The sequence below is a fragment of the Sorex fumeus genome, unplaced genomic scaffold (genome assembly GCF_029834395.1).
Source record: "Sorex fumeus unplaced genomic scaffold, SorFum_2.1 ptg000043l, whole genome shotgun sequence".
Taxonomy (NCBI): domain Eukaryota; kingdom Metazoa; phylum Chordata; class Mammalia; order Eulipotyphla; family Soricidae; genus Sorex; species Sorex fumeus.
The window spans coordinates 26964950-27029030 of NW_026606100.1; the positions used below are offsets into that span (position 1 = coordinate 26964950).

The 64081-nt window shown below is 55.0% G+C and overlaps 2 protein-coding genes across 2 annotated transcripts; both read right to left on the bottom strand.

Annotated features, from left to right (window-relative positions):
- Nucleotides 1-2143: 2143 nt before the first annotated feature.
- On the bottom strand, nucleotides 2144-4378 carry FRAT2 (FRAT regulator of WNT signaling pathway 2). Its single transcript, XM_056120574.1, has one exon. It carries the CDS (start codon nucleotides 4287-4289, stop codon nucleotides 3570-3572), a length of 720 nt encoding a protein of 239 aa, XP_055976549.1. The 5' UTR covers nucleotides 4290-4378; the 3' UTR covers nucleotides 2144-3569.
- Nucleotides 4379-28759: 24381 nt separating this feature from the next.
- Nucleotides 28760-57556, bottom strand: RRP12 (ribosomal RNA processing 12 homolog). Its single transcript, XM_056120399.1, has 34 exons — nucleotides 57393-57556; nucleotides 56722-56954; nucleotides 54120-54203; nucleotides 51938-52014; nucleotides 51384-51489; nucleotides 51129-51245; nucleotides 50311-50449; nucleotides 50107-50234; nucleotides 48704-48802; nucleotides 47701-47792; nucleotides 45079-45190; nucleotides 44570-44667; nucleotides 44016-44130; nucleotides 41997-42139; nucleotides 41774-41895; nucleotides 40959-41023; nucleotides 40719-40881; nucleotides 40078-40232; nucleotides 39862-39929; nucleotides 39647-39740; nucleotides 38223-38381; nucleotides 38060-38140; nucleotides 37840-37945; nucleotides 37654-37761; nucleotides 37248-37405; nucleotides 35442-35533; nucleotides 35139-35300; nucleotides 34858-35027; nucleotides 34570-34701; nucleotides 33443-33492; nucleotides 32089-32161; nucleotides 30836-30903; nucleotides 30481-30563; nucleotides 28760-29289 (listed from the first exon to the last, which is right to left on the bottom strand). The coding sequence occupies exons 1-34, from the start codon at nucleotides 57529-57531 to the stop codon at nucleotides 29175-29177; spliced, it is 3906 nt and encodes a 1301-aa protein (XP_055976374.1). The 5' UTR covers nucleotides 57532-57556; the 3' UTR covers nucleotides 28760-29174.
- Nucleotides 57557-64081: the final 6525 nt, after the last annotated feature.

A 64081-nucleotide genomic window follows, 5' to 3' on the forward strand; every position in this document is an offset into this window, starting at 1 on the left:
GGCCCCCCCAACTCTAATTCCCACATCTCACCCATTATAGAGTGAAAATGCTTTCTCTGGCAGGAGTCGCCTACCTGGGACGGTTCCGCTGCGTCTCTCTCTCTCCAGCTTGCTTCTTGCGTAGGTCTCTGGTGTGCCACTTTTCGTGTCTCTGGCCCAGCAGCGGAGCGGAGACCCCTGCTGCCGCTCTCTCCCTGTTTGCATCACCACACTAGAGCGTCACTCCTTGGAGCTGTTCTGGCTGTGTTGCAGACCACAGGACACTGCCACAGGGTGAGACCTCAGCTTCTCGGCCCACTGTCCTATTTCTCCAGGGGCCTCGAGGTTCTGAGTGCACAGTCATGGACAGCATCATCTACGCCTCTCTCAGGCCAACCCTGCTCCCCTGGGAAGGTCTTGGCCTGGCTGCTTCAGGGTCTCTTCTGGGATGTCTGAAACACAGTCCCACCCTGGATCCCCAGCACCTCAGGGACCACATAGGGCTGGCAAACGGGAAAAGTCTGAGGAAGGTGATGCTACTGTATTCAAGTATCTAGTGGGTTGGGGCAGGAGCAAAAGCACCAAGGGCACTGGCCTTGCACGCGGCTGACTTGGGTTCAATTCCCTGCATCACATTTGGTCCCCAGAGCCCCTCCAGGAGTGATTCCTGAGTGCAGAGCCAAGAGTGACCCCCTACGCACCACCAGGTATGGCCCCAAAACAAACAAAAATATCTCATGGGTAAAGGTATGTGGGATGCTGTGAAGAACATTCACCTAAGGCAAGAGAAGATGGCATCAATGCAGGCGCTGGGAGAGATGGGCTTTGTCTGTGGGTGCCCCGGGTTCAATCCCTGGCACCATATGGTCCTCTGACCACCTCCAGGGGAGATTCCCCCCACCATGGACCCCAAATAAAACAAGTCTCACATAGGTGATAGGTTATGACCGGAAGATCCAGCTGAGGGATGCAGAGATCCTTGTTAGATTATCTGGGTTCAAGTCCAGCACTTCAGGCAAGTAACGGTCTGGCCTTTTGTGTATAACATGGGCAAAAGAGCACCACCTCACAACACGGAACCAAGATGAGAGGCTGGACGCAGTGGGCATGTGCTTTGTCAGGGTTGCCTGGCAGTGAGGGAGGCAGAGGTTGGGTGGGCCGGCCACTGGAAGCTCAGCGAGACCCTCAGAGTACACAGCCTCCAGTGCGAATGCAAGACAAAGGCTGGCTCAAGTGTCAGGGCAGGTGGGGCCCGCTCGCTTGGGAAAGAGACCCCTGGAAGGAAGGACAGGGGTGGTGCCTTGAATGATTTGGGGGAGCTTATTTTTGGGGTGCACCTGTGTCCCAGACACCGCAGGTCCTCAGTTTACCCTCCCCACTTCCCCTGGCAGGGATCACTGCTTTAGAAAGAGAAAGGCAGCGCAGCGCCACGACTTGCCGATGTGACGCAGCTGGTGGGCAGCAGGGCTGAGTCAAACTGAGTCACAGGGAGGGGGGAGGGCCTTCCCCTGCCACCCCAGCCTGCGAGGGTGGAGGGCTGCAGGAGAGGAAGGGGTGATGTGCTGAGCAAGACTGCCTCAATCCGGGGAAGGAAAGCAAATCAGCGGGGGTCAAGGGGTTTAAAGGGACACCGGGTGGTGGGGGGGAGGCTGGACCCTTCCCCGCCTCGCCTCTACCTGCTCACAGACCACATTTTTACGGGCCCCTCAATGCACGGCTCTGTCCCTTCCCTTTCCCCCAACCACAGCTCAAGACTGCAGCGGTCTCGAAAGCACAAAGGGGCTGCCTTTACCTGCGCCCATCCGCCCTTTCATAGACACTCCCGACCCAGCCAACCCCCACCCTGAGCCCCCAGGCCCACAGAGAGCTGGTTGTCTGGCCTCTCTGCCCCACAGCCTAAAATGGCATTTCTGGAACATGTTATCCCACAAAAGGGGCGGAAGCCCATCGAACCGCTTTAAAAACCTGGCCTTAATTTTTGATCTTGTGGAACGTTAGTCCAGGAGCCATCAAACAGGGCTGCTCCACGGGCGTTCTGTGCAAAATGTGGCCAGCCCCACGCCGTGCGTGGGGGTGGGGGGGCGCCCAAGTGTGTTCTTCTTGGCTCCAGCTGCTCCTTTGAGTTTCCCCTTCCCCCACCTTCCACCAAAAAGCCAAACCATGCTTCAAAACAAAAACCAAATTTATTCAGCAACTTAATTAAGAAATCCTATAAATCAGGACCACCACAATTTAACACACTCCGCTGCGAAGTGTACGTCAATAGCTACATCTGGAGGATGAACAAGCCATTGAATGTTTTTTTTTGTTTGTTTTTGTTTTTTTTTGTAAAAAAAAAATTGGTTTAGCTACCTTCAAGTTCGGGGGACGGGCAGGGAGGGGAGTGGCACCTTTCTAAACAGCGCAGTCAAGTTTCAAGAGGTTTGTAAAAGCCTGCTGCCGTTTCTCCTCCGGGAGAGTCACTTGGAAAAAAAAAAGGATTTCAGTCACTCGCAATCGCAATCGGTGGTAAGAGGTCAGAGGGGATGAGGCCTCTTGCGGGCTGGCCCCAGGCTCCCGTAAGGCCAGCACAGAGTAAGAACCTATCTCCTCCATCCATCCCGATGGATACCAGGAGAGGGTGGAAAGCGTAGGCCAGTCCCAGGCCAGGAGAGAGTCGGGTGTTTATGCCGATGTTCTGAGTTCTGAGAAAGCTCACGGCTGGGCCAAGAGTGGCCTCCCAGGAGGAGACTTTCCGGAAAAACAAACAACTCTCCCCACAGGCCAGTCTGTGTGTGTCCTCTGGAGACTCCCAAGAGATAGCAAAGCACACACAGCTCTTTCTTGGAGCCAGGAGAGCCACCAATTCGCGCTTTCAGGGACCACTCCCCCAAAACAGACTTCCAAGCACAGTTAAGTCATGACCTTGAACCCCAGGTGGCAAGGTCAAGTCATTTCAAAGTGCACATTCAAGTTCACCTCTGCCCACTTGCAAAACTCTTCCACCTCCCTCCGGGTTCCCTAGCTGGGGTTTACGCATCTCCCAGCTCCACCAGCCACCTATGAGGTGGAGGGGTCAGGGAGACGGGCAGCCCACCCACCACCAAGCTTTGACATTCTTCTCGCCTTCGGAATTTCTCTCTGCACAGCAATTGTAGCACCATTTCCACTAGGCTTCCCCCACCGGAAAAGAAAGAACATGTATGCATGTGATTCGTTTTCAAGTATTGTTACGTAGCCCTCGCCACCCCCGCCCCTAGGAGCCCTATCTTCGAACAATCCAAGCGCACGACGCCCCCAAGGGTTAAATCAGGTACAAGTCACTGCAAGTAGCTGCCAGAGTTCTCCCGGTTCATCCCGGGTCCGGGGGGGCCCCCGAGGTGGCCGGGAGGGGGAATTCTCACGCACGCGGCACCGACGCACCCGGGTCCGTGCATTTCTCCGAGCTCAAGTTTCCTCCGTCCGCCGGGCGGGGGCCAGGGGCGCCTCGGCCGGAGGTGGGCGCCAGGGTCGCAGGTCATGACGCTCCGGGCCGGCGATGGGCAGGACGCCGTGGACTCCGCGCTGCGGCCGCCTCTGCCTCCTCCTCGTCCTCCTCCAGGAGCCCGGGGTCAGTGCAAGGCGCCGGAGGGCTGCAGGGCCACGGGATCCGGGCCGGCGCGGCCGCTCCCGGGCGCGGGGGCTCCCGCGGGGCCCGTGGCGGCCACGGCGGCCACGGCTCGTTGGAGTCTCCGCACGGCCTCCTTGATGAGGTTCCCCGAGAGCACGAGCTGCTGCAGGAGCCGGTGCGGGTCGTCCTCGCGGGTGCGCGCCCCCGCCGGGGGCCAGCGACGCGGCTGCAGGCGGCGAGCCGAGACGGCGCTCCGCAGCCACCCGCGCCGGCACGGGCCGGGCAGCGCGCCGGGGCCCGCGGGCAGCTCGGCCACAAAGTAGGGCGCAGCCCGGCCACGCACGCGGCCGCGATCCCCGAGGGCGCAGCGCAAGGCCCCCGCGGCCGCCGGGCCCCCCGCCTCGGCCGGCGCGGGCGGCGGCAGCAGCAACGGCAGCGCCGCCGGCCGGGCCTTGTCCACCCGCACCGCCGCCGCCGCCGCCGCCGCCGCCGGGGGCCGCGGGGGCTGCAGCGGAGGCCCCGGGGGCGCGCGGGGGGACGCCGGGCCGTCGTGCGCCGCGTCCAGCTGCAGCGTCTCGCCGATCCGGGCCACCAGCCGGTCCACGTCGCCCGAGCCGCCCAGCGTCACCGACTGCTCCAGCAGGAGGAAGCTGTCGTCGTCCTCCTCCTCCCCCTCCGCCTCGTCGCCGGCGTCCTCGTCTTCCTCCCTCCGGCACGGCATGGTCCCCCGCCCGGGCACCCGCAGCTCGGCGGGCGGCGCAGGCGGCCGGGCTGCCCGCGGGGCTCGGCGGCGGGCGGCGGCGGCGGCGCCGGGCGTGGCGCGGAGGCCGGGGCCGGGGCGGGGGCCGGGGCCGGGGCCGGGGCCGGGGCGGACGCGGAAGCCGGAGCCCGCCAGACACTCGCGCCGCGCGCCTGCAGCCGCGGGAGCCCGAATCCGACCGGCTCGGGTTGATTTGTAAACAATGGGTGACGTCGCCGCGGGCTCCACCACCGCGCCGCGGCCGGCGGGGGAGACGCGCTCGCAGACGCCGGCACGAGGCGCGTCCAGGCGTGGCCCCGGGCCGCGGCTGGACACCGCGGGCGCTGCTGCAGCTCGCGGTGAGTTCCCGAGGGGCTCTCGGGAGCCTGCGCAGCGCCGGGCTTCCAGGGACCCAGGGGCCACCGCGGGCGCGACAACCCCGTGAGCGGCCGTGCTTGGTGCCGTCCACTCGCGCGCACACCCACCCGCGCGGCCCCGCCCCTCGGACGCGGCCCCCTCCCACGTGTCCGCAACGCCCGGCCCGGCCCGCCCCGAGCCCCGCAGGCCTGGACAGCGGCGCGGTGGGGGAGGGGCCGGCCGGCCGCCGAGCGGTGGGGCGGGGCCCGGAGGTGGGAATTGGGGGCACCGAGGGCTTCTGGTCCAGGGGGCCCAGTGGGGGGCCGGGACGACTGACCGGCGGGTGGGCACGCAGGTGACCTGGGTTCGATCCCCGGCGCCACGTAAGGTTCCCTGAGCCCTGCCAGGAGTGACCCCTTAGTGCTGAGCCAGTAGCCAACACACACACACACACACACACACACACACACACACACACACAGAGGCAGGGGGTCTCAGCCAGTCCCCAGAGCCAACACACACACACACACACACACACACACACACAGAGGCAGGGGGTCTCAGCCAGTCCCCCAGCGCCCCGACACCCCCACCCCACCCCCATCAGCACATTTCTAGAGGACGACGCGCCGCCACACGGCTAAACGGTCGACTGTGTTCATTTAAAAATCAGCAGCGATTCAACTCGAAATAAAGAGCGATGGGGAACATCGCTTCTAACTCCCAGGATTGCGTCCACGTTAACAACGTGTTTTGTTCTCCTCCCCGGCCCCAACAGGCACATTTAGCATGTCAGACACATTTCCAGTTTGCATGACACCAGGAACAGTGTTTGTGTGACTGCCGCCGCTCTGAAGACCGATAATGATGACATTGGTTTCCACTCACAGGGACCGTACCGTCAATGATTAAAGGATTCCTTTACTTTGCTGTTTACCTAATTTCACAGTTGTGCATAAGTAAGTGACTAACGTTTTTGTGGGTGAGACTTTTTACATGTTGATGATTGTTTCCTAAGAACAGACTCCGAGGAGTGGAATTTTTAGGTCAAAGAAAATGAGTTTTTTAAGGTTTCTGATAAATGTACCAAGTCGCTTTCCAAGAGTTGAGCAGATTTAGTGCCCGAGCATGAATTTGTGAACCTCTATTTACTGTATCTTCACTAGAATGAGTATTACAGTTAAATTTTTGTTGTTGTTGATTTCATAGGTGAAATTGATATCTACTTAGTTTTCATCTGATTTTAGTTAGGGGGCTTCATTTTCTAAATGCTTATTAACCACTGTACTTCTTTCTTGCCAATGGTCTGTTCCCTAATAAGCTTTTCCTTTTGAGTTTTTCTTATGTATTTGCATGACTTCTCTACATACTAGAAGTTAACCCTTTTCTTTCATATTTTGCTACAACTATTTTTTAGTTAGTTTTATTTTTTAATTAACCCTGACCATTCTTTTTCTCTACTCAACAAATTTTAATCAAGTCTAATCAAAATTCCTTCCTTGGAGAATTCAACACTATGATAAATCTAGAGGCTTCTTACCTCCACAAAGTTATTATTCAGTTATACTTGCCATATATTTTTCTAATGCCTTGCTTCATCCCCTCCCCCAAATCCATCTGGGACTAATTCTGGTCTTTAGTCCAGAAAGATGCTATGAAATAATTTTTCCTTTTTTTATTTTTTTTTTTCCAAAGAGCAGCTTGCGGTCAGGGACTGTATTTCTTCATTAGAACAGAGGTGTGTGGGCAGTATAAACACCAGGTCTGTTCTGGGCAGTTCCAGGTTGCTGGTGGTGAGATCGGGGTGGGGCAGGAATATTTTGATCCATCTGTTGTATAGAGTCAAAAGAACCCTTACCCGGTATACACAGACCCAGATTCACGGCTCCTTCCTGCCAGTCCTGGATGTGTGGCTTCTGGCAAATCAGTTTACAAGTGTTTTCACTTGTAAAATGGAAAAAATAATCCCTGCCCAGCCTCCCTCTGAGGATTGTTTTCAGGATCAAATGAGATAATGGGAACAGGCTTTGTCAGTCATTACACAAATGTAATGTGGGATTAGGTCCAGTGGTTTACTAACAGAGTCTGGCTGGGTTCCAGCGATTCTCCCAGGGTAACAGCTAATATATTAATGATAAAGGTCCCCTTGCAGCCCACTGAGTAAAGCACACCCTGGGGCACTACTTCCTGGACTGAGCTGGGTCCCTAGAATCCCGTCTGGAATCTACCCTGATCTGGAACTGTTTAAACCTTCCTGAAGTCAGCCCAGAGACTCACCAAGTCCCCAGGTGTGTCCTCACAACTAGTTCTGCAGGTTTGCATGACAAGGATCCTTTGGACTGGTAGGCTTCCTCCAGCTCCTCCTCCATCCCGGGAAAGCTGTTTGCACCCTTTCCTGATGAGATGGACAGCCCGGCCCTTCCCCGGCCCCAGGGAGAGCCAGAGAGCCAGAAAGCAAGTCTCATTTTCATTCTGATGATCCTTACTGGAGAATTTCAAGGGGAATGAAAATCAGGGGAGGGTTTATGGATTTCAGTAGAATTAAACGGCAACCCCCACCACCACTCGTAAGATGATGCCTGCCTGTAAGGAGAGAAAAGCAGTTTTATGCTCCATTGACTTTAAACATTAATGGGGCTGGTGTAGCTATGGTGTCTGACCCAGCATCCCTGAAGATCATTTTTGTCTTCTTGTCAGAGTAATTCCCGAAGTATTGGTAGGAATATAGGAATTGGGGCTGTGCCTTCTTTTAAGAATCTTTCTTTTGTGATGCTACACCGGGATGAAGATTGCTCTGTGAATATGCCGGGACTTGGATATTAGACTACTCATTATAGACTTGCACGATTCCCTTTTCTGGGGACACTTCTCGGGTTGGCCGTGAAGGACCAGCGGAAGGCAGAGAAGTGCCCCAGATTAGAAATCCAAAGACACGATGCTAGAGCAACTCAGATGCAATTAAAAGTAATGAGAGGGTATCAGGCAGGGAAGCGACAGGAGCTGTGTGCCTGGCACGCTGGCAGCCTGCCTGGAAAGAGCCGCTCACGAGGGGGAATTCGGTCTCCAGGGGGGAAGCACTCGCCATTCAATCACTCGGTGCATCCCTCTAGACAGCGCCAAAATCTTGCCCAAGGAGTTGGCGTTCCATGTGGACTTTGTCTTAGTAATTTGCACTCGGAAATGCCTGCTGGGGTGAAATGGATATGTGGCCTGGAACCCTACTTGGATGAGATTACTTCATCCACCGTGCCTCAGACTCTTTAAAATGGGAGTGTGCTTTCTTCTCTCTCTCTCTCTCTCTCTCTCTCTCTCTCTCTCTCTCTCTCTCTCTCTCTCTCTCTCTCTCCCCCTCCCTCCTCCCCCTTCCCCACCCCCCACAATGCCAGGGGATCAAACCCATGGCCTCTCACTTTCTTGACCATTAATTCACATCCCCTGCCCCAATTCTTTTCTTTTTTTTTCTTTTTTGCTTTTTGTGTCACACCCGGGGATGCACATGGGTTACTCCTGGCTCTGCATTCAGGAATTACCCATGGCAGTGCTCAGGGGGCCATATGGGATGCTGGGAATCGAACCCTGGTTGGCCGTGTGCAAGGCAAACACCCTACCCGCTGTGCTATTGCTCCAGTCCCCCAATTCTTTTTTTGAGGAAGATTGAAAATCATATACCCCAATTCTCTTTTTGAGGGAGGAGGGTTGAAAATCATATATATTATATGTATATTATATGAGGAGCTGGAGCTATAGCACAGCTATAGTGCAGTGGTTAAGGCTCTTGCCTTTCTGGCAGTCAACCAAATTTGGTCCCCAGCACCCAATGTGGTCCCCAGAGCCCACCAGGAATAATCCCTGACCACGCATCCAAGAATAAATCCTGAGTACAGTCAGGTGTGGCCCCCCAAACCAAAATTTAAAAATGAATAAAAATGGAAATAAATGAAGTACTAATATATGGGTTTTTTGTTTTGTTTTGTTTTTTGTTTGGGGTGATACCCGGCCATGCTCAAGGCTTACTCCTAGCTCTGCATTCAGGGATCATTCTTGGCAGGCTCAGAAGACCAAAGTGGGTGCTGGAGATGGAACCCAGGTCAGGTGTGTACAAGAAAATTACCTAACCTTTCATTAGATTTTTTCAGCCCCTGTACTTCTTGAAACATGTTACAAAATCATTCTTACACAGGTGATAACGAGGGTCTGGAGAGGTAGTACAGCAGGTAAGGCATTTACCTTGCATGCAGCCAAGCCAGATTCGATCCCCAGGGTCCCCAGGTAGTCCTCTGAGCATTGCCAGGAATAATTCTTGTTTTGTTTTTTTGCTTTTTTGGGTCACACCCGGTGATGCACAAGGGTTACTCCTGGCTCTGCGCTCAGGAATTACTCCTGGTGGTGCTCGGGGGACCATATGGAATGCTGGGAATCAAACCCGGGTTGACCGCGTGCAAGGCAAATGCCATAACCTCTGTGCTATCGCTCCAACCCTCAGGAATAATTCTTGAGTACAGAGTCAGAAGTAACCCCTGAGCATTGTTGGGTGTGCCTACCCTCCTCAAAAAAAAAAATACTGACCAGGGATATAATTCAGTGGTAGAGCATTTGCTGTGCATGTTTGAAACCCTGTACTGCAGAGAGAGAGACAGAGAGCGAGAGCGAGAGCAAGAGCGAGAGCGAGAGAGAGAGAGAGAGAGAGAGAGAGAGAGAATAATTCACATAAAAACATTAATGGTCACGGTCCTTCCATTGTTCATTGATTTGCTCGAACGGGCCCAGTAACGTCTCCATCGTGAGACTTGTTGTTACTGTGTTTGGTATATTGAATACGTCACGGGTAGCTTGCCAGGCTTTGCCGCACGGGCGAGATACTCTCAGTAGCTTGCCGGGCTCTCCGAGAGGGGCGGAGGAATCAAACCTGGCTCTGCCAAGCCGGCTGCACACAAGGCAAACGCCCTACCACTGTGCTATCGCTCCAGCCCAATAAAAACATTATGCTGAGTAAAAGAACTCAGTCACAAAAGGCCATGTATGATTCTAGGATATGAAATATCTTGAGCGGATAAGTCCACAGAGGCAGGAGGCAGAGTGGTGGCTGCTTAGGGCTCAGGGAAGAGAGTGGAGTAGGGTCCACTGCTAACTGTGTCTCTCCACATCTTCCCCACCACCACCCCTTTTCGGCTTTCCTACCTATGCCCCTCTCCTCCTCGGGCCAACTGAGTGGCTCCCTCCTCTTACCTGGGGTGTTTCTGTGATTTTTCACCTGTGCCCAACTTGGAATACCCAGGGGGCCCACAGAGGGTCCCATGGCCTCTCGTGGAGAAATGCGGTACTAAAACATACAAAGTTCTCTTAAAGGTGTTGAAAATTTGTAGACAGAAGTTATGGCTGTACCGAATGCCACTGAATTGTATACCTTACAGTGGCTAACTTGTTTGTTTGTTTGGCGTTTTCCGAACCACACCCAGCAGTACTCAGGCTATTCCTGCCTGACTTTGTGCACTGGGTTGAGCCACCAAATGGGGTGCCTTGGATCAAACCACAGTCAGCCACATGCAAGGCAAGCATCTCCCCCCGCAAACTATCTCTCTGGCGGGAGAGATAGGAATGGACCCAGAAAAATCTCCATTACATCACCTCCCATGCTCTTTTGCATCGTGCCCATGGGTGCTGAGGTCTGGGGCAATCTTGAAAGTCATGTTTGGAATATGACAACCCGTGCCAGCGCCATCATACAGCCTTGAGAAACACCAGGATAGACGGTCTCAGGAATCTAGAAACGGCTCGGATTGAAAACCTGAGATTTGCTAGAACCTCTGGGACTATGTTAACGGACAGAGATGAGGAAGAGGGGGCAGAGTAGCAGTGGACGGCTGGAAAACACACAGGGTCCAGTAAAGGTGTACAGGGCCGCAGCAAGGATCCATCTGGAGAACAGAGGTGAGGGGTGAGGAGCTGGCAGACACCAGGCAGGGTCTGAAGAGTCCTGATTGGTATGTTCAGGTCAGTAGTAACCCCAGAGGGGCCCTCACTCGGAGTCTGCAAACTCTAAAGTGAACCGAGAGGCCTGAGGCTGGGGGCTACAGGTAATACGTCGAGGAAGCGGCACCCAGCACACACTCCAAAGCAGGGGCAACGGGGCTGGACTCAGTTCCCCTCTGCCTGGGACTCTGCTTTCAGTCCTGCAAATGCAGTTTCTTGAGAAGCCCCCACACTCCAAGCACCCCAGGACAGCTGGTGGCCCTTGACTCAGTGGTTCTCACCATGGGCATGCTGGTTGCCCAGGGGATCTTCTGCAACAGGAATTCCTTTCTGTTTGTTTGTTGCTTGGGGTTTGGGGCCACATCCAGCTGTGCTCAGGGTTTACTCCCGGCTGGCTCTGCACTCTGGGATCATTCCTGGTGGCCTCAGGGGACCCGATGTGGTGACAGGGATCAAACCTGGTTGGCCACCCAAAAGGAGAGAGAGAACAAAAGAGAATGCCCTGCCACAGAGGCAGGGTGGGAGGGGGGGATGGGGGGGATATTATCCATGGTGGTGGAAAATGGGCAATGGTGGAGGGATGGGTATTTGATCATTGTATGACCGAAACCCAAGCACAAAGATTTGTAAATCTACAACTGTACCTCATGGTGCTTCACTAATTAAAAAAAAAACAACAAAAAAACAAAACAAAACAAAAAAACCTGGTTGGCCGTAGTCAAGGCAAGTGTCCTATCACTCCAGCCCCGACAACAAGAGTTAGTATTACTTGCTTTGCTGTTACTTTGACATGTAATACTCCCCCCCCCCCCCCCCCCCCCCCGTCTCTGATCATGCCATTATCCCTGGGAAGAGTATTAGTTCTGCCAAATTCCCAGTTTGGGGCAGTGAGGAGGGAATTGATTTGGGAGCCCAGGGTGATAGGAACTTATTTCTCCTTTTTATTTATTTATTTATTTGCTTTTTGGTTCACACCCGGCAATGCACAGGGGTTACTCCTGGCTTTGCACTCAGGAATTACTCCTGGCGGTGCTCAGGGGACCATATGGGATGCTGGGAATCGAACCGAGGTTGGCCGCGTGCAAGGCAAACGCCCTACCCGCTGTGCTATCTCTCCAGCCCCCAACTTACTTCTCCTTTATAATTTTTTTTTTAGTTCTGACTCCTTTTATTTATGTGTCAATGTAATGAAAAATCACTAAATGGAAGTATGGATTATTGCCCACAGTTTGCACGCAAAAGGATAAAAGTGAAAACTCTAGCTGGAAGCTTTTATCTGTCTCTTTGATGATGATATTTATATTTTCCCTGGTAAAGTATCTCATTATCTTTAAGTGATTTCATAAATAAATTACATTTTTATCAAATATAAGCAAGCAGCATGCATTATATTGTGAAAAATTCTTTTAGGATTTATTTTTGGTGGGTGGGATGTGACAGGCAGGAAACTGGGGACACTGTTAAATGTGCACTGGTGGAGGGATGGATACTGGAACACTGCATGACTGAACCCAGTCATGAACAGCTCTGTCATGGTTATGGTGTATCTTCCTGGTGATTCAGTAAATTAAAACAATAAATAAAAATAAATAAAAAGAGGGGCTGGAGCGATAGCACAGCGGGTAGGGCGTTTGCCTTGCACGCAGCCGACCCGGGTTGAATTCCCAGCATCCCATATGGTCCCCTGAGCACCACCAGGAGGAACTCCTGAGTGCAGAGCCAGGAGTAACTCCTAGGCATCGCCATGTGTGATCCAAAAATAAAATAAAATAAATAAACAAAAAGAGAAAACACAGCTCTTCTTTATTTTTTTTTTAACTTTTTTCACTTTTAAGCAGATCCCAGCTTTCCTGCTCAGCCCATATTCTGTGGGCCTCACCTCGCTGCCCTGAGGTCTTCGGAGGGAGAACAAAGGCTCCAGTGAGTCCCCTAAGTCTCCTCCCACTGAGCTGCTTCCTTCAAGGGGACTGTCCCTTTCTCTTCCCTGAAGACTGAAGCAAACGCTGGAAGCCTTGGAAAACTGTGATTGGGGTTTGTACACAAAGGGCCTTGCCTCCGAAGGGCAAGGCGAATGATGCAACATGGGGTCAGGCAGGGACGGGGGACCAAGGGTCCTTGAGTCGTGGCTTCAGCTCTGTAGAAACGGACCCAGGCCCTAACAGATGAAACGCAGGGACTGGTGAACTGCCCGGTGTGCTGAGCGCATGTTTCCATGCGGGGGATCCTGGTCTGTGGCACCCGCTGGTCCCCCGAGCACTGCCAAGATCTCCAAGCACAGAGTGGGGAGTGGTCTCCGAGCACCCTGGATGTGACCCCCAAACAAAACAAACACCAGATTAAATAGAATGACCCAAGAGGAGCTCTGGACCCGCAACTCAGCGGTAGAGCACTTGTCTCACACGTGAGGCTCTGATACTTAAAAAAAGAAGGGGGAAAAGTAAATAAAATTTAAATAAATAAATAAATAAAAGGATACAGATGCTCTGTGAGGCTTCGTTTAACCTTGAAGCAGAGCTTAGATTTTTTTTTTTTTTCTTTTTGGGTCACACCCGGCGATGCACAGGGATTACTCCTTACTCTGCACTCAGGAATCACTCCTGGCGGTGCTTGGGGAACCATATGGGACGCTGGGAATCAAACCTGGGTCATTCGTGTGCAAGGCAAATGCTCTACCCGCTATGCTATCTCTCAGCCCCAGGGCTTAGAGTTTTAAAACTTACCTCCAGCACATAGACCATTACCTATGCTTGAGTTTAGCAGAAATCTTCAAATTCAAATAAAAAGTAAATGAAAAAAAAAGGAGGAGGAGTAGGAGGGAAAAGGAGGAGGAAGAGGAAAAAGAAGAAAGAGAAGGAGGAGGGAAGGAAGAGGAGGAGGAGGAGGAGGAGGAGGAGGAGGGAAGGAAGAGGAGGAGGAGGAGGAGGAGGGAAGGAAGAGGAGGAGGAGGAGAAGGAGGAGGAGGAGAAGGAGGAGGAGGAGGAGAAGGAGAAGGAGAAGGAGAAGAGAGCAGAGAGAGAGTATGGGGTTTACGGTGCTTGCCTTGAGTGCAGCTGAGTCCCATTTCATACCAGGCGCCATATGGTCACTCGAAGACTGCTGAGAGCAACCTCCTGAACACCATTGGGTATGGCTCCAACACCTCCCCCTGCCCCTAAATTGCCTTATAATTCAGCTATATCACTTCTAGGTAAATGCCCCAAGTGAAAAGGGTTGAAGCCAAAAACATGAAGTGTTGGGACACAGAAGTTCCCAGCGGCATTGTTCTCAGTAGCTGAACGGTGGACACAATCCAAGCATCCAGTGAGAGCTGAGTAACTGAACAAACACTAGGCCCAGAGTCACATGTCATTTCAGACTGTTCCACTCAGCAGCAGGCCACATGCATGACACGGGTCCCAGTAGGCTGTACCATCCAGCTGAGGCACAGAATAGACTCCACACTCTAGGTTCATGTCACTCTGTGACAGCCACACAACCAGGCCCTTCTCAGAATGGCGCCCCCACATTAAGCGACACCTAACTGTGGGCACAATGGAATGTTCTTCAGCCTTATAAAGGAAGGAAATTCTGGTGCATGCTACAACCAGGACAAACCTGGGGCATGTTATACTGAGTGAAATAAGCCAGTCCCAAAAGGATACATATTACATAGGGCCACTTAAATGTGGTATTGAGAGTGATCACCTTCAGAGATACAGGAAGTGGAATGGTGGTGCCCAGGGGTTTCGGGAGGCAATAGTGGGCAGTTATTGAGAAATACAGTTTCTCAACTTTTCTTCAATCCTGGCCCCCTTCCAAACTTGTTTTCTTGGGGCTGGAGCAATAGCACAGCAGTAAGGGCATTTGCCTTGCACCCAGCCGACCCGGGTTTGATTCCCAGCATCCCATATGGTCCCCTGAGCACCGCCAGGGGTAATTCCTGAGTGCAGAGCCAGGAATGACCCCTGTGCATCGCTGGGTGTGACCCAAAAAGCAAAAAAAAAAACCTTATTTTTTTCCTGTGATCTCCCTGTCCTACCTGCTGACCCCCTAACCTTCTGCCATGGCACCCTTGGGTTATCCTGGGCCATCTGGCCCATCTGATCCCTTATAAAAAAATGCTGGTCTTGAGACTGGAGTGACAGCATAGCAGGTAGGGCGTTTGCCTTGCATGTAGCTGACCCGTTTCCCAGCATCCCGTATGGTCCCCCCAAGCACCGCCAGGAGTAGCAGTAGTTCCTGAGTACAGAGCCAGGAGTAACCTCTGTGCATTGCCAGGTGTGACCCAGAAAGAAAAAAATGCTGGTCTTTGGGGCCAGAGCCAACAGGACTTTTTCCTTGCATGTAGTTGACTGGAGTTCAATCATTGACACCCACATAGTTCCCTGAATAACACCAGGAGTGATCCCTGAGCACAGAGCCAGGAATAGCCCCTGAGCACTGCTAGGTATGGGCAAAATACAACAATGACAACAAAAATAACAACAACAAAAATGCTGTGACAGTTTCAGCGTTTCAGTTCAGGTAAAGGAAAAGTTCTGGAGGTGGGTCATTTCACAGCAACATGAAAGTACTTAAAGCACCACACTCAACTGAAAACTGCTCACCTGATTCATTTGTGCTACTCATAGTTTACCGCAGTGAAAAAGGAGAGCCAGGTGTCTAGGAAAAGAAAAGATGGGCTCTAGCAGATGTTGGCAAGGTATGCAGAAAATGGAGTCCTCCTTTCTAGTGGAAATGGAGATAACTAACACTGTTTTCTAAACCCGTTCCTCAAAAAGTTAATCATGGGCATTATTCTCTGATCTAGCAAATCCACTCCTATCTATACCCAAGAGAATTGAAAGAGTCCATTCCCCAAGAAAGCATTCACAACTGTTCCTGACAGCTTTATTCATCATTACCAAGGGAGCCAGGGCAGAACTGAGGGACAGAGAAGACCCTTCACTAGCATGAGGCCCGGGGCTCCATCCTGGCATCTCTCCCCATCAGTGATGCCATCAAATTAATTAATTTTTAAAGAAGTTACTAAAGAAAGTACACAAAAGCCTATAAGTACATAAAGTGAGGCTCAATATCATTAGGGAAATGCAACTTAAAATAGAATGGGATTCCTGGGCACACACGCAATAAGGCTATTAAGGAAGTGGGGCCAGAGAGGACAGGAGTTAAGGTGCTCGTCTGTCGCCAACCCCAGCTCAACCCCAGCACTGCATATGGTTCCCTGAGCACTGTCAGCAGTGATCCCTGAGCACTGAGCCAGGAATAGTCCCTGAGAATTGCCAGATATGGTCCCCCAAGCCCCATCTCCCACCAAGGAAAGAGATATTGTCACTGTTCTCCCATTGTTTATTGATTTGCTCGAGTGGGCCCAGTAACGTCTCCATTGTGACACTTGTTACTGGGTTTGGCACATCGAATACGTCACGGGTAGCTTGCCAGGCTTTGCCGTGCGGGTGAGATACTCTTGGTAGCTTGCCGGGTTCTCCGAGAGGGGCGGAGGAATCGAACTCAGGTTGGCCATGTTGGCTGCTTGCAAGGCAAACGCCCTACCCGCTGTGCTGAAAACAACAGTTATTGACAAGGATGTGGAGGAATAGTAATTCTCATACATGTGGTCCAATGTAAAACAGTGAGCAACTTTGGGTAAGTTTGACAGTTTCTTTTTGTGTGTGTGATGGGGGAGGGAAAGGGATCCTGGGTCACACCCCCATACCCAGCAGTGCTCAGGGCTTACTTCTAGCTCTGTATTCCGGGATCCCTTCTGGCAGATTTGGAAGATCATATGGGGTGTCAGGGATCGAACCCAGGTCAGCCATGTGCAAGGCAAGTGCCCTACCTGTTGTACCTGCGGTCTCTGCTTTGACAGTTTCTTAACAGGTTAAATATAAACTTAGTATATGACCCCGGAACACCACTTCTGAGATGCCTCAAGAGAAAAGGAAACTAAGGTCCACACAAAGCTTGGGATGTGAGTGGTTGTATTGGCATTAGTCATAAGAGCCTCCTATGGGAAGCCGTCCAAATGCCTATCAACTGATAAATGAATAACACAACACAGGGATAGCCATACACTGGGATACTATCCAGCAATAAAAAGAAATGAGGCTGGTACGTGCCAAATTATGAATGAGTCCCAAAAAAATCAGTAAAGAAATTCAGATGCAAAAGGCTGTATATCATATGAGATCATTTATATAATAATTCCAGAAAAGGCAAATTCTCAGAGACAGAAGGCAGAGCAGTGGTGGCCTGTGGGTGAAGATGGAAGCAGAAGTAATACCAAAGAGGCATGAAAGAATTAGGGGGGGAGGGAGCTGGAAATATTTTGAAAGTAGAGGTTGGCAATGGTTGTACAATCTATAAATTTACTGAACATTCTAAGTATATACTTAGAATTGGTGAGTTTTATGAAATATAAAATATATGCAATAAAGCTGTTAAAACTACCCCTTTTTTGTTTTGATTTGGGACCAGTGCTCAGGGCTCATTCCAGGCTCTGAACTCAGGATCACTCCTGGAGGGGCTTGGAGGATATAAGGGGTGTCAGGGATAAAGCAAGCATCCTACTTGCTGAACTATATCTCTAGCCCTCTAAAACTTCTTTTAAGATAGCTCAAGGATCAGAAAGTTAGTACAGGGGTTAAGGTGCTTTCCTTGTATGCTTCTGACCCTGATTAACTTCCTAGCACTGCATGGTCCCTCAGGTACTATCAGGAGTAACCTCTGAGCACAGAGCCAGGAGTAGCGCCTGAGCACTACTCCAGTCCATACCACCTCTTCCCCTCTCCCCCACCAAAAAAATAAAAATGAAGCTCAAATAGGAAAGTACTTTCCTAGCATGTACAAAGGCCTAAGTTTGAACCACACCCCCCTTCCCCGGGCACTGTCTGGTGTACCTCCTGGCGCCTTTTACCATTGAGAATGGCCCCACTGATCCCCGAGGACAGCCAGGTGTGGCCTTATAAAAAATGTAAATTGTTGGGACTGGAGCGATAGTACAGTGGGTAGGGCACTTGCCTTGCATATGCCAATCCAGATTCAATCCTCAGCATCCCATATGGTCCCCCAAGCACCGTCAGGAGTAATTCCTGAGTGCAGAGCCAGGAGTGACCCCTGAGCATGCCTGGGTGAGACCCAAAGATTTTTAAAAAAATTAAATTGCTGAGGCAAGAGAGAGAATCTAAAAGTTAAGGCACTTGCTAAACCTGTGGATTCAGACACGATCATGGTTTGAACCCCAGCACTGCATAAGATCCCCTGAGCACCTCCAGGTGTGGCCTCTGAGCACAGAGCTAGGTGTGGCCTCTAAGTACCACTGGGGGATGGCCCCAAAACAAAATAAATAAAATTAGGGGGTCGCACTCCGTTCTGGAATTGGCTGCATTCTATACTGGTGGTGTGTAATTTCTCTTCTTTTGCTTTATTGGTCTCTCTCTCTCACTTACAATCATATTTCCTAAATAAAACTATTTGCTTCTGGGGCTGAAGCAGTGGGCAGGGCTCTGGCTTTGCATGTGGTTGATCCGGGTTTCATCTCCAGCATCCTGTAGAGTCCCCCAAGTCCCACCAGGAGTGATCCTTGAGCACAGAGTCAAGAGTAAGTCCTGAGCACTGCTGGGTGTGACCACCAAACCAAAACCAAATAAATAACAAACAAAAATACCCAAGTAGGGGGCTGGAGTGATAGCACAGCGGGTAGGGCGTTTGCCTTGCATGCGGCTAACCTGGGTTCAATTCCCATCATCCCATATGGTCCCCCAGAACCACCAGGAATAATTTCTGAGTGCAGAGCCAGGAGTAAGCCCTATGCATCGCCGGGTGTGACCCAAAAAGCAAAAAAAAAAAAAAAAATGTGACTCAGCAGTAGAGCTCAGTGGTAGAACATATGTCTTGCAATATGAGGTCTTAGATCTGATCCCTGGCAACACACACACACACACACACACACACACACACACACACACACATACCACAAACTTCATCCTTCTTTTCTTCTTACTATTTTTTTCCTGATGGGAGAGGTCATACCCACTGGTGTTCAGGGCTTACTACTGGTTCTGTGCTCAACAATCACTCCTGTCAGAGCTCAGGGAACCATAAGGGGTGCCGAGGATCGAACCCAGGTCAGCTGTATGCAAAACAGTGTCCTACCTGCTGTGCTATCACTCTGGCCCCATTGCCTTACTCTCTTTTGGGGGTGCACTTGGTGCTCTACGGTCCCCTAAGGTGGTTCTGGGTGGTGGGACCATGTGATGCAAATGCTGTTGCTCTTCAGGCTACCTCCAGAGCCCTCCTCTTCTTTGACATGGTTGTTAGAACACAGAAACTTGCCTCACGCAATTGCATCACCTTCCCGTTGGACCATGCTGAACCTGATCTCGCAGCTTTCCAGGTTTCCTTGACCAGCAGCTCTTAGATCGACATCCCCCTGATTTAAGAGTGGGGTCTGTGTATCAGCATCTTTCTCCAAAGAACGGAGATTTGCCCGTGACACTGGCTTAGCTCACTTTTCCTTATTTTGGTTTTGGGTACACTCAGTGGTGGTTAGAGGGATGACTCCTAACTAGTACTCCAGGATTCCTTCCCGAGGTGGTCAGAGGACCATGTAGCGCTGAGGATCAAACCCAGACCTCATGCCTGCAAAATACAATGTGCACACAGTACAATGAGCTCTCTCCTCTCTCCAGCCCTTCCCCTCCTCCCGCTTTTCATGCCCCTCCCCTTCCTCCTTCTCCTCCTCCTCCTCTCCCTTCTCCTCCTCTTTTAAGGGTGTGACCCAGGAAGAGACACTCCTGGCTCTGCACTCTGGGATCACTCCTGATAGTACTTGGGGGACCGTATCAGTGCCAGGGATTGAACTGCTGCAGGAAAGGCAAGCGCCTTAACCTCTGAACCATCTCTCCAGCTTCTGCTCTTTCTCTTCCCTTTGCCCTCCCTCATTTCCTTTCTTCCTTCCTTCCTCAAACCCAGGGCCTCACACATGCAAGACAAGTGCTCTATCACTGAGCCACATTCCCGGCCCTTTACTTCACATTTTTGTCTTTGAACCAGTTGTTTGAGTGCGAAGATAGAGTCCATGGATGTATTTTAATGCTATCTTTTATTAATTTTAATGGGCGGAAAGGGGGCCACACCCGGCGATGCCCAGGGCTGACTCCTGGCTCTGCACTCAGGCGTCACTCTGGGGACCATATGGGATGCCAGGAATTGAATTCGGGTTGGTCACGTGCAAGGTAAATGTCTTCCTCACTGTACTATCACTCCGCCCCCAGTCCATGGATATTTTACAGCTACACTCCTAGACTGATAGTTGTCTCTCTAGTACCACATCAGTTTCACAGAACTGAAACCAAGAGTTTCGGGAAGGGAAAAGAACGAAATGGACTCTGGAAAAACAACCAAGAAACATTCTTCGGTGAGAAAGAGACAAAGACTAATAATACAGTGTAATGAGTGAAGTCCAAGGGACCAGAACAGATGGCTTGTGGTTATTTCTGCTTTATTCCTTGGGCTGGAAGAGGGGTGGCAGAGTAGGGGCTCAATCCCAGGGATGCTCTGGAGACCTCTCCTGCCAGCTCTGCACCTGGGCTCCCACGCACCCAGCCCTCTGCACCATCCCCGCGCCCATGTTTCTGATTTTATTCTTATTCACGTATGACTGTCTTCTAGAATCTCTGACTTTTTTTTTTAATATGGGACATTGTGTGTGAAAATCATCTACAGAAATAATTTGGGACCTAGGATGGCTGGAGCGATAGCACAGCAGGTAAGGCGTTTGTTTGCCTTGCACGCAGCTGACCCGGGTTCGACTCCTCTGAACATCTCGGAGAGCCCGGCAAGGTACCGAGAGTATCTCGCCCGCCCGGCAAAGCCTGGCAAGCTCCCCGTGGTACATTCGATATGCCAAACACAGTAACAAGTCTCACAATGGAGACGTTACTGGGCCCGCTTGAGCAAATCGATGAACAACGGGAGGACAGTGCTACAGTGCTATAGTGCTAGGATGAAGCTGTCGTTCTCCACTGAGGATCTGGGATCTGTTTCTGCTGCAGTCTGGGCTCTGGAGCTCCTGATTTCACGTTCAAGCTGCTGGCTGCCCGGGGCCACCCAGAGAAGCGGCTGGACATTGGTGAGTGTCTGGCTACCCTCTCGAGGTCCCCAGACTTCTAAGTCAGAGGGGCTCAGTCCCCACCCAAGTGTGGGACTTCGCTTTTGATGGTTCCCCACATCAGACTCTTGTCCCTTGAACCACACGAGACCACCAAAAGTACATCTTGGCAGATTCCCTGACTTGCACCTGCCTCAGCCCAGCGAACACGTCCTTGTGTGGGCCTCCTCCCTCTGGGTCTCCCGGCGCTGGGGATAACAGTTCCTCAGCCCCATCTCAGCCTCAGTGCCTTCCTGGGGTTGAGTCATTCCTGATGTTTCTTCTGCTTGTCTTCGGTTGAGCTTCAGAAAGAAGGTGGACTGACCCACCTGGTCCACAGGACTTGGCAGTGATATGGCAGGGAGGCCGCCTGCCTCTGCTCCTGCTGGACGCTCAGATCACAGTCTTCCTTCCCTCCAAAACTTTCCTTCTCTTAACTTCCACAAAACCATGTCTGCAGGGGCTGGAACGATAGTACAGTGGGTAAGATGTTTGCCTTGCACGCGGCCTACCCGGGTTTGATTCCCAGCATCCCATATGGTCCCCCAAGCACCGCCAAGAGTAATTCCTGAGTGCATGAGCCAGGAGTGACCCCTGTGCATTTCTGGGTGTGACCCCAAAAGAAAAAGAAAAAAAAACATGTCTGCATTATTGTTTGCTTGGTGGGTTACCTTTGTGGTTGTTTCCTGCATCTCTTCTTCCTCTTGTGTGAGTGTGAATGTGTGTGTGTGTGTGTTTCTGGAGAACAAACCTGCCTGCCACAGCCTTGCACACATAGAGCCAGTGCTCTACCACTGAGCCACTGCCCAGTCCTAGTTCTGCTTGGTAATTTAAAACGTTATCTCCTTCTATCTTTACTGCTATGGTCGCACTCATTTTAGTGGTGGTGCTCTCACATTCTGGGGTTACTGTGGTGCTCAGACTCATGTTCGAGGGGAGCTGGACTGTTGGTCATCATGCTCCCACAGACTGTGTGTGGTGCTCACACACATCTGTGTGCTGGAGAAGGCCCCAGGGCTCCCAGGCAGCACAGACCCCAGCCCCACGCACGGTGCATGGCGCAGCACTAGGGATAGAATTCACAACCTCACACTTGCCAGACAGGCACTTTTGTGGTGGTTGTGGCGGTGGCTGGGGCCACATCAGGTGGTGCTCGGGGATTACTCAGCGCTGGAGATGGAAGTAGCGTGACTGCGTACCAGAAAAAACTCCTTAACCACAGACTATCTGGCCTGAGGCAGGCACACTTAGCCCTTATTTATCTACTCTTAGAGTTGTCAAACTTGGCCTTTAGATGGGTGGTTCTCTATTCTATCTACACAAGTGGCATTGTTGTTATTTGTCTACTTTCTTGAAACATACACACACAGGGGCTGGAGAGATAGCACAGCGGGTAGGGCGTTTGCCTTGCACGCAGCCAACCCGGGTTCGATTCCCAGCATCCCATATGGTCCCCTGAGCACCGCCAGGAGTGATTCCTGAGTGCAGAGCCAGGAGTAATCCCTGTGCATAGCCAGGTGTGACCCCCAAGAGCAAAAAAAAAAAAAAAAAGAAAGAAAAAGAAAGAAAAAAAGAAACATGCACACATACACACACACACACACACACACACAAACACACACAAAATATTATATACCCAGCCTGGAGCATTGCCCCGAGTTCCAATTTGTAAATCTATGCTGGAGTGGCTCCATTTTAACATCTGATTGTCATCTTAGATGCAGTAAGTTAAAAACAGACTTCTGTGTGTGTGTGTGTGTGTGTGAGAGAGAGAGAGAGAGAGAGAGAGAGAGAGAGAGCAAAGTGTTAAGATGCTTATTCTGCATGCGGTTGACCTTGGTTCAGTGCCTGGTACCATCTATGATCCCCTGAGCACCACCAGGGGTCACTGCTTATTAGCACTTGCAGGTGTGGCCCTCAATTCCCCATCTTTAAACTGACTCTGTTAATGGTCATGCCACCCTGAACGGAGGGCATCTAAAATAAAACTCCTGGGCCCAACCAGTACTATAGCGAGCAGGGGACTTGTCTTGCATACCACTGACCTCGGTTGGGTGTCCCAGCACCCCATAGGGTCCCATAAGCCTGCCATAAGTGATCTCTGAGTTCAGAGCTAGGAATAAGCCCTCATACAGCCAGGTGTGGCCCAAACCCCACTCCTCCACCCCCAATTTTAAAAAACAAACCCCTAAGGTGGAATAGTACAGTGGGTAGTGTGCTTGTCTTGCATGCAGCCGACCAAAATTCGAATCCTCAGCACCACATATGGTCCTCTGAGAACCACCAGGAGAGAACTCTGAGCACAGAGCTAGGAGTAGCCCTGAGTACAGCTGGGTGTGACCCAAAATTGAAAATGACAAAAACAGGATTCCTTCCTCTGAACACTCAATCAGCAGCGTTCCCCATGGAGGAACTGGTGGATACTTCAGATCATGAAACCCTTATTTTCACAATCTTCCAATCAACGTCCACTGGAACAAGTCAGTCATTGCAGTGGCCTACACCAGGTTTCTTCTTTCTTTTTTTTTTGGTTTTTGGGTCACACCCGGCGATGCACAGGGGCAACTCCTGGCTCATGCACTCAGGAATGACTCCTGGCAGTGCTCAGGGGACCATATGGAATGCTGGGAATCAAACCCGGGTCAGCCGCGTGTAAGGCAAACGCCCTCCCCGCTGTGCTATTGACACCAGGCTTCTTAAACCTTTTCATTCCTGACCCCTTTCCACCCAAGAAATGTTCATGTGACTCTGGTATAGGTACACAAGAGAAATACACAAATAAAGCATTTACTAATAACTCATAAGGAAAATCATTTGGGGGGGCTGGAGAAATGGCACAAAGGGCTCACTGGATGCTATGGCTGTGGGAAGCCTTGGTTTCATCCATGGCACTGTGTGGTCTGAGCACTGAACCCTGAGCACCAAACAGGGAGTAGCCTCTGAGCACTGCTGGGCGTGGTCTGAGACAAAACAAAACAGACAAATAAAGATCCAGTCCCTCTACTCTTTTTACTTTTTTGGTAGGGGCACACCTGGCAATGTTCAGGGCTTACTCCTGGCTCTGGCAGCGCTTGGGGGACCTTTTGGGGTGCCAGGGATTGAACCCAGGTCAGCTGTGTGCAAGACAAGTGCCCTGACCCCCGCCCCTCAACTAGTTTTGAGTAGACCACCCCCGCAGTGTTCAGTGGCTACCATGGATGGCTGAAGGGGTGCTGTGGGGAGCCCAGTACTGCCTGCCCTGCCCTCACCATGCACAGGGAGACCTGTTCTGCAGTTGGTTTAGCGTGACAAGCTCAGGGCTAGGGAGCACTCACCTCCCCAGGGGGAGATGCCGCAGACTGTTCCAAGGGCTCAAGGGTTTGGGAATTTTGAAATCCAAAGCCGAGGTTCTCCCTAGGGCAGAGCAGGTAGGTGGCAGTGGTATGGGCTGGGCTCCAGACCACGCCTGGGTCCCTGGTACTGGGGATTGAACTCAAGTCCTTTGATTGATCTCCCTGGCCCCTTGTTTTTTTTTTTAAAAATGAGTTTCTGTTTGGTGTTTTCACAAACTCCATGAAAGGATCATGCTTTGAGCTCTACCATGTCCCTCACACACATCTCTCACAGAGTACGTGTTGGGGTCGGGGATGTGGCTCAGTGGTGGAACATCTGCCTTATGGGGATGAGATCTTGGTTCTTATACCGGTAACACAGAGTCCCCAGGTACACCAGGAAGTCCTTGGGCATTGCTGGGTGTGGTCCCAACACACATACACACACACACACACACACACACACACACACAGAGCTATGAAAGGTACTTTGCTCACCCATAATAAAAACGTGTGTGTGAAGAAACAGTGAGTGCTAGTGAGGAATAAGGAAAGTGAAAGAAGGAAATGTTGGAAAGGAAAGAAAACCTTGCTGGCCAACTCCATCGCCCTCCTTTAAAGGGGGAAGGAAGAAGGATCTGCAGCAAGTAGCCTGCCCTGCCCTGCCCTGCCCTGCCCTGCCCTGCCCTCACCAAGCACAGAGAAACCTGTTCTGTAATTGGTTTAGTGGACAAGCTCTGGGCTGCGAAGCAACCACCTCCCCAGTGGGAGATGCCGCAGACTGTTCCAAGGGCTCAAGGGTTTGGGAGTTTTGAAACCCAAAGCCACGGTTCTCCCCAGGGCAGTGCAGGTAGGCGGCAGCAGTGTGGGTTCCAGATGCCTAGGTCCCGCCTCCTACCACCTGCCGTTCTACCTGTGGGTTTGCCCCATGGAGCTGTGGAGGGAACTGGGAATGTTTAAAGGGGAGCTCTCCTCAGAGCACTGCTGGCCCCTGAGCCCACACAGGCTTCGGATATGGCAAGTGGGGGGTTAGGGACGAAGACCTGCAGAGGGGATCTACCTGAGTTGGCAGTGGCCCTGCTGAGCACTTGGCCGTGAGCCCTCCTGCCAGGAAAGGGTTAAAGGAGGTCCTGAACGAGATGTTTTCAGAAAGGGGTTACAAGATGACCCCATCAATAGCACCCGCTGCAGTTGTAAAACGTGCTCAGCTAATAGGGGCGTGTCATTTTATGAGCAATTTACCAGTGAGGGTTGGTCCCTGATTATCAGCTGTGTGTGCACTTCAGGCTCCGCGGCCTCAGGTCCAAGCTACATTGCAGCAACTGCTGATTCACAGGCGGCTTTGCCAGAGTTCACCAATACTCCCGAAAAGCCGGCAGGCCAGGGCATGCCGTCCAGCGGTCACAAACCCATCTTCCGGCCAGTGGGGCTCAGTCCCCTCTGGATCTTGGTCCGTCCTCTATCCTGTCAGTCACCACGCCTGGGACCTGGTGACACAGCTGCCCTCCAGGAGCGAAGCCCCGGGAGCGTATGAGAGATGGAAGAGAGTGAGGCTGGTCTGCTGGGAAGGAAACAGAGGCTGAAGGAAGCCCCGGAAAAGCGTCTCAACAGCAGCCAAGCGGGTCCTCACACTCTCGAAGTCCAGGGAGGAAGGATCTGGCCTGCTCCATCCTAACCAAAGTGTTGGACCTGCCCTATCCCTGGTCTTGGCGCCTGGCCATTACATTTCTTCTTTTTATTTTTTAAGTTTTTTTTTTTTTTTTTTGCTGTTTGGGTCACATTCAGCAATGCTCAGGAGTTACTCCTGGTGGTGCTCAGGGGACCATATGGGATGCTGGGAATCGAACCTGGGTCGGCTGCATGCAAGGCAAACACCCTACCCGCTATACTATCGCTCCAGCCCACCGGCCCACCCCCCTCCCCCTGGCCATTACATGTCCCACCAGACTCACAGCCTGCTTTCTTCTTCCTTCTGAACCTGACCCCCCCATACCAATTCTAGACTGCAAAGCTGATATCCAGACGTTGGCCCAGAAATGAGGGGGCCCCCACACTTCCACCCCCATCCTCAGTCAACAATTATCAGCCACACCCTTAAAATCCTGTTCCAGATGCTTCCAGGGCTCATGACCAGGATGCAGACCGGAGAAGGCTTTCTGTGCACGCAGCCCCGGCCCCCAGGACTTGGCCGGCCTCTCTGGCTGCCTGACTGCCTGGTAAACGCTCCCAGTGGTAGCGGCTCCGTGAAGCGAGATTTCAGGAAATGACGAGCCAGCTTACATGCCCTGAAATCAGCGTTATTTTCTGGAGTACAGTCATCTATCTTTTCATAATCGGGTACATCAAAAATAGAACAAAGAGCATGTCATTTTCTAAATACTGCTTTGCACACGATCTGGTATCTCGTGACGGCACTGCGCCCCTGCATGCGCCAGGGGGCGGCGGCCTTTGTCAGAGGGAACCAGGCCTCGTCAACAGCCAAGGCGCCTGCTAGGACGGAGCCGAGAAGAAGAAGTTCTCTACCAAGTGGTTATACTGGTCCAGTAGAATTTGTCAGCAAACTTTAGACTAAACTTGCACCTCAAAACCATGTTTTGGCCTCAGAAATGCCCAGAAAAAGATGAGGAATGAAATAATGGAATGCACTGGGGCTTTCAGCGTTTGCTGAGCCCCCCCCCCCACACACACACATACACACTTCTGTGATTCTAACTACCTTTATAGAGAAATATGGCGTTATTTTAACTTTTTAAGTTACCATGAGAGGCAACACAGGCAGCCAAATGCGTTGACTGAAAACAGAGATTACTTAAACGACACCGACGTTCAAGCATGTGGATTGAGGCGGTCTTGCAAATAAGATGGAACACAAGCCACTGGCAGGACTGAACTGCAAGACCGGTCACTAATGATCCGGAGCAATACTACTGTGGGTAAGGTGCTTGCCAAGCATGTGGCCAACACAGGTTCCATCCCAGACATCCCATGTGTTTCCCCTGCCCCCCTCCCCCCCCCAGTACTACCAGGAGTGATTCCTGAGTGTAGAATCAAGAGTAACCCAAGTATTTCCATGTGTGACTCAAAAACCAAGGGAAAAAAAGAAAAAGAACGGTCACTCCCGCACCTGCTCCCACCGTCACAAGCACAGACACTTATCCTGAGGGTGGTCTTGACAGAGCCATGAGTGGACTGCTTTGCAAACCTCCAATATCCTTGGTCAACACAGTGGTGATTGGGGTGGTCAGCCAGGGTATGACGGATCCTCAAAGAGAACGCCCGAAGGGCCAGGGATGTGGCTCAGTGGTAAAGCTCATGCCTTGCACGCGAAAGGCCTGCAGTTCAACCCCTGGTACTGGAGGTGGGGGGCAGAGGGGGAGATCAGGGAGACCTGAGCACAGGGGCTGGAGGTCTGGGTTTTACCTCCCGGTCCTGCACTAGGAGCAGCCCCTGAACAGCTCAGTGTGACCCCAAAATAAGAGGGGAGGGGCTGGAGCAATAGCACAGCGGGTAGGGCATTTGCCTTGCACACGGCCAACCCGGGTTCGATTCCCAGCATCCCATATGGTCCCCTGAGCACTGCCAGGGGTGATTCCTGAGTGCAGAGCCAGGAGTTAACCTCTGTGCATCGCCGGGTGTGACCCAAAAAGAAAAAAAAAATAAGAGGGGAGAGGAAAGAGAGGAAAGGGAAAAAGGCACGAAAGAAGTCTCATTCTCTGGGGTTGGAGAGATAGCACAGCGGGTAGAAGTTTGCCTTGCAGGCGGCCAACTCGGGTTCGATTCCCAGCATCCCATCAGGGAATCCCAGTTCAATTCCCTGAGCACCGCCAGGAGTAATTCCTGAGTGCAGAGCTAGGAGTAATCCCTGTGCATCGCCGGGTGTGACCCAAAGAGGGAAAAAAAAAAAAAAAAAAGAAGTCTCATTCTGACACACCCAGAGGCAAATGGAAAGGGACAGCAGCATGCTCAGGTGTGCAGGCCCCAGCACCTGGCATTAAGTGGGCTTCATGCTGACAAATGCTCCTGCCCCTGCTACTGCACGGAGTCACCTGCATCCCGATGGGGAAGGTGGGGGACCTCCCTGTAGAACCAAGCGGATGAGGCGCTTGCCTTGCACTTCTTCATACTTCAGGAACAGATGGCCTTATGGAGGGGAAGTGGGGAGACGGTGAGTTTCCTGGTACTGCTCAGAGAGCCCGGGGATCGCCAGGGACACGCAGCAGAGCTCTTGCTCTTAGCATATGCAGTGCTGGGATGGAACTCAGGGCCTTGGCGTGCGCGAGCCCTGTGAGCCCCGCGGTCCTGGGCAAGCGCCTTAGCCCACTACGCTATTGCTCCCGGTCCTCTGGGCAGGTTCCACAACAGAGCGAGGGTGACCACAGAGCCGAATGAGTGCTGGGGTTCCACAGGGTCAAGCTGCCGTTACTACTGACCAGTCCTGGTTCTTGGCATTTCTGTTTGGTTTTAATTCAGGGGCCACTCCCGGTAGAGGTCAGGCCTTCTCTTGCCTTGGTGCTTAGGGATCACTCCTGGCAGGGCCTGGGGGTCTATATGTGGTGCCAAGGATCAAAACCGAGTTGGCCACATTTGTGGTGCCAAGGATCAAAACCGAGTTGGCTGCATGCAAGGCAAGAGCCCGGCCTGACATGCCACTTCTCTGGCTCTATTGGTGTATTTTTGGAGGGAACTCAATGATGCCTGGGGGGCCCAGTGGTGTGGACCTGACCCAGGACTCCCGTACACAAAGCAGGTGCTCCAGCCCCAAGCCACAGCTCCTGTTTGGAGGCGCAGGTTTATTTTAGTCCACACACCACAGCAAATCTCACACATCTGGACCACAGGCGCTGAGAACTCCTGGCAGCTGAGGCCCGGAGGACAGTCTGCGGTGGCTGGGGTCCTCTGGGCTGGGAGCAGAGTCTGCACACCCATCTCCCACGGGCTTCCCAATAATCTGGAGGCCACTCCAGGGCGGGTCCTCGTCCCAGGCGGTCTCTGCTCCTGGTTCCGCTGGTGCCCCGAGCACCTAGAGCTGGTGCTGAGCAGTGCAGGGAAGAAGGGGGACCGTCGGCGTGGGCCCCGGGGCCGCCCCCGGGACCCTGGGCATCAGGGCCGATGCTCCTTCCTGCGCTCCTTCCTGCGCAGCTTGTGGCCCACTTGGGCCCCGCGCTGGGTAGCTCTCACCAGGCCCTTGAACTGGCCTTGCAGCTTCATCTTCTTTCTGCAGAGGGGAAGCAGCGGGAGGCTCGTGCTGGCCCGAACAGGCCTCCCACTTCCCAGAGAGTCAGAGCGGCAGCAGGACAGGCAGTACATGAGCGGGGCAGAACCCGCGCCAGCGCATATGGGCTCTTTCTGGCCTGGAGGCCGCGTTCAGCACTGCTCAGGGACTACTCCTGACCTCCGGGTCCCAGTTCCAGAGCATCAGAATGTTGCTCTTGGCAGTGCTCGAGGGACCATGTGGCGCCAGGGCTGAGACCCAGCCTCTTGCATGGGAAGCACATGCCTGAGCCTGCTGAGCTTTTACTCAGGCCTCACTACTGTGCTTACTTTGGGGCCACACGCTGTCAGGGTTCAGGGCTATCCTGGCCTGTGCGCAGGGATTGCTCCTGGGGGTGCTCGATCTATCAGTGGTGCCAGGAACTGAACTGGTGTTAATTGGATGTAAGAAAAGCACCTTAACCCCGTACTACTCTCCCGCCCTCACCATCACGCTTGAAATAGCAATTGGGGGTGGGGGGGACGGCCGGAAGCTGGAGCAATAATAGTCCAATGGGGAGGGCATTTGCCTTGCACAAGGTCAACCCAGGTTCGATCGCCGGCATCCCATAAGGTCCCCTTAAGCCAGGAGTAACTCCTGAGCACTGCTGAATGTGACACAAAGAGTGAAGGGAAAAAAAAAGAACAAAAAAGAAAAAAAAGGAGGAAAAAGCAATAATGGGTCAGGGAGTGCAGGGAAATATCGACACGGGGATATAAAAGGGGTAGGATGCCTGCCTTGCTCATGGCTGACCCGGGTTTAGTCCCTGGCACCATATATGGACCCTCAAGTATCACTAGGAGTGATCCCTGAGTGTGAAGCCAGAAGTAAGCCATGAGCCCCTCTGGGTATGGCCCCCAAGCAAACAAACAAACAAATAAAAAAACAATTCAGAGGGCTGAGATGTGATTTAGAGATAGAGCACTTGCCCTCTAAGTGTGAGGTCCTGGGTTTGATTGCCAGAACCAAAAATCTTATAAAAACACGACTAAAGCCAATAGTACATATGGATAGGAACTAGATGCAGGTAGGTGTGAAAAGGCAAAAAAAAAAAAGTGAAAAGACACTGCAGGAGACTTGAGCAAATGGGAATTTCGGGGGCCTCCCACTTCCACCCCACCTGACCAGGCCACGCCGACACCTCACACACTGTACCTTCGGTTCAGCTTGGTTCTGTTGAGGGGGATGTAGGCATAGGGGTCCAGCCGGCCTTTCTTCTTTATGTCCCCCTTCGCCTTCTGCTCAACCAGAGAAAGAATGAGTCAGGGAGAGTCTGGGGTCCCTTCCACCCCGGCCCAAACTTCAAGGCCCCACACCTTCCTTTCCACACTCTTGGCTTAAGTGGAGCCAAAGTGCTCCCGGAGACCCAGAAGGCCACCAGCAAGACTCAACTTTGGGTGTCAGTGAGACCCAGGGGTCCCCTTCTTCTGGTTGCTCCCGTCTGGCGCTGCAAAGTGCCCAGCATGACGGGGCCCTCCCTTGGGGCTCGCGTCTCTCGCACGGTCCATACCTTGGCCTTGTACTCAGCTCCTGGCGCCGCCTTCTTGGCCACAGGCCGATGGATACCAGAGCCTCCAGCTGGTCAGACAGAGAGGGCAGGGGTCAGGCACACCAGGGTCACCTCCTGGGGGAGGCGACGGGCCTCGACTTTGGAGAGCTTGGACACACCCTGAGTTCCTGGGTCAGCCCCCAATCCCCTATGATTTGTCAAGGGCTTCTGGGAACCAAGAGGAAACACCCTAAACTCTCCACAACACAGCCTGGGAGAAAACGCGTGGTCCCAGCCAAGCACTCACAGGCGCTCTTCGCCCCCATCTCTGACACTTCTGGCTCTAACTTCGGGTCTGTAACTTTTTGAGGGCCTCCTGAACCTCAGCTGGGAAACAGGCTGATGCCTTTGGGCTTCACAGCAGCCCCAGGAAAACGAGGCAGCCTTCTCAGAGCGCGAGGAACAGGCAGGTGGGGACCGACGGCTCAGCGGAAGCCAAGTTTTATTCTTGGGGGCAATGGGGAGGATGGGAGGTTTGGGCCACGCCCAGCAGTGCTCGGGGCTTACTCCTGGCTCCGTGTTCAGGCATCACAGGGGCTCAGGGGTCCTCACGCGGTGCTGAGTGCTAAGAAAGTGCCTTCCCCGCAAAACTATCCCTCTGGCCCTGAAGCTTGATTTTATAGGTGAGAAACTAGCTCGGAGGGCAGCACGGCCGGGCCAGGAGAGGTAGTGGCCCTGATCCCGGGTCTCCCGTGATACCAGTGGTCTCTGCACCACCCAGCCCCCGAGGAGGAGCCCAGAAGGGCCCCCCAGCCAGGGAGGGGCCCCGAGCTCTCCAGCCACAAAGCCAGGGCTCTGTGGTTAGGGCCTGGGGGGTACCCGGGGGAAGGAGGCAGAAGTGAGGAACAGTGGCCTTCCTGGCTGTACTAAAGGCAGGCATTCTGGGGGACGACTGGGCTGGGGCCCAGACAAACATGTAGGGGAGCCGTCCCCCCCTCCCCCTCCACCTCCCCCCTCTATGCAGGCCCAGGCCTAACCCTCCCAACACACTGAGGAGGCTTCTCAGATGCTGGGCTGGGTGGGGAGGACCGAAGCCCAGGGGCTCTGCAAGAGAGTGGAAGCATTGGGCCACGCCGACCCTCCAGCTCTCCTTTGTTCCCACCCTCTGGCCTGTCCCTGGTGACCAATCAGCCCCTCTTCGCTGGTGCCGAGTGCCACAGGTCCTGGCACTGGGAGGTGGGAGCGTGTCCCGGCAGGTGGAGTGGACGCCTCACCTTGGTACTGAGGGGGCACCTCCAGGTCCTCGTCGTCGGCCTCCTTCTGGCGCAGACGCTTGGGGTGTTTCTTCTACGGGGATGAGCAGAGGCGTGAACGAGGGGTCATGGCCAGCCTCCCACTGAGAGAAGGGCAGCAAGAAAGGCCTCGGCCAAGCACCTGACCACTTACAGCGGCTTACAGGCCGCTGAGGCCCAGAGGAGGAGGCGCGGGAGGGCACCACAAGGCCGGGTGGAGTGAGCCCGTTCCCTTGACATCCTCCCCATGGCCCCAATCAGGACTGAGCACCTGACCTTAGCTTAGCCCCTCCTAACAGAGGTCCTGGCTCTCTGCAGACTTTCCAGACGCCTTAACCTCCCACCAACCACTCCCTGTTCTGACCTCTATGAGTGCCAGCCCTGGGGTCAGCCTGTGTTCCCAGGTCCCCTGGCAGGTGAGAGCCCCGCACCCTTCCCATGAGCACGGCCACACCAAGAAGGGCCCAAAGGCCCAAGGAGATGCCCTGAGCGCAGCTTGCTCGGGAAGGTCAGGTGGAGCCCGGGGCTCCCCCCACGTGGGTACCACCGCCACACCCAAGGTCTTGGCTCACCAAGTCCTGACTGCTCGGGCCCAGCCCCATTTCCAGGGCTGCTCACCCAAGGCCAGCTCCTGCTCTGGCTGCTGGCAGCGGGCTGACCCCGAGCCTCAGCCCGTGACCCCACCTGACCCCAGGAGGAGGCTGCGGGCCCCGCTCCCACGTGCACCCATGCCCAGTGAGCTGCACTTCCCGAGGCTCCTTGGGGTCGTGTCTCCCCCTCTGCCCTCTGACTGTGCCCGTCCAGCCTGTGTGGGCGCCCCCTGGGGAAAGTGGCCCAGGGCGGGTACAGTCCCACCTGCAGTGAAGAGTCAGTCTCCGGGGCCCTGTCCTGGGACAGTGCTCACAGTCAAAGCCACAGCTGGACCAGGTCTCACAGAGAGGGGAGGCTCCGTTCCCTGTCCCTCGGCGGCCTGCGGGCTGGCCAGCCTGGACACAGACCCCTCTGTGCTGCCTACAGTTCCCCTCCGAGTCGGGAGCAGAGCAGGGGTGTGTGTTCGTGTGTGTGTGTGTGTGTAGGGCAGGTTGTGTGTCTGTGTGTCCGTGTGTGTTTTTGTGTGTGTATGTAGGGAAGGATGTGTGTCTGTGTCTGTGTGTGTGCGTATGTGTAGGGCAGAGTACATATGTGTGTGTGTGTGTGTTCGTGTCCGTGTGTGCGTGTAGGGCAGGGTGTGTGCATTCCGTGTCTCAGGAGAGACGGGTGTGCGTGTGCATGCGAGTGAGGGGAAAGTCTGCCGCAGAAGCTGGGGCCTGGCCCTCCCACAGCAAGAATGACTCACACTCTTGACGCCCATGTCCGCCATCAGCTCCGCCATCTCTTCGTCCTCCCCTAGAGTCAAAAGGGAAGGAGGCCTGTCAGCACCCAAGAGGTTCTGATTTGCAGAGCCCACACCCAGAGGCGCTCAGGTTCATTCCTGGCCATGCTCAGGGGACCGTGAATGTGCTGCTGGGAGTGGAACCAGGGTGGGTGGCATGCCAGGCAAGTACCGAAACCCCTACTCCATCTCTCTGGTCCCTAACTCCTTGCTGGAGGGTGGGGGGAGTGAGAGGCTGTGGGGGAGGGGACTGGGCCACATTCAGCTATGCTCAGGATTACTTATTCTTGGTCCAGTGCTCAGGGGTCACTCCTAGCAGTGCTGGGACTGAACCTGGGTTGCCTTCATGCAAAGCCTGCACTCAGCCCACAGCGCTAGTGGTCCAGCCCTGTATATCTGTTTTCTATGCCAGTAAACCCAGGGTTGTGGGAACATTTCGTGGGCAAAAGGGACTGTGAGTGGGAAATGCCAGAGCCAGGCTCTAAGATGCAGAGCAGCGGGGGGACGGAGCACTGAAGCCTCCCTGCGAAGCCCAGAGGAAGGTCCCTGGCAACGGCAGAAAAGGCTCGGCGTTACCCCCTTTCACTGAGCTTCTAGTATCTGCTAAGTTTGTAGGGTAAAAAGACAAAAAGAGGGAGCAAGGGAGAGAGCTCACAGGGCGGGAGCACGTGGTCTGCTGTGGGAGGCTGGGGACCAAATTCCAGGGATTCCTGACACTGCACAGTCCCCTGAGCATCCCTGGGAGCCACAGCCCGGTACAGAGCCTGAATCAGCCACAGCACAACCCTGGGTATTGCCCAAAACCCAAAAGGAAAAGGAAAAATGGGGAAAAGAAAATATAAGGACCAGCAGCAAATGTCACACAAGGTAAGAGGAAGCGGTACACTTAGGAAGTTTAGTTTGTGCACCGTATGCGGCTGGTTGCAACAAACGATTTCTTAAATGTGGTCAACACAGCTTGAGGAACTTGTTTCACAAACGCGCCTTCTAGCTGCCTGGACCCATTTCCCAACCGGTGGCCCCTGAGTGGACTCAGGCGGGATGGCTGTGAACAGACCTACAGACACTGTGTCCCAGGGCTGGAGGCCCACCTTTCGTGTCCTCCTCCTCGTCCACCTTGCCAGCGCTCTCCTCCTCCTCCTCGTCCCGGATGATCAGCCGGCCATCGGCGCTCACCTTGAAGCCATGGTCCTTCTTGCCTCGGCCCAGCCCAGGCTGCGTGGCTGGGACGACAGGGGGAGGGGACGGCGGTGAGACGCCAGATCCGGTCAACCCGACCGTATTACCGTGCTGGGCAGTACCCACTGGCACCCCACCCCACCCCGCCCCCTCGGCAAGGCAGGTCTATTTCCTGCTGGGGGCAGCCATTCCCTGCGTACCAAGGACTCTCTGGGCCACCTTGGGGTCCAGGAAGTTGAGGGGCTCGTCGCCACCCCCCTCCTTCAGCCACGCCCGGCTCCTCTGGCGGGCCAGCTTCCGCTGCTCCCTGCCCTGACTCCTCTCCTCCTCCTCGTCCTCCTCCTCCGAGTCGGCCAGGATCTCCTCGATGCTGTGACCCGAGAAGGATGGTTGGGGCGTGCCCGGAGAAGCGGGGGCAGGGACCGCTGTGGGTTGGGGGGGTATGAGGGGGCGGGATGCCCGGATCCCACCCAGGCCCCACCTGTCGCCTCTCCCCGGGGCTGGCTCCTCCTCTTCCTCGTCCTCCTCGTCCAGGGCGGCCTCATTCAGAGCACGGTGCCTCTTGGCCCGGGCCTCGGCCTTCCGGATGTTCACCAGCACCTTGTGGTACTCCGTGGGCAGCAGCCCCCTCACCAGCTCAAACCTGAGGGGAGCACAGGGGTCTGGCGAGGCGAAGCAGAGGCAGGGGCTGCCAGACCCAGACCCCTCCTCTCCTCCTCTGCAGCTTCCGAGGGGCCGGACACCGCCCCCCCCCCCACTGCCAAACTCCCCCGGCCGTACAGACCCAAACTTCCGGATGAACTTGGTGAACAGGTTCCGGAGCTTCATGCGGAAGTGTCGCCGCATGTCATCGGAGAGGTTCCCGATGGCGTCCATCTGCGAGGGTGTCAGGGGCAGGAGGTCAGGAGCAGGGTCAGGGCACAGGGTTAAGGCGAGGCTGTGGGGGCGTGGGCACTCCTGCCCACCAGGGCGGCACTGAAGTTTCCTCCTCTACCCTCGCGCTACTCGCCTCCGTGGTGGGGCTGCCCCACATCTTCCCTGACCACTGATGCCCCCAGTGGGCAGCCCCCCCATTGGGGAGCACTGGAGTGGTCCAGGAGGTGGCAGTGGCCTCAGGTGCAGTGAAGAGATGCTTTCTGCTTATTTGGGGCGGGGGGCACAGAGCACAACGGGCTGGAGAATGCAGAAGGAGACCCTGGCCCTGAGCACCACCAGGTGTGGTCCAGAAGCTTCTTAAAGCAGGTAGATTTTCGGGGGCTGAGTGACTTTCTTTCTGAAACAGAGGGTGGCAGGCCAAAGTTGGGGAGGCTCTGCGCCCAACCCTTCCTCACAACAGTCCCCAACCAACCACAACTGGACTCAACAGCACCTGACGCTTCCTACACGAGACCTCATGACGCCTTCAGGAGACGTCGTCTTCCCCAAACACACACGAGGAGGCCCAGGAACAGATCAGGGATAGGGGCTGGGCAGGCCCGGGTTAGGTGCTGGGCCTGCGACACCATCACCCCGCCCGGTTAGCTGAGAGTGGCCTCGACCCTCTTCCAACAAAATAAACTACAGACAGGGAAACTGAGGTAGAGAACTACATGGCTGCTGAGAGGCCCAGAGGCCCAGCCCGTGCCTGTCGGGCCCCATAGCACCAGGCTTCTAGAGCTGCCAATTTTCTCACCCCTGCCACCCACCTCCCGCCCACACCTGGCCTGGTGGGCACCAGGTGTTGGAGCAAAGGAGCAAGGCCCCACCTGCAGTCTTGCTCCGACATGGGGGCAGGCCTTCAAAGTGCGGGAGGACCCCCTTCGAACGGCTTTTATTGTGGGGTTTTTTTTTTTGGTCACACCCAGCAGTGCTCAAAGTTTGTTCCTGGCTCTGTGCTAAGGGATCACGCCTGGCGGTGCTTGGGGAACCATATGTGATGGCGAGGGCTCAACCTGTCGTCCACATGCAAAGCCAAGTGCCCTAACTGCTGAACTATCACTCCAGCTCGGGGCCTTCCTAATCCTGAGCACCTCATGGCAGCCAAGCGCTGAAAGCTCCGCCACGATTTCTGTCTCCCTTTAGGTGACAGGCTTTGTTTTATCTGGGGGAGCGAGAGGAGGGGGTCTGGGACCACACGCAGTGGGCGGCAGACTTCCGAGGGCAGAGGGCTTCTTGATGGCCACGGTTGGTCACCGGGCCCAGCCAGACACACTTGAGATGAGCAGGATCCGCAAGTCTGGCAAAGCCAGGGAGGGACAGAAGGCTCACGCCGAGCTGGGCAACTGAGGGCCCTCTGAGAACTCCTGAAGGCCAGAACGAAGGATGGACAGAGCTGGCTGAGAGGCTGCCGGGGGAGCCCAGGCCCGAGCCCTGAGCGCTGCTGGCTGCTCTCTGCCCTCTGGCAGCCTCTTTCTTGCCCTCTGCCATGGGAACTGCTCCTGCCCACTGGCCGTGCCCTGCAGAGCCCTGCGCCTTGGAGAGCAGCTGCAGGGGAGAAGGCTGGCAAGAGGCGGACCCCCGCCTTGCCCAGGCTCCGTCCCAGCTCTGGCGTGACCTGGGTGCTCTACGTGTCCCTACAAAGATGCCGTGGCCGCAGGGACGGGACACTCACCACCAGCTGCACGTGCTTGGCCAGGTGCGTGACGTCCATGGTCACGGCCGCTACCTTGATGAAGCCCAGAGCCGACTTGACCACGTCGCGGGTACGTGAGGCCAGGAGCAGACACACGTTCTGGAGCAGCTGTTCCACCGTGTCGGTCCCCATCAAGCCTGTGGCGGTGGGAGGGGAGGGGGGCAGTGTCAGAGCCCCGGGATCCCAAGGGCAGGGCGGACCCCTGCAGGGCCCCGTGAGCCCTGGAAGGTGTCGGCCCCCTTCCGGGAGGCGGGGCTGCTCTCCCGACAGAAGCGAGAGTCACAGGCTGGCGCAGGCGGGGTCCTTCCTCCAGGGGCCGGCTCTATTCTGGGGGCCGCTCCAGCCTGACTCTTAACCTTTCCCGTCCCCGAGACGCTGTCCTCACCTTTAAACTCGAAGAGGAGGTGGGTGAGGGCCAGGATGCTGCAGCTGACCATGGTCACGGCGCCCACGAGGCCGGGGTAGATCAGGACGAGGTAGCGCTGCAGCGCCTCTGAAGGCAGAGTCCGGGCGTCAGGGGCAGCACCGCGAGCAGCACCCCCACCTTGGCCCGCAGGGTCCCCTGTCTCACCTTCCTGGCTCTGGCCGAAGCGCAGGAAGGCGCGGCCCATCTCCAGCAGCAGGGCGAAGGCGTTCTTGCGTGCGCCCACCGACACCTCCTTGGTGCACAGGATCACCTGCCCAGGCCACTCTGTGAGCTGGGGGCGCCCACCAGCCCCCACCTGCCCTCCAGAACCCCAACAGGCCCCCACCCCGAGGAGACCCCCACCGCACCTGCTCGCACACCTCACCTCCGGGACAAGAGCGGCAATGAAGTCCTCGTGCTCGGCCGAGAGCTTCCTCACAATGTGGATGAGGCACTTCAAGCGGGGCTGTGGGGGACTACGGTCAGGGCCCTCCGTGCCGCCCCCACCCTGCAGCCCCCTCGAGGGTGCCCACTGCCCAGGCCCTCACCCTCTTGGCGGGCGAGGAGGTGCTCCGCAGAGAGTCCAGCAGGGTCTTCTTCAGGTCGTCCAGGTGGCTCTGCACAAAGCGCGCCCCTGGGCCCTGCTCGCTGGCACACACCTCCTCCAGCACGCGGTAGGCCTTCTTCTGCACCCCGTGGGCCTTGCTCTGGGGGCGCGGGAGGCAGGAACAGGCTAGGGAGCAGCACCTGCTGCCACATTCACTGACATGCACACGCACACTGACACAGTGACACACTCACACACACACACACACGCAGACACACACTGACACAGCGACATACAAGCACACATACTGACACAGTGACACACACAAACACACACACTAACACAGTGATACATACAAACACACGCTGACACAGCGACGACACACAAGCACACTCACTGACAGTGACACACACAGCGACACACACACTGACAGACAGCGAACACACTGACACAGCGACACACTTACACACATGCTGAGACATACACATGCACACTCACACAGAGACACACTCTCATACACAATGACAGTGACACACACACAGACACAGAGACTCTCACACAGACACAGTGACACACTCAGGCACACAAAGACTGACAGAGACATACTCTCACACACATACACACTGATACAGTGATACAGAGACACACTCACACACATTGACACATGCATACACACACTGAGACAGAGATACACTCACACATGCACACACAGACCAGGAGACACGCACGCACACACACTGACACAAGGACACACTCATACACACACTGAAAGACACTTACATGCGCTCACAGACATAGAGGCACTCACACATGCACACACACACTGACAGATACACTCTCATTGACATGCACACACGTTGACAGAGACACACAGCCACACTCACATTCTCACTAATACACACACTGACACACTCACACACACACTAAAAGATACACTGTCATCACACTTAATGCACTCACACACTCCCACTCATGCACACCGATACTCTCACACACCCACATCCATACCCACTCTCAGGCACACTGACACGCTCAGACCTGCCCACTCACTCTCTCACATATCCTGAAAGATGCTCTCTCATCACATCCAACACACACGCACACACATACACACCGAGACACTCTTAGACATACACTCCACTCACGCACACTCTCACATACCCATACACACCCTCTACATTCACACACTGACAAAGACACACTCACGCCGGCATCCCCCCACCACACGCGCGCGCGCGCACACACACACACACAATCAGAGGAGCAATCAGCCATGGGACAAGGCGAGCACCATCGCTTGCCGTGGGAGGGTGGGGCTCCCACCCGAGAAAGCGCCCCCAAGACCCCACGCTGGGCAGCGTCCTGGGCTGAGAACGGACGGGCCCTCTCGCGCAGGGGCTCCCTTCTCTGCAGGGCAGGGCTCACCTCCAGGTAGGGCCGGATGGTGGAGTACAGCTTGCTGATGGCAGCTTCGTCCGCATGAGGGGCCAACGCCACAACCAGGTCCAGGACAGACAATCTGTAAGGAAGAGGCCGGAGGGGCTGGGGGTGGCTGCGATCAGAGCGAAGAGGACAGGGGTCTCGGGGAGCCCACGGAGCCGTGGGAGCCAGCTGCGGGGGGGTGGGGGTGGGCAGCCTACCTGGTGAAGTCAGAGCTGGCAGGATCTAGCACCTTCGCGCTGGCCTTCTCCAGGAAGCCATTCACCAGCTGGTGACCGAGCGGGGGGTGGGAGGGGTGCGGAAGAGAAGCAGAGAGCAGGCTCAGGACATGGACCTGGACCCCTTCTTCTCCCGTCTTGCCCTCTATCCTGCGGGTGGCAGAGGCCCGGTGAAGCCCCACTCCCGCTCACACCCACCTGGGGCTCCGTAATGGTGAGGTAAGTTCGGATGGTCTCCAGCACGGCTCGGCGGGGGGTTGGAGTGTCCTCGGCTGCCACAGGCTGCCCGTACAGGTTGAAGAGGATTGGCAGAAAATTCTTGGCAAAGTGACTCACTTCGGCTCGGTCGGCCTCTGGCAGGAGAATTAAAGATTGGGCACCGGGGCTGGCAAGAGCATAGCGGGAATGGTGTCTGCCTTGCACACAGCTGACCCGGGTTTAATTCCCAGCATTCCATATGGTCCCTGAGCACATGAGCCACGAGTAACCCCTGTGCATTGCTCGGTGTGACCCAAAAAGTAAAAAAAAAAAAATAAGATTGGGCACCAAGGTGGAGGGGGGGGGGGGGGCTCTGCTACCCCCCGCAGAGGCTTCTGAGGAAGCTCATGACAGGACCCGAAAGCCATGGGCTGGGGGATACCTCTGAGATGGGAGAGGACGAGGCCAGAGGCCAGAGCACTGGACCCTGGACCCAACTGGGAACCCCACAGCCACCAGCATGAGGGGAGGAAAGAGCTCAGGGAGTCACGTCCCTGGCAGGGCAGAAAACAGGACCCAGGGACCCAGGTCATCCTAGCATCCGCCCTGACTCCCCACCCCAACCCAGAGCCCCCACTCACCTGCCTCACAGCCCTTGGTGATGAGGGTGCGCAGGGCCTGGCACACGGTGACCCTGAGGTCTGGGCGCTCACTGATGGCCATGCCCAGGGTCCGCGCCAGCCCTCGGAAGGAGGCGGCCACGTCTGTGGGCCTCGTGCAGAAGCCAGGCAGGAGTGTCCAGACCTGGGGAGGGGCGGGGGGAGGGAGAGTGAGGCCCCCAGAGGCAGCTCTGTCCTCCCAGGGACCCCGCCAGCCCCTACCTGCCACTGGAGCGTGTCGTAGATCTTGGACTCCACCGAGCTGCCCGCCTGGGCCAGGTCCATTGCTGGAGGGGACACAGGGACACAGTGAGACCTGGGGAGTCCTCCTGGCCAAGAGCTCCCTCTCCACCAACAGCAAACGCCCAGTGACAAGGCCAGGAGGTGGGCAGCTCCCCTGCCCTCAAACCACACCCCGACAGGGTTCATTCTCCCAGGTGAGAGAGCCCTGAGCAAATCAAGCATGGTGGGCCGGAGTCTCCTGCCCGGCTCCTGAGCCCCACACACACTCAAGCACACAACCAGGGTCATCCCAGACCCTCGGCGCCCTTCACCCACCTAACCAGGGATGCTAACTGAGCAGAGAACAAGGCAGCACATGGCTTTACTGCAGGCGCCCCAGGGTGACGTCATCTTCCTCACCCACGTCACCAATACCACATGTCAGACTCAGACCCGGAGCTGCAGTCTAATCTGCCCACAGTCACCTGGCCGAGAGAATGAGCCCAAGGGGCGGGTCTCACCATCCACCCACCAGCCCCTTCAACGCCATGCAGGGAGCCAGGACGGGGCCTCACCGCTCTCATCTCACCGGGGCCTCTGGGAGGGACTGGGGGCCAGCACAGGGCCGCGCCACACATTTAAACTGACTTGTCTCAACTACTCCCCGAGGGAGAGAGAGAGCCACGACCTGCCTGCTCTCGGGGTGTCCGGCCCCTCTGAGACCCTCCCGCCCCCGCCACAACCCCAAGGCAGGGGTCCAAGCACTGGCCAGCGTCTGCTGGGCGGGGTTCCCCTGCCGGAGGAGATGGCCGCACCTTTGCTCTTCAGGGTGGTGGCCAGGGGCAAGAAGTAGGAGGTGAAGAAACCAAGTCGTGTCTCCTGGACGTGGTCCCGGATGACGGGCAGCAGCCAACTCCGCGGGAAGTCCAGAGTCTCCCTGGTGGGGGAGAGCGGAGGCCATGAGGAAGGGGGACAGCACGCCCGGCCCCGTGAGCCCCGCGGGGACAGCCATAGGGGCCAGTCGCGCCCGTCACTCACTCGGAGCCATCGATTTCCAAGGGCACGGCCTCCAGCACCACCTCGGGCCCCATGCTGGCCACGGCGGCCCCCACGGCCTGGTCCAGAGCTGCCGTGTGGGGGAAGTGGGGGGAGAGGCGCAGGTCACACAGCGACTGGAGGCACTGCGGCAAGGACAGGGGACGGCAGGTGTCAAGGGGCGGAGCAAAGGCTTTGCAGGAGGGAGCCCCAGGTTCTGAGCCAACACCCTGGGGCGGCGGCGGGTGTGGCTGACTCCCTGCAGCCCCCTGAGAGTGCTTGTCGGGCTGAGGGAGAGCTCAATGGCAAAGGACGTGTTTGGTACATCTACACAATGGAGTACTATGTAGCTGTTAGAAAAGATGAAGTCATGAAATTTACATACAAGTGGTACTACATGTAGAGTATCATGCTAAGCGAAATGAGTCAGAAAGAGAGGGACAGACATTGAAAGATTGCATTCATCTGGGGAACGTAAAGTAACAAAATAGGAGACTAACACCCAAGAGTGGCCAAGATTAGTAACAGGAGGTTTGCTCCATGGCTTGGAGCCCAGCCGCACATGCTAAGGGAAAAGGCAGCTCAGATAGAGAAGGGAGCACCAAATAAAGGGTGTTGGGAGGATTCTCCCAGGATGAGAGATGCATGCTGAAAGTAGACTATAGACCGAACATGATTTCCACTCAATGCCTCTTTTGCAAACCACAACACCCAAAAGGAGAGAGAGAACAGAGGGGAATGCCCTGCCACAGAGAAAGGGTGGGGTGGGAGGGGATGGGGGGTGGGAGGGATACTGGGATCCGTGGTGGTGGGAAATGGGCACTGGTGGAGGGATGGGTATTCGATCATTGTATAACTGAAATCCAAGCTCAAAAATTTGTAAGTCTACAACTGTACCTCATGGTGTTTCACTAATAAAAATAAAAAAAAAAAGCACGTGTCTGGCATGTGTGAGGCCGGTGGGGTCCTCAGCTGGATGCAGCCCTAATGCCACCAAACCCAGTACCACAGGCCCAGTACCGCTGGGCCCAGATACTGGAGCCAGAATCACCAAGGCTGAACCACCGGGTTGCACCAGCAGGCCCAGGAGCATCCCTGTCCACCACCAAGGGGAAAGGATTAGCAGCTCCGGGACCCGCGGCTACACAGGGCTCACTCCCTCAGGTCCAGGTCAGCTCCAGTCAGTGCTCCCGGCCGGCAGCAGACCGACCCACAGGCGGTCTCCGTGATCCAGGTTCCCAGGGCTGCAGGGAGTTCTCTACTTGCTAATAACGCGTGAAACAAAGGACCAGGCCCAGAATTCCAGGTGACCCTGGGAAACGGGAAGCACTGGCAAGGGCAAAGCTGTCTGTGAAGAGGGACTCTGGTCACCTCTTGACTTTCAGGGGACACTAGGAAATAGGAAGCTGTAGCAAGGGCAGGGTCGTCCTTGAACAAGGAGTGACGGGGAGCCCCCACCTGCTGGTGAGGCACCTGGGGCTGAGGTGAGGGGCTGCGGAGCAGCCCGGCTGCTCAGAAGGGCAGGAAGTGGCTACCTCAAACCCAACTCACTCAGGACCCAATGCGTAAAGGGTCAGAAATGAACGGCAGGGGCCAGAGACACAGGAGAGCGGGGAGGGCGCGTGCCTTGCATGCAGCTAACCTAGGTTTGATCCCTCACACCCCATGTGGTCCCCTGAGCACTGCCAGAGTGATTCCTGGGCATGGAGCCAGGAGTAAGCACTGAGTACAACCTGGTGTGGCCCCAAACACAAAAATAAAAGGTGGGAGGCTGAGGGAGACTCACACTGGGCCTCTCAGAGTTCCAAACCTGCCAGCTCCAGCCAAGAGCAGGGAGCGGATGGGATGGGAGAGGACAGGGCCCCACACCCACCTGGCCCGAATCACCTGCTGGGGATCAAGTTGAGTACCTGCACGGGGGCACTTGCCATGGAGTCAGGGGCAGAGACCACCGAGACCTGGGTGCCCCCAAGAAGCCATGGCCCGGGCCCCCTCCAGGCCCGCCTGCAGTGCCCACCTCACCTTCCTCATCACGGGGTGGGCCTGCCTCCCGCACGCCTGGAAGAACACACACAGCAGCGACAACACGGAGCTCCAGGCTGCGTGGAACTTGTATGTCAGGCCCTCCTCCACACACCTGCCAGGGAGCACAAGGTCAGGGTCAAGGTCAGGCCTCTATGGGGAAGCCACTGGCCGGCACCAGGAGCTACAGAGCCAGGTCAAAGGAAACATGTGCCTCTCCTGAGCCTCAGATGAAGGCTCAGTTCTCCCGTGGGACTCAGTTCTCCTGTGAGTCCAGTCTCAGAAAACACCTGGGATTGCGGCCACCAGAAGAAACTTTCTGGGGCTGGAGAGATACTGCTAGCACCCAAACCAGGTTCGATCCCTGGCATCTCAGATGGTCCCCAGAGCACCGCCAGGAGTGATTCCTGAGTGGAGAGGCAGGAGTAAGCCCTGAGCATTGCTACATGTGGAAAACAAACAAACAAACAAAACCCCAGAAAATAAAAGACAAATCCAAGGAAACTTTCTGAAAGAAACATGTCTCCCCTCCAGGTGCAGCTTCTGGTTCTCACCTGAACATCTTGGCCACATACTGGGCAGGGCCTGTGCTGGAGGAGGTCACGGAGCCGATGTCAGTCATGTGAGGGGCCACGCATTCCCTCAGGAGCACCTGTGAGAAGAGGCACAGGCGTCTGGGCCCAGGCAGCCGCAACCACCACTGCTTCCCAGGATGTCAGCTTCCAGGGTGACAGCTTCCGGGGTGACTGACTGCTTCCTGGGTGATTACTTCTCAGGCTGACCATTTCTGGAATGACCCACTTCTTCCCAACGTGACAGACTGCTTTCCTCCTGATTACTTCCCAGCGTGCCAGTTTCTGGGGTGGCTGATTGCTTCCTGGGGTGACCGACTGCTTCCTACCTACTCCAAGGTGACAGTTTCAGGGTGACCGACTGCTTCCCAAAGCGGCTAGGGAACCCAGTGCCGCCTGAATCCCCTGGGCCGAGTGTGCTGGGAGAGGGCAACAAGAGGGCCTGTGTGCCCCAATCATTCCCATAGAAGTGGGGGCCCGGGGGATGGTACCTGGAGGCTCTGGGTGGCAGCTGTCACCACCTGTGAGTGGGGGGAGAGGAGGGAGCTCATCGCGGTTCCAAAGAAGCGAGGGAGGTGGCCCAGGCCCAGGTCCCGCTGCAGCCTGCCAAGACAAAAGGCTGCCATGAGCCCATCCGGGCCCTGGACACAGGGACCCAGGGCAACTGGGTCCAACAACAGCCATGCGGTTCAGTGGGGTCCCTCTGCTGAGCAATTTAACGAGGGCCGCCACTCACAACTACACACCGGGAAGGTTCAACAAGCTTCCGGATGTGAGAGGAAAAGCCGCTTCCTCATTGCACCTTCTCCCAGACGGACCCACGACACACTGTCCCGGGGAAAGGGAAGGTCCCCTCCCCAGAATCCAGAGAGGCCCACACGTACAGACACACCAACACTAACCACTGACCACACGAGAACATGGGCCAAGCACCCACGTGACATCAATTCATTTCAATCTTCTGACAAAAGAGATTAAGTTCCATAACAAATCTCATTTTATAAATGAGGAAACTAAGGCAGGGGAGAAAGAAGTAGCTTCTCCCTCCACTGCTGGTGGCATCGGCCTTGCACACGGCGGACCCAGATTTGATCCCCAGCATCCCAGATGGTTCCCCAAGTTCCACCAGGAATGATCTCTGAGCACAGAGTTAAGAGTGAGCCCTGAGAGTAGAGCCAGGAGTAAGCCTTGAGCACTGTTGGGGGTAGCCCCAACACAAACAACGATAACAAAAACCAGTATAATCATCACTTTTGCTGAAAGGTGGTTGAGTGTTCTATGTGAAAACCTACTAGTAACAATATTATAAACCACGTGCCTCGAGGGGAAAAAAAATAAGGTGCCTGCCCTAGAGGCAGATTGAGGGGAAGGAAGGAAACTAGGGGCACGGGTGGAAGGAAGTGGACACTGGCGGAGGACTCGGTGTTGAGACCATGTATGCCTGAAACGCAATCATGACCAACTGTAAATCACAGTGCCTCAATGAAAAAAGGAAGGAGACAGAGCAATAATAAAGCAGGAAGGGCATTTGCTTTGCACTTGGCCAACCCTGGTTCAATCCCCTGGCATCCCATATAGTCCCTTTAGCACCGCAGATCTGAAGTAGCCCCTGAGCATCTGCTGGGTGTGACCCCAAACCAAAAACAACAAGAATCATCCCTCTTGGGGCTGGAGAGGTAGTGCAGCAGGCCGGGCAACTGCCTTTCGGACAGCTGACCCAGGTTTGCGCGGAGTGCCGTCAGGAGTGACCCTTGAGTGAGGAGCCCGGAGCAAACCCTGCGCATAGCCAGGTGTGACACAGACCCTGACTCCCCTGGAAGAATCACCAGCCCTTGCTGCTCTGCACTTTGATTTACTCCGTCTGCCACACAGGTTGGTCCAGACTAACCCGCACACATCAAGTTTGGTTCTTCTAAGGCTGCAGAGCACTTCACCAGACCCTTCTGAGCCACCCAAAGGACAATCAGGCTATTCTAGGATCTGTTGGTTTGGGGGTCACACCTGACTGTGCTCCGGGTTTACTGCTGGGTCTCAGGGATCACTCCCGGTGGGACTCAGGGACCATATGCAGTGCCAGGGCCAAAATACAGGTAGTCACGTGCAAGGCAAGCGAACACCGTGTACTCTCACTCTGGGCCCCAGCTGCGTTTTAACCATCACTTATACAGCTACACCAAATACAATGTGACACACCACAGCACAAGTGTGAGAACCCTCCCATAACTGAGAGTTACTTTATTTCGGGGATGGGGAAACCCGAACCTCTGGCACTCTGGCTTAATGCTCAAAGGTCACTTCCAGGGTGCTCAGGGTAGCTGGCAGTTCCCAAAGCCTGGGCACCAGTGTGCGCTGTGACCCGCAGAGCCACCTCCCCGGCCCAAGGCCTCGGACGGAAGGAGAGCATGGGCTAAACTGCTGGTAAACGGCAGTTTGGGGGGCATGAAAGGATGAAAGGTAGGTGAAAGGCCTGCAGATGGGGCTGGAGACCCAGCTCTGCTCCTGAGCAGCTGCGTTCTGGTGCATAAACTGGGCCCAGCCCGTCTGCAGGGTCAATGACATCAGGCAGGCAGCCAGCTCAGGTACAGGGGAGCACGGGATGAGGGGAAGCACAGGCCCTGCACCATGATACCGCAGGGTTCCCTGAGTCCAGCAGAATGCAAGTGTCCGTAAATACGTCCTATGTGTATCGATACACTGATTCTCCCCTCCTTACTCCAGAACAGCGAACGGAATATTAAGTGGCTAATACAAAGGGGTCAAGCTCAACCCTGAGTCCTACTCCTGAGGCAGGAAGGGCTGGGCAAGGAGAGCCTGTGAGTGCAAGTGGGGGTGGCTGTGAGGGCAGCAGGGGTGGGGCTGTGGGGGCAGCAGTGGGCTATGGGGGCAGCAGGCCGTGGAAAGCACATCTCTCCTCTGAGCAGAGTGACAAGTGGGCTCTCTGGCTGCTCCTCGCAGCTCGCTGGCAAACGCGTCCAGAAAAGGAAACCCTCAGCCCAGACCAGGAGCTGGATGTGGCCAGGCCATGCACACACTCCGGGGGGGATGAGCCTCTGACCCACTACTGTCGCTGCCGCCCCGAGGACCACGGACCTGGGACCCTCCACCACGCCTACCTGACCAGGTTGATGTGGGCTTTCTCCATGACCTTAAGCCAGGCCAGCAGGGGCTGCAGATCATTCTCGCTGGGAACATAGTCATACAAGGCCTGGAGGGGACAGCAAATAGGCAAGTGTGCTCAGCGGCAGCTTAGGGAACAGACCTGCCCCCTAGACTCCGGCCTGTTGTGTGGGCAGACTGAGCCCCAAGAGTTCAGCCTGTTTCAGGCTAAGCAGGAGGCTGAGACGTGGACCCTCCCCTCCCCTCCCCTGCCCGGCTCTGCCTCTCCCAACTCGGGGAGGCCCTTCCACTTTGGGTTTCACAGGCTCCAGGTTTCGGGGTAGGCAAACTCCTCTGTCTTGGACCTGTGGATACCCGGGACATCACCTGCGGCCACTCACAACAGGCAGGCGGCAAAGCCCAGCGCCAAGTTCTGGGACCTTGTGTGGCCATGGGCCAGACAGTCCCCACCCTGCAGCAGAGTATGGTTTAGGACACAGGACCCTTGAGAGCCCAACAAAGGCCACAGAGACCTTCTCTGAGAAACTTCAGATCAAGGGGCTGGGAGCGGGAGTGACCACTGCGGGGTAGCTGTGTCCTTCTTCAGGGCACACTTTCCATTGTGCTTAAGCCTTCCTTCCCTCCCTGGAGAATCCACTCTCCCTAGAATCATTATCCTCCCTCAAAACTGTTGTACTTTAAAATAAAAAGGCTGCCAGGAGTCTCCTGAACAGAGCCAGGAACAAGCCCTGAGCACAACCAGGTGAGGAAGAAAGGAAGAAAAGGAAGGAGGAAAGGAAGGAAATTAGGGGGGCAGGGAGTGGCTCAGCAGTAGAGTGACAAAGAGAGGGAAAAGGGGGGAAGGAAGACTCCTATGGACACCCTGCACCTCTGGGATTAACCTTGGCGCCGCCTGCCTGTCCACTGGCTTCCTGCACAGGGTGCCCAGGCCACTGAGCCTCACTCTGGGGGCAAGGACTGGGCCGCGGCACCCCCTCCAAGGCCTCCCCTGGGACTCACCGTGATGATCTGGGCGTTGAGCTCTGCCGAGAGGGTACCAGGGCCAGGCTTGGAATGGAAGAGGCCGTGAAAGGCCTGCATGGCACAGGCTGTCACCAGCTGAAGAAGACATGGAGGGTGAGTGGCCACCACAAGGCCTGCCTGGGCACGACATCACAAGCCCTACTTCCCGCAGTGAGCTGAGGGGAACCTGGCCCCAGCACCTCAAACACGCGCCACAGCTGCTTGCTCAGAGGTTCAGGGGTCGTGCAGCTACTGCTCAGGCTCACAGGGTGGGGGACCACCAGAGCCGCCCCAGCGGGGCTCGGGGGAAACACGCAGTGCCATGAATCAAGCTTGAACCCTGGGCCTGCCTTTACCTGCCAGGTGCATGCTCCAACCCCCTGAGCTATCTCCCCAGCCCAGGACTGTCTGCTTCCAGGGCAACCACTGAGGAGACACAGAATGATTTAGACGGGGGCCAGAGTGATGGCTCAGTGGGTAGGAAGCTTGCCTTGCGCAAGCCAATGCAGGTTCGATCCCCGCCACCACATACAGTCCCCCAAGCTATGTCAGGAATGATCCATGAGTACAGAGCCAGGAGTAAATCCTGGGCACCATCGGGTATGGTCCAAAACACAAACAAACAAACAAAAAATCCTTTAAACCAAGACAGTGGAGAAAGCTAAGTGAAATGCTATTCATCTGTGTACCGTAGAGAAAGGGTCTGAAGGGACTCAGGAAGGTATCTGCTCTGCTTATCTTCGGAAATGGAACTTGGAGGGAAAAGAGAGGCCTAGCTGCCATGCCCCTTTGAGTTTTTTCCATTTAAACAGTGACCATGTTGGGGCTGGAGTGATAGTACAGCGGATAGGGCGTTTGCCTTGCACGTAGCCAACCTGGGTTCGATTCCCAGTATCCCATATGGTCCCCCAAGCACCGCCAGGAGTAATTCCTGAGCGCATGAACCAGGAGTAACTTGTGTGCATCACTGGGTGTGACCCAAAAAGCAAAACAAATAAATAAATAAACAAACAGTGACCATGTTATCTGTGGCCATCTAAGGTATGGCCATGTGAAAACACAGCAAGAGACAGGCAGAAGGCAGAGAGGCGGGGGGCAGTCCTAAATGCCTTCAGAGCTGCAACGCTGACTTATCAGGAGGGAAAAAAGGAGAAATGGCCAAGTGTGATAAGGGGCTGGAGGCTGGGCCTCGGTCTCACTCATCTGGTCTCTGAAGCCAGCTCCTGACCACCCACGAACAGGACCTGCAGCGGCCCTGCCACTGGGGTGCGGGGAGGACAGGGGGGTGAGACCCCAGGCCCTGCTCTGGGTCTGACTGGTGAGTGGCACAGTGCAGCCGCGGAGGCCCGGGTCCGACGCTCTGCCCCGCGCCCCTAGCCCACTCCAGGGCCCCAGCTCACCACATGGCTCAAGGTCATAACCCTGAGGAGTGTCTCGCAGCAGCTCTTGACCAGGCCTTCAGGGAAGCAGGGCAGCAGGTCCTTCAGCAGCGTCAGCATGTGCAGTGTGCCGGTGGCCTCCTTGGCACCTGGCGGGCCCAAAGCGGAGCCTCAGTGCCTGCCCTGCCCCCACCCAGACCCCTGCCCTCCAGGCCCCGCTCCCACCTCCGGACTTCTCCATCTCCTGGATGCAGAACTTGGCGGTGGACGCAGCAGCAGGGTGGTGGGCGGGGGCCTTGTCCCCGAACATGAAGTCACTGCCCTTGAGGACTGAGCACACTCCGTGCTGGGCAGCCTTGCGGACCTGCGGGCAAAGGGGCACAGGTCAACATCATCGGTACCATGCCCTGGCCCGGGCGGCGTGGGACAGTGAGACTCACAGCTCCAGTCCTTGCTCCCCTGATGTGAGCGCCCACCCACAGCCCTCCGAGCCAGACCCCCAGCGAGAGCAGAGCCAACGACCCACACTGGCCCCGGAGGCTGAGAATAAACAGGCCCATACCTGAGGCGGAACCACCCTGCAGACAGTAGAGCAGGGGGCTGCTTTTACACGGTGCCGGGCAACATGTGGACCAAGCAGCCTCCAGCAAGCGGAAGGCCCCGGGCACAGTGTTCCCTGGCTTCAGTCCCGCCCTCCACCTTGGGGGGACCCAGTGGCAGAGCACCGCCACCAGCCCGTGAATGCAGGCGTGTCCCCGCTGCTCTGCGGCCCAGTCGGTGTCATGAGCCCGCTTCACAGGCACGAGACTGAGGCTCAGGGAGCAAGAGCCACCCGCGGTCACGGTGAGACCGAGGCTCAGGGAGCAAAAGCCACCCGCAGTCACGGCACAGGCAGCCAAGCCAGTATCCAGTCTGAGGTGCAGGTCACTCCGAAGGGCCCTCAGTGGACCTGGCGGGGAGCACCCTGGACGAGGGCCACCGTGGTCTTCCTGAGAGCCAGACAGGCCCCGGCTGCCCACCCCGGTCCAGGCCCAGTGGCTCACCTTGGGCTTGGCATGCACGGTGAAGCTCAGCAGCCCGTGGTACACCTGCAGCGTCAGGGGGTAGCCCCAGGACTCCAGATCCTGTTTCCTCAGTAGGGTGGCGAGGCAGGAGAGGACCTGCAGGAGGCCAGGCGGCTCAGCACTGCTGCCCCGGCGACCCCCACTGCCTGGGACCCCGAGGGTCTGCGGGGGGGGTGGGGGGGAGGGAGGTACACCCAGGCCAGAGTGAAGGGGGGCAGGGAGCCAGGCCCTCACCCAGCGGAGAGCGGAGGTGGAGCTGCCGCCAGCCTGGGCAGACAGGAGGTCCATGAAAGCTTTGGAGGTGTCCGAGAACTTCTTAATGAGCACGGGGCTGGGCACGCTGCGGGGCCAGAACAGACGGTCAGCCCCGTGCCGTGGCCCTCCTGGGCTCCAGGAGGACGCTGGCTGCTCTCCCTCCTGGCCCTTCCCTGTCCCCCCACCCTCTCTACTGCCCAAGGCATTCCCCCTGGCGCCCCAGGGCTGGGCCCATCCCGGACACAGTGTCCCATCTCCCCAAATGAGCCGGGAGCAGCCTCCATGCACTGCCGGGTACGGCCCCAGCTGTAAGATAGAGCTGTGAATGGAAGGGTAAGTGCCACGGAGCTTCTGAGGGGCTGCAGGTCGACACCTGCCCTGGTGCTGAGCACCCGCAGGCGTCCTGCCCCCTCAATGCTCAGAGAGCGCCCCCGCCAGGCCCCGGGACTCTCCCCTTTCCACACCGTCCTGGGGCTGTGACATTCCTCCCAACAGCTGCCCAGCCCCCTCCCTGTGGCCACCACGGGGCTCACCGCTTCAGGACGAGGTTGAGCAGGTAAGCGACAGCGGCCAGAGACTCGGGGGATTCCACGGCTTCCATTGTGGTCATCTGAGGGCCAACCACAGGGCACGAGTGAGATGTGGGGCATGCCAGGACAGCGGAGCACCGGGGGGAGCCACACGCCCAGCGGGAAGGTTGTGAGGCATGAACCCCGGCTCCACCAGGGCAGGTCTCTGGGCCAGCAGCCTGCCCGCTTGGTGACTCAGTTTCCTCATTTGTAAACAGAGGTCAAGAGGTTTTGTGAGGGGCCCGAGCAACAGCACAGTGGGGAGGGGTTGCCGGCGGCCAACCCAGGTTCGAGCCCTGGCACTCTGTACAGACGCCAAAGCGTCACAGAGGGGCAGGGGAACAAGTGCTATTTGTAACCACTGAGAACCCCTAAGGGCTTTATTCATCAGGTCACAACTACTTTTCTGTTTGTGTATGGGGGCCACGCCAGAAGTGCTTAGGGACTGCTCATGGGTTGCTCCTGGCAGTGCCCCGGGAACTATACGGTCCTGAGGATTGCGCCTGAGTCTGCCACAAGCAGAGCATGTGCTCAGCCTGTGGGGTATCTCCCGGGCCTCAGTTATACAACGCCAACCACATTAATAATCCTGAGGGAATGAAGAGATCAGATCGGGATTTAGAGCACTGGCCTTGCATGTGGCTGATCCCTGGCACCAAATGGCCCCTGAACATTGGAACAGCCCCCAAGCCCTCCCTGTCTGCTGTCGCCCAAACCCAACAACACCAAGAGAAAATTAAACCCGAGACAGGACAAGGTGAAGGTGCATGCCTTGCTCGCGACGAGGCCCAGTTCAGTCTCAGGGGTATGATGGAGCGTGACCAGCCTCTGCAGCTTTGGGCCTTCACACAAAATGACCCAGGTAGCAGGGACTGGGTAGGAGGGGTCCCCAGAGCACAACTTGAGAGTCCTCACAAAACTAAATAAATAAAACTGAAGGGCATTTTGGAGATGGCAAAAGTGCACTTTGTTTATAAAAACCATAAACATCAACAATAGAAACAATGTTACCTAGGCTATAAAAAATTTTTAATTAGGAAGCCGGCCAACCTGGGCCAATTTCCAACATCCCAAATGGTCCCCTGAGCACTGCCAGGAGTAATTTCTGCGTGCAGAGCCAGAGTAACCCCTGTGCATCGCCGGACAGGACCAAAAAAGCCAGAAAAAAAAAGTTTTCATTAGGGCTTGGGATCAGAGAGATAGTACTATAGGTAGGGTATTTGCCTTGTACTCAGTTAACCCAGGTTCAATCCTGGGCACCCCAAATGGTCTCCAAAACCCATCAGGAGTGATCCCTGAGTTCAGCGTCAGAAGTGAGCCGAGAACTGTGGGGTATGGCCTGAAGAAACAAAAATAAATAAAATTAGGGGCTTTAGGAGTAGTATAGGGTTTAAGATATTTCCCTGACACCATATATGGTTCCCCAAGCACCACCAGAAGTAATCCCTGAGCACAGAACCAAGAGTAAACACCTTACTCTCTGTACCATCTCTCCAGCCCCTAGAAATTAAAAAAATAAAAAAAAGCAGGTGCCGAGAGAACATACGGAGCAGGGTGCTTGCTTTGCACACAGCTGACCCAGGTTTGATCCCCAGCATCCCAAAGGGGCCCCCAAGCCCACCAGGAGTGATCTGTGAGTGCACAGCCAGGGAAAGCCCTGAGCACCATCGGGTGTGATCCCAGAACAAAACAGAAAAACACAAAAAGTAATTAAAACAAAATTTAAAATAATACAGGCATGCCCAATTCTATCACATTCCTTCTGAAAAACTCACCAACCAGCTCACAAAAGAGTGGGGAACATTTCAGTGATGTTCTGGTTTTACTATGGAAACATTTTTGCCCTAACCAACCCCACAAAAGGGTTATGGAGACATCTAGACCACACTTAACACTTAAAAATTTTTCGAGGGTCTAGTGGGCTCACCACAGCTTCATGAAGGAACATAACCGAACCATGACTTTAGTTTTACCAGAACATGCAGCAAATCCCAACTGCGCCCTGAGCCCTTTGCGCATAAATAACCAAGGTAGTGCCACCTGCCGGAGGCCCCTCTCTGCCCACCCCCAGATCATGGTGCTCACCTGCCACTGCAGCACATCAACCATACCACCACCCACCCTTGCCCCCAATATCACCACTCACCAGCGCGGCAAAGTACTCAGTCTCCGTCTCCTTCCCTCCCTCGGAGCGGATCACCTCCGTAACAGCTGCCAGGACAGCACAGATCTGCGCAGGAGAGAGAGGCCGCGTGGGCATCAGTCGTAGATGCAACCCCGCTTTGCTCGCTTACAAATTCATCTCCACGGAGCCCAAGATCAATGAGGTGAGCAATGAGGTTGAGAAGCAGCCAGGGGGAATACACCCCAGGGCCAGCAAACAGGGCCCCAAACACCCCCACCCCCAGGCCTCCATCCCTGAGACACACTTGTGCCAAATGCAAACAGCCGTCCAGGAAGCTGGTCCCTATTATTCTCTTCCACAGTGTGTGTGTGTGTGGGGGGGGGGGGGGTGGGAGGGAGACGAGGAGCCAGAGATGATAGTTTATCCTGCTGATTCCAATTCAGGGGCTCAGCATAGTCAGAAAAAGCCTCTAAGCACCAGCAGATGTGGGCTGGTGGAATGGGCCAGAGAGAGAAGGCACAGGGGTGAGAATGCTTATTTTATTTATTTATTTTTTTAAGTAAAACATTTTATGTGGAGGGTTTTTGAAGGGAAGAAGGAAGAGAAAGTGGGAGGGAGTGGAGAGTAAGAGAGACAAAGTAATGCACTCAAGAGAGAATGCGGGCTTCTCCAAGGGTGGAGAGAGCCCCTACACACACCCCAGCATTAGGCATGAAAGCATGAAAGTACACATCGCAAGAGGGGAGATGCAGGCAACACACATGCTCAGGCACTACATGGGCTCAGGCAGCATATGCGCCAGGATGCTTATTTTAAATGCAACCAACTCCAGCTCAATCTCCAGAGCCGTATGGTCCCCCAGCATCACTAGGAACGACCCTGAGCAGAGGCAGGAGTAGCCCCCAGCACTCCCAACCTCCATCCCTCCAACACAAAATAGCCTAGAACAGCACGTTTTTGCTTGTTTGGAAGCCACACCTGACAGTGCTCTCAGACTCCTCTCGGCTTCATGCCCAGGGTAGAGGCAGGGACTGGGCCAGACTTCCTACATGCATAGCAGGCACCCAGCCCATTCAGCTGTCTGACCCATTAATTTTTAACCTTTTCATTTTAAATACTTTTTTAAAAACATAGAACTGGGGCTGGAGTTATAGTATAGTGGGTAGGGAGTTTGCCTTGCATACGGCTGACCCAGGTTGGAATCCTGGCATCCCATATGGTCACCCCAGCACTGTCAGGAGTAATTCCTGAGTGCAGAGCCAGGAGTAAACCCTGAGCATCGCTGGGTGTGACCCAAAAGGCAAAAAAACAAAAACAAAAACATGGAACTGAAGCAATATAGTAGCAATATAGTACAGTAAGGCATCTGCCTTGCACATAGCTGAGCCAGGTTCAATCCCTGGCACCCCATATGGTCCCCAGAGCACACTGCCAGGAGTAATCTGAGCATTACTAGGTGTGCCCCCCCCCAAAAAAAAAACATGGGACTGGAGAGATAGTACAGAAGGTAAGATGTCTTGTAAGCAGCCACTTCCAGCAACCACATGTAGTTCTCAGAGCATCGCCAGGAATGACCCCTGAGCACAGAGGAGGAACAGCTCCTGAGCCACATTGGATGTGTCCCCAAAACCCCCAAAATAAGTAAAATGATAAAAAAATAAATACATTTTCTAATATAGATCATATGCTGAAATGATAATCTGGATAGACTAGAATAAACTGAAATACTGTAAAAACTAGTTCTGCTTTCTCTTTACTTTTTTCTTTTGGTAGCGCCAGGAAGTGGAATCCAAGGTCCACCCACGCAAAGCATATGCACCAGCCCTGACCTTTATATTCCTGGTCATTTCCACTGAAACTTTTAAGTGACTTATGTAGTCCACATTACATTTCTGGTCTGCTTGGGAGAATAAACGTGGATCTTTACTTCTGTTGGTCTGGATTTTGGTTTGAGGGCCATAGGCAGCAGCGCTAGGGACAGGAGCTGCTCCAGGAGCCTGGCCCCACCACAGACGCAGGGCAGGCCTCACACATGGCAAAGCTCTACCACTGGGCATCATGCCTGGCTTGGAACCAATTTTCAAAAGTAGCTTTCAGGGAAGAGCTCAGCTGGAAGAAAAAGGTTGACATTCTGGGGCTGGAGCAATAGCACAGCAGGTAGGGCATTTGCCTTGTTAGTGGCCGAACCCAGGATGGATCCCTGGCATCCCATATGGTCCCCAGAGCACCATCAAGAGTAATTCCTGAGTGCAGAGTCAAGAGTTAGCGCTGAGCATCGCCGGGTGTGACCCAAAAATCCAAAAACAAACAAACAAAAACACCACCACCAACAACAAAAATCAAACCTACATTCTATTAAACAATGGCAATTCGTACAATTTTGATATGGATCATTGAAACAATAAAACATGCGCTGGGAAGATCAACAGGCTGATCGGAAGGCTCTGTGCTGGAGGCCTAGCTTGATCACAGGCACTGCATGGTCTCTGGAGCATCACCAGGAGCAAGCCTCAAGCCCAGAGGCGGGGTAGCCCCACAAGGTGCAACCCCCACCCCCCTCGCTCCAGCAAAAGATGTAGAAATCCCCGCTGCTGAGTTGGGAAGGAACGGCGGTCGCACTCACCTCCTTGTGGGCGGCCGAGTTGGACTCCCAGAAGCGCTGTACTTTGCTGAAGGTGACGTTGGTGCAGTCGGAGAGGCCACTCAGGAAGGTGCCCGAGGTGCGTTCGGAGGGGGCCAGCGCCACCTCTTCTCCGTCCACGGCCATCTCGGCCCCTTCGTTCGGGCCCAGGCGCAGGGACCCCGACTGCAGCTCATTGTGCAGCTTGACGGCGTCCACCGTCAGCTCGCTCTTGCCTGGGAAGCAGAGGCCGGGGAGGTCGCGCCCTGCCTCCCTCCCGGCCGCACCTCCTGGCCGCATCACGCACACCCTCTCCCCCCAACCGCACCCGCAGCCCCCAGGGGCCGGGGCTCGGCACTGGCCTTGGCTCCTGGGCCAGCTGTGTGCCCAGAACTTGGGGAACCCTGCAAGGGGGCGTCTGCTGAGGTCACCTCCAGCCACGACCGGGGCGGGGGGACCCATGCAGGGGGCTGGGGGGGATCAAGGGGGAAAGGCTGAGTGCAGGGGGTGGGGCCCACGCGCGGGAGTCAGCTCCGTCCCTCCTCGGGACTCGGTTTCCGCCGCTGTCCAGAGCCTTGACAGCAGGTTCCAGCTGAGCTTCGGGACGTGCAGAGGGGCCCGCCCCCCTCCCCCAGCCAGGAGCCGCGCCCGGGCCTCGCCCCCCCCCGCCGTACCTGAAGGCCGGCTGAAGAAGCGGCTGCGGGCTGCCTGGCGGTGGTGGCAGGTGGCGGGGTTGCTGTCGCTACTGTGTCCTTTCTTCCAGCGTTTCAACTTAGCCGAGACCCCGGACGGTAACTTGCCCGAGCGCCCCATGTCCACGAAGCCCGCCACAGGGGGCCGAGTGACAAGGACCGGCCGCTAAAGACTCAGAAACACGCGCAGAACCCACGTGGGCCCCCGGCCGGCTTCACTTCCTGTTCCTCTAGCGTCACTTCCGGTGCTCTCCCGTAACCACAGCAACAGGCCCCACATCCGGTTTCAGATTCCCCCCCCCAGGCTCTGCATCCCTGAGCGCCAGAGGCCAGGGAAGGTCCGTTGCTATGGAGGAAGTTCTGTTACTAGGAAGTTCCTGGGGCTCCTGCTCCAGGTGTGAGCCTTAGGGAAAAAAATGAAAAGACTGTTCAATCAGCTTAATCAATGGCTGAATAAATAGTACTCCTACATTAAAGAAAGAAAACGGAAATTGTGTTTTGGATTAACAAACTAACGTATAATTATAATAGCTTTGAAAAGAATTTCATAAAGTAAGCATGTAACTTTGTAACTATGTATTTCCTGGTGATTCAATAAAAAAAAAATTTTTCTTTTTTTCGAAGTGGGATGGGGGGTGAGGGGTGGACCTACCTGAAGATGCTCAGGAGTTTCTCCTGGCTCCTCTCTCAGAAATTACTCCTGGAAGTGCTCAGGAGACCATATGGGATGCCGAGGACAGAGCCAGGGTTGGCCGCATACAAGGCTGCATAACTTAGCCCCTGTGTTATGGCACCAAGCCCCGAAATAAATTTTAAAAAATGTTTAAAGTTAACACAAAAACAGGGATAAGTAGTCTACAATCTTAGCAGTCAGGGTGGCAGTTACCATAGTGGCAATAATTGAGAGTGCACATGTGGAACAACAGTGAAAGGTTTGTTTTTTTTTGTTGTTGTTGATTGTGTTGATTTTATTGATATATTGACTTAAGGAGCCTGCCAACTCCTCCTAGCAGTGCTCAGGAAGATTATGTGGTGCTGGAGATTGAACCCAGGCTCCCCACATACAAAACTTGCCTTGCATGTGACTGCCCCGAGTTTGATAGCCAAACTATGTTCCCCTGAGCATCACCAGGAGTGATACCTGAGCACAGAGCCTGGCGGAGATCTGAGCACTGCTGGGTGTGTCCCCCAAAACAAAGTAAGTAAAGAAATAGTAAAATGAAATACACGGATGTTTTCGCTCTGTGATGGTTCATTGAGCGGTGTTATCGTCTGTATACTTTTTCTGTATGTACATTGTACTTCTTAGGTTTCCAAAAATAAGTCATGGCCCTCACCCACAAGAACAGGAAGATTGCTAAGGTGAGAACAAGGTATTGCACAAAGGCAGTCAGCTCTGGACCCCGTGTCACCAGGCTCCCATTGAGATCCCTCCTGGGATGCAGGCCGAGAGAAGGGAACTAGTAGTCTAGGGAGGAAGAGAAAGTTTGGAAACTGTGGTAAGCAAATCTAGAGGTGAAGACAGACGTTAGAAGGCAGAACAGATATTGGGTGCAAGCCTGAACTATTTTGGCGGGGAGGGGAACATCCAGAAATGCATATAGGATGCAAGACAAGCTCCTTACCCGCTGTGCTATCTCTCCAGCCCCTAAAATAATAACATTTTAAAGGAAAAAAAAAAAAGTCGCTTGTCACGGGTGCAATGATGCATCTTTACCACTAGAGGGAGCACTTCAAACAACTTGCTTAAACTGAAACCCTGTTTCAAGGAGTGATACTAGCTGAGCAGGTTGGGATGAGGGTGATGAAAAGCTCAGGCCAGTGACAGCCTTTCTATATTTTTTCCGGTTAGCTGACACCTTCTGGCCACCAAACTGAGTCCCTGTCTACACTGGATACAGGCCCCGGGAGGAGGCAACAGATTGGAATGAGCATTGCAGGGTCCAGCCCTACATCTGAGACACATGTTGACCACTGACCCTGGGCGGCTCCAGGAAAGGGAATGAGAGGCACCCAGAAAGCCTGAACACAGTCCCAGCAGCACCCCAGGGACCAGGCTCCCAGGAACAGCATCAGCCCGGAAGCATGAGTGTCTCAGTGACCCGTTGCAGCACCCACTTTGCTGGCAGGGATAGGCTCTCATCTAACCGCAGGGAAGGTCTTGTAGTTGAGCCCTGAGGAAGACCCAGCTCAGCCCAGGAGCCCTCTGTGTCACCACTGCTCTGAAAGCCACCTGAGGTCCACCCAAGAGCAGGTCGCTGTGCCCAGAGAGCTCAGCCACAGGAAGTCCGGAGGCTATTTTTGGGTACAAAAGGTTGTAATCTATAGTGACACCAGTTGGGAGGAAAGGGAAATTGAGGCCCCCCAGCGAAGAGGAAATAACGGTCCGGATGTTTAACTTTGGGGCCCCAACTCTGGGCTGGGAGACACTTTCTGGCCCAGGGCAGCCTCTAGCTTCTCTCCTGCGTGTAGCACTGAAGGGATGCAGCGGGCTTTGGCTTTACCAGTCTGTGTTGGAGGAATCTCATGCTGGAGGCATGGCGTCCCCACGCAGGTGGTGGACCTTCCTCAGTCACGGTCTCCTCATCTGGAAATGGGACACCGTGAGGCTAACATGAGTACATGCTGCCAGGGTCCTGCCTGGACAGAGAGGGCTGCTGGATAATGCCTGGTGTTGCTCTGCCTCTTCTGGGGCATTTACATGCAATTTGGCAGCAGAAGAGCTTTTAGGAAGAAGGGCTTGATTTTGAGCCTCCTAGTTTAGGAGGATGAGCAGATGGCCTGGTGGAAATAATGAAGAAAGCATGGAGAGGCCTGGAATCTGGGCAGGGCAGATGGCTCCTGCTCAAAGAGGGAGTCTTTGCCCTTTTTACCCATTTGCCAGGGGGCACATGACAGGTGGATGGGAGGCCGGGGATGAGAGACCCCATGACTGCCAGTTGGCCCTGGCATCCTGATCCTTTTTTTTGGGGGGGGTCACAGCCAGCTGTGCTCAGGGCTTACTCCTAGCTCTGCATTCAGGAATCACTCCTGATGGTGCTTGGATGCAAGTGCCTTACCCGCTACACTATCACTCTTACTCCAAGCTCTCTCTTTGTTGTTGTTGCTGCTAGCTGTGGAGGCCGCAAGCATGGTTCCTCAGTGGCCATGCGGTGCCAGGGTCTGTGTTTCAGCCCTTGAGCCTCATCCCTGCCCCTCCCCCAATTCATTTTTTCTGTTTCTTTGTTTGGGCGCTATTCCTCACTGTGTGCTCAGGAGTGACCCCTGATAGTGCTCAGGGAACCCTATGTGGTGCTTGGGATTTGAACTGGGGTCCACTGAATAAAAGGCAAGTACCTTATCTCTTATTCTGTCTCTCCTGCTCCCCAATTCATTCTTTTTCCTTTTTTTGAGAGTGGAGTTTGGTCAGAACTGGTGGCTCTCAGAACTACTCCTAGCTCTGTGCTCAGGGATTGTTCCCAGAAGGTTTCAGGGGACCTTGCTAAGCCAAGGGTGAACTAGGATTGACCGCATGTAAGCAAACACCTAAAACCAGCTCCCGGAAGAGAACAGTGCAGTCTCCTGCCCCCGCGCCTGGCTGTCCTCACCGGGGCCCCTTGGAGGGGAGCGGGTTGAGCTTTCCTCCCCGCCCCGACCAGGGCTGCGGCAGCCGAAGACCTCCAGGACCAGCCACCACCATGCTGAGACCACTCTCCGCACACCTGAAGGTACCGGCAAAGGAACAAAGGCAAGCGGGTCCCGGGGCTGAGATCTCCAAGCCTGCTCGGATTGGAGCTGAGCATCCTCCACCCAGATCCTCCTTCTTCCAGTAGGCAGGGGTCACACCCACCAACTGGCCCCCTGGCACGGTGTAATCCCATCAACAGCCAAGACCTAGAGATTATAAAACCCAGCTCCTGGAAGCTCCTGGACATCTTATTATCTCATTCTTACTTTGGACAACCTGGCAGGCTACCGAATGTAACCTGCCCACATGGCAGAGTCTGGCAAACTCCCTGTGGCGTACCCAATATGCCAAATACCAGTAACAATCATGGGTTTCATTCTCCTAAAGAACCTTGAATATAGCACTTTCTTAAAAATCTCAGGGCCTGCTCGAGGCAATTGACGAATAACAGGATGGTCGTGATTCGTCGTGAAGCAAACACCTTAACCCCTATACTGTCTCCTCTTGCACGCATTTTTTGGGGGTCACACCTGGTGATGCACAGGGGTTACTCCTGGCTTTGCACTCAGAAATTACTCCTGGCGGTGCCCAGGGGACCATATGGGATGCTGGGAATCGAACTCGGGTTGGCCTCGTGCAAGGCAAAAGCCCTACCTGCTGTACTATCGCTCCAGCCCCACACAATTCATTTTTTACTTCAAAATTAAGCCTTACTCAATGGCTGGAGAGATTAATATAGTGGGCAAGGCAATTGCCTTCTACGCACCCAGGTTTGGATCCAGAGTTGACCCAAGTTGGGATTCTCAGCAGCTCATCTGGGTCCATAAACCCGCCAGGAGTGATTTCTGAGTGCAAAACCAAGAGTAGTAAATCCTGAGCACCTTTGGGTGTGGCCTGGAAACAAACCAACAGAGGACAGGTAATTTTCTTTTGTTTCTCCGAAGGTCCTATTCAATGCTAGGAGGCTACTGATGGCTCTGACTCAGTTGTCAATTCAGATAGTGCTGGGAGATCACGTGGCGCCAGGGATGAAAGTCCTCCAGCAGGCAGAACTTGCACTCGGCCCTCGGAGCCGCCCCTTGGGCTCACTGAGTTCCACATGAGGATGTCAGGAAGCAGTCTGGGCTGGCATGGCTCCACAGAGCCTTTAGGGTCTGGGGCTCCCTCTCCCCTTCTGCTCTGCAGTATTTGATGTTACCTCAGGCCTCAGAGATGGGCTACAGGAATTCCGACCAACAAATTCACCATCTGGGAGAAAGCCAAGATTCAGTAAGAAGGAAAGAAACGTCAAAAGAAGCACTTCCTGTTGCTGGAGATATTGTACAGCGGTGAGGTACTTTTGCCTTGCATGTGCTGACCCAAATTCAATCCCTGGCAACCCGTATGGTCCCCTGAGCACTGCCAGGAGTAATTGCTGAGTGAGTACAGAGCCGGGAGAACCCCTGAGGACCCCTGGATATGCCCCCCCCCCACACAAAAGAGATGCACCTCCCTTGAAATCAGTTTTACCCACACCTAATTGGCCAATAATTTGGCCTAACTGAGCAACAGGTGGGAGCCCTGACTCGAACAGGAGTAAGCGCTGGGAAAATGAATGAATACAAATTATAATTTAACATTAGAAGAATTTAGGGTCTTTATTTAGAAGTTTGGTGCTGCTTTTATGACCAAAGTAGATAGCAGGAACTTGCCCCGTGTTGCAATAAATTAGCCTAACGTAAAATTGGATTCATTAGAGAGAGTATTGCTCAAAATTTCCCAAACGCTTTGACTTCAGATGCACTGGGCACTTCCTTGAAGAAGGCGGAGCGAGTCCTGTTGGGAGCATCTTTTTGGGGACTGGTGCAGAAGGCGACGGCAGGTGGGCGGGTGAACAGGGAACGGCGCGTTTAGGGATTGGCTGGGGAGCCTGCGTGTGGCTGCGGCTGATTGGCTGCTTTTCAGAAACGCGTCACTCAGGCGAATCGTCAGCGTTCAGTTGAGCGTGGGATGAGTTTTCATTGATGAAATGACTTAAATGTTGGCTACCGGTTGCCAGGACAACGGGAAGGGCATTCCTTAGGGGCCATGAGAACATTTTCCCCCTTCAAGCCAGCTCACCAGAATCTCCTCCCAGAGTGGTTTTACTGCAGCCGCTTTGCAGGGGACTAAGGCTCAGGAAGGATGCCTGGGTGAAGCACTTTTTTTTTTCTTTTTGGGTCACACCTGGCGATGCACAGGGGACCATATGGGATGCTGGGAATCGAACCCGTATTGGCCGCGTGCAGGGCAAATGCCCTACCTGCTGTGCTATTTCTCCAGCCCCCTTTTTTTTTTTAAGGTTTTTTTGGGCCGCAGCTGGAGGTTTGGGGGTTACTCCTGGCTTTGTGCTCAAGGATTTCTCTTGAAAACCCCACAGAGTCAGGGAGGGGGGCGGGGGCTGGGGTCGGGGTGGGTGGGAGTTGTGGGGGCCTGGGGGGACTCAGGTCTCCTGCATGCAAAGTCAATGCCAATTCCTTCACCCATCCTCCCCTACGTCAACAGCCTGGGGCTGGGACATTCCCAGAGTGGAGATCATAGGACTGGGGTGACTCAGCCCCATCACATAGTCAGTCACAAAGGGATGGAGGAGCCCAGATCCAGTCAGCATGGGGCCCTCAGGACCAACTTCAAAGCCAGTTGTTTGTTGGTTTGGTTTGGTTTCTTTCAGTCACACCTAATGGTGCTTCAAGACTATTCCTAACCCTATGTTCCGGGAAGGCTCCTTGGGGACCCAGGAGGTGCTGGGGATCGAACCCAGGGCTTCTGCACACAAAGTACACATTCAACCTTTTGAGCTATTTCTTTGGCCTCTTCATTGTTACTTGTGGGGTTTGTTTTTGTGTTACACTGAGGCTTACTCCTGGTTCAGTGCTCAGGGATCACTCCTGGGGTGAGGGGCTTGGGATACCTAATGGGATGCCAGGGATTGAACCTGAGTGAGCCACGTGCAAGGCAAGTGCTCTACCCACTGTACTTTCACTCC

Bases quoted from the DNA above. Each gene is read 5' to 3' on its own strand.
- RRP12 (XM_056120399.1), bottom strand. From the start codon at position 57,531: ATGGGGCGCTCGGGCAAGTTACCGTCCGGGGTCTCGGCTAAGTTGAAA. The intron at 50,235-50,310 runs GTGGGAGCGGGG...TGGGCCCGCCAG, and splicing joins GGAGATGGAGAAGTCCGGAG to GTGCCAAGGAGGCCACCGGC. The intron at 41,024-41,773 runs GTGCGGCCATCT...TGTCCCCTCCAG, and splicing joins CACCACCCTGAAGAGCAAAG to CAATGGACCTGGCCCAGGCG.
- FRAT2 (XM_056120574.1), bottom strand. From the start codon at position 4,289: ATGCCGTGCCGGAGGGAGGAAGACGAGGACGCCGGCGACGAGGCGGAG.